This window comes from Hevea brasiliensis, chromosome 2, assembly GCF_030052815.1.
Source record: "Hevea brasiliensis isolate MT/VB/25A 57/8 chromosome 2, ASM3005281v1, whole genome shotgun sequence".
Taxonomy (NCBI): Eukaryota; Viridiplantae; Streptophyta; class Magnoliopsida; order Malpighiales; family Euphorbiaceae; genus Hevea; species Hevea brasiliensis.
Window position 1 is genome coordinate 97,748,783 of NC_079494.1, and position 54,583 is coordinate 97,803,365.

Consider the following 54,583-nt stretch of genomic DNA (forward strand, 5'->3'; position numbering starts at 1 on the left):
CAACTTTGACTATGGAATATCAATTTGGAATGAATTATTCATTATTCAAAATATATATTAATGTTTTAAAAAAATATTTGAAAAGTAAATTTTATCATTAATTAAATTTATTAATAATAAATTATATAAATTATTGAGTTGATTTTTAAAATTACAAATTATTCAAATTAAATATAAATTTGAACTGATTATAAATCAACCTTAATCAAGAATCTCCTAATTGTTAAATTATTTGTTTTCCTTTCTTATTATTGATGCGGGTTGAAAATATGGAGGCTTTAAAAGCTTGTCACATGATACCTACAAGATAGAAGAGGGTTAAGGCTAGGGTGGGGGATTCTCCATCGATAAACCTCTTATTCTTAAGTTAGTCCAATAATTAAGATTATTGAATAATGAATGAATAGATGCATGGAGTAGGGTTTTAGAGGATGTTTATAAGTTAATTTAAACTTATAAGCAGTTATATGTTTAATTAAACTACTTATATGTAGTTGATAAGCAATTGATGCATTTCATAAAAAAAAATAACTTATAAGTACGATTATTATTAAAATAACTTAAAAGAGTACTAAATTATTTTCTCTAATAATAAATTATATTAACTCAATATTTTATTATATTATATTATCAAAATATATTTCAATCATATTACAATGTAATTGAATTTAAATTAAATAAACAAATATTTTATTAAAATTAATAAAAATAATTTTTAAATTTATTAAAATTAAGGTAAATAATTGTTTAAATTATTGTAGGAAAATAAATTTCTTAATATGAATATGGGAATAAATATAATAAGGATATATAGTGGAATTATAAAATTAAATGAAAGTAATACAATAAAATATTTTGTCATACTAACTTATAAGTACCCAACTTACAAGTAACAAAATGAAAAGCTTATCTCTCCTAGTTTATTTATTTATTTTTTCGCTTGTAAGCTCTAAATATTTCTTAAACAAATAGGTCAACTTAAAATTATAACTTATAAGCTAGTTTGAGTTAAGACAAATACCCTTTAATACCAAATTGTAGGATCCTTATTGATCAAATCTTTTTATCTTCTATTTAAACTATTTGGGTAATATGGTGATTGAAAAGGTGTCATCTTCTGATGGGCGGGCAACTGTAGGCTGATCATATACATTACGTGGTTGCTTGAAGTCTGTGTTTAAGCCATGCTAGCGGTGTGCTTTGAGTCACTTATCGCTTTTGCCACTTTTATGATAACTTTAGAGGAATTTTTGTCAGGTGGCATGGTAATGATATCTTTCTTTATATGCTTCATGCACACTTCATTTATCGAGGGATGCTTTATGTCACATTAGTAACTAATGAGCTATTGATCTCCTATCCTAGTAAAAATTGAAGTCGAATTGTTTCTTTATATTATATCGGTTTAACATTGAGTCCTATAACCTTTAGTCGGTCATGGTCAATTTTTTTGGATAATTTGGTGAGCTCTCAAGTCAGACACTCAGGCGTTAGAATACTAGATGGCATAAGGCCACTAGAATCTGTAGTGACCTTGACCTTCATTTAACTCTTCTAAAATATACATTTTATAAAGAATTTGGGTGAGACCCATTAACATACCATTCATAAAATATTGTTTTAGTTATCATTTTCCCCAACATATTAACAGATTCCACTTTCATTTCATGGAGCTCTTTTCATAAGGTCTGGGAAAGGCTTTTCACCACATTCATTACATTCTTTCTTTAAAGCTAGAATATGTGTATATGGGTCTTTCTTTCCTTTTATATCCTCACTGACTAGTTTGGAAAATAATATACTTTCTTATAGTATTATGATATCTTTAATATAATCTTAATACAAAATAGAGTAGCAAGCACAATGCCAAAATTATCAAAATTATACAAGTCTAAAAATAGCTCCACAATATGGTACAAAATGCATAAGTTTTACTACATCAAACCTTGGAGCTCAATTATCCAAAATCTATTGACTATTTCCTTTACTCATGTCTCTGAAGGTGGTAGAAGAAGAAAATACATTTCAAGCACATGCTGCATCATTCTCATGAATGGTTCCACAATACAAAAGGTAGCTATATCACCAAAGCTCCTCTTTCCCTTTCCTTTCATATCATATCATATCATATGTTCAATATGTACCCGGCCCATTATAGGAGCTCCTCATGACTTCCTCTTAATATATTATATCAAACAATGGGATTAGAGACACGTAATTGCTTTATTTGGTTACCTTGAATGCTAGAGACAAAAAAATTGTCTTAATTAGACATCATTTTCCTTCCTTTCATATGTAAGCTCATAATACATGCATGTCCTTTTCTTTACTTTCCTTTATCTTTTCCATCAGGAACCATTAGGTCATCATAGCCATCAAAACACAGCACAAAAATAATATACAACAACTTTATGAAATTAAACATATAATATAAACATTTATACGTTCCTAAATGCTATAGATATCTAAATAGATTAGTTAAATGATGCATGAGTGCATATGCATAGGAAAACATAATTTAAGAAAATATTTTATAATTTCTACTCATTTGGATTGTAGTCCCTCTCAACTTGATAATTACTTCTAATTAAGTATCCTCCTTTCAACTCTATCACCAAGTCTATAAAAAGAAAGTATGCAAAGTGTATTGAGTTAACTATTTCATTAGAGTTAGATTATACTATTTATTTATAATATAGACAACCTTTGGCGGCTGACCATGGAACTTTTCAGCTCCTGAAGTTGAATGCATGGGTTGCCTACTGTTTAAGTAGTTTGGTTACTGAAACTGCATTTCCCAAAATGCTCATTTTAGGTCTATTCTTTTTTTTTTTTATCCATTCAATCGTTCCATTACCCTTTCTCAAGTCATTATCGCCATTCCTCCTTTTAGTAGGCTTTTAAATCCATGCTATTCGTTTTCCATCAATTAATTATTTTATTCTCTACCAATATAATTAATCTATCTAAACTCTAATATCAAATACTACTTTAGAACAATCCTACTTGCTTATTTTACTATGCAAATCTTTTTATTTGAATAAAAAGAAACATAAAATTACTTACCTGTTGGGTCTTTAAAGTTTCCCTTCTTCTGTTTCCCTTTTCTTAATTATTGATTCTCCTCTCTTATTGTTCCCAGTATTATTGATAGTGTATTCATGTTTTTTTTATTATTTTATAAGGGATTTTGGAGAAAGAGAGATGAAGATGTGAAAGGAGAAGAAGAGGAAGGAAAGGGAGAAGAAGTGGGAAGGTTCTAGAGTATGGGAAACAGTGGCTTATAGAAAATATCTAAGGTTCTTTCTTTCTTTTGTAATCTTATCTCTACATGTTTGACACCCGAAGGTAAGTTTTTCGGTAGCCAAAGTTGGTTTCCCATCAATGTTTTAGAATTCCTCTTTTAGTTACTTAATTACTAATTTAGTTAGCATTCTTACTACTCCTTTATCTTGTTATTAGTTAAACTGGTTCCTTAATTACTCATCCTTAAGAGAACATGACATTCTTTAAAAGCATTTTCTAACATACACCAGTGAGGGATATTACAATTGGTTCTCTATATTATATCGGTTTCACATTGAGTCTTATAACCTTCAATCGGCCATGGTCAATTTTGTTGGGCAATCCAATGATCTCTCAATCAGGCAATTAAACATTCGTAGATTTTGGCAGCTAATCACATTAGTCAGTGTCCTATGTGTCAACTTATTTTGAACTGTATCATTCCTCCCACCCCCCCCCCCTCCCCCCTCCCCATGTTCTATTTTAGAGATGGACCTTTAAAAGGATTGCAATCACATTTTTTGCATGAGAGCTCAATCATAACCGATGTTTGATAATGCCAAGATGAAAATCAATGCAAGGATGGAATTCCATTGCATTAACGTGGGTGGAAGACAATTATTGTTTATTGCTAGTTAGATCATAAGAGGTTAGTTATTGATTTTGATAATTTTGCAAACTATTTTGCTTTTAAGGGATTCTTTTTCTCTTTGCATAATCATATTTGAATTTGAATTAGCAATCATTCAGTTACTAATTATGTAGGGATAACAATCAATCATTTTAGAATACATTCTTTTTCTCTTCAAGAACTATTGGAATTAACTTCGGTTTTTAGCAATTATACTAGATATATTTTTTTCCTCTTTGAGAACTATTTGAAAACATATGTTTTTTTCCTCTCAAAGATTTTGGGCTAATTTAGGTGCAAATCAACTATTATTCATTGATGTATCTCATTTTAGAGACTATTTTTTGAAACATTCTCACTCTTAGAGAAGTTTTCCACTAAGGGAATTTGCTTGCATTAATAGGTCATGTGACTGAAGTTATGTTCATTTTCTCTAAAAGAAACATTTGGACCATTTGACTGGGATCGTGTGACCAATTTAGGTAGTGCTCTTTTTATCTGGGATGTGTGTTTAGGCCCATTGATGTCTCGTGATCGATTGGGATTAATTTTTTCCTCTTAGAAATGTTTTTAGACCAATTGAGGTTTTGTGATCAAATAATGTCATGCTCTCTTTCACTATAAATATTTGGTAATCTTTTCTGAATAAGAGCTTGAATCTCACTTTCATTCTTATGGTTGATTCATCATTTGTTATCATTTTGGGATAAGAGCCTAAATTTCGCTTTGGCTCTTATAGTTGATTCATTAACAGCAATCTTTTTGGAATAAGAGCCTAAACTCCCTTTAACACTTATAGCAGATTCATAGTCATCAATCTTCTTTGGATAAGAGCTTGAATCATGCTTTGACTCTAATAGTCGATGCATCGCTAGTAATCTTTTTGGGATAAATGCCTAAACCTCACTTTAACTCTTATAGCTAACCTATAGTATCAGCTCATTTTGTTTGTGGATCAATAGCCATGTTCTCTTTCTGTTAGAGAACCTAATATTTGAGGTTTAAATTAACAACCTTTTTTGGATTAATATCCTGCATTCAAGTTGACCTAGAATCCTTTTCAGAATATGCTCGCTTTCTATTAGGGAGATTATTGGGACCTATTTATATTGTGTGACCCGACTGATGTTACACTCTCTTTCTCTTAGATATATACTTAAACTGTTTGAGGTTAGGCAACCGACCAGTGTCATGTATTCTTTCTATTAGAGAGGTGTTTGGACTATTTAATTTCACACTCTCTTTCTCTTCAAGAGATATTCAGATTATTTGAGGTTGTTCTCTCTTTATCTTAGAGTGATATTAAGATCATCTAGAGATGCATCTAAACCATTAGAGGTTGTGTTCCGTTTCTCATAGAGAGATACTATAAATTAACCAAAAAATAAACAAAGATATTATCTTTCATCATGAAATTCCTTAGGATTTTATCAATTCATGAAGGACTACATTAATTACAATTTCAAATTTAATATCTTCTCATTGGATATACATTTGAGCTATCATTTTTGCTAGATTTAGATTGGTCTTTATTTGGATTATTGTACTCGAAACACTCTTTTTAAGTTGTTTGGCTTTAATCAATTATCAAAATTGGACATCCATTCAACCTACTCTCTGCATATCTTTTCTTCTATGCATGATCTAAATTAAAAGAGTCAAATGGTCCTAAATTCAATTCATCATATTTCTTTTCTATGGGAAAATTGGCTAGTCTAGTAGCATCATCTTGCCTAATGCATTTATCTACCAATTGCGTTATGTTGGTTAGAGTGGTTGGAGAATTTTAATTTGCATAATGAGTTTAAGATTGGCATATTACATGTGCCATTTCTTAATGCCTCAATAACTCTCTTGTGATTTAGGTTGAAGACCTTAAAGGTATCATTGTTAAATAAAGCCATATGCTTTTTTATGATCTCATTTTTCTCTTACTTGATGGTCGTAAGACAGGAGGTTTCTCACTTGGCCAAGATGCTTGCAATGAACAGGTTAACAAATAGCTGGGCCAAATGTGTAAAAGACTGTATTGAACTGGCCTTGAAGATGTCATATAAGGTTTGAGTTGACCTATTTAGAGTAGTAAAAAATGCTTTATACAACACTACATCTGAAGTGGTATGCAAGTTTATTAATATTTGGTAATTTTATGAGTGATCCTTGGGAGACTTCATCCCATCATAGTTCTACAGGACTAGCATTTTGAACTATACTAGTATTGATTCCTTTAAAACATCATCAAAAAGGGTAGACGTCACTTCTAGGACTGTAAATGAGGCATTTTTCATCTATACCTCTTGCTTTAACTATTGCACTAAGTTTTGTAGCTCGTTAATTCTTAAATCAAGTGCTTGAGCCATAATCTTGTGCCTTTTCTAGGTCATAATGTGTTGACCTCTATTGGATGGCTCATTTCCTTTTTTTTTTTTTTTTGTTAACTTGCTTTTGGAATGTTCGCCTTAGGTAGGCTTAGGTGCCTTTTGGGCCCTAGCTAGTAGTTGTTGGCAATTGAATTAAGTTCCAGCATAGTGGGAACGATCCCTATAAGGAAGCATTCATTCTTGGAAAATTGGGTCTTATTAGATTTTTGGCACATCTTCTTGCACCACCTCCTCAAAGGTTAATTATTTTCAAGATATCATTTCTTATGGTCCATTCATTTATGCCCTCGACTAGGAGGGTATTGTAATACCCATTACTCGAGCTAGACAGAACATATATCCAAAAAAGAAATTTTTTTCTAAACTCTAAGTGATGGAAGGTTCTTGAGGTCAGATGGCATAGTTGGGAAATGAGATTGCGATTGAAGGGTGAAAGCTTGGAAAGAGTGTTTACTTAAGAATGTTGATATAGAGACTTTCGAATACTGAAAGTCCCCAGACCAAGAGATGTTTTCCTACACTCTTCCCCCTTTTTTCTAGAACCTTCCCTTTTTCCCTTATTTTCTCTCTCTTTTTTCACCAACCAAACATCCCCAACCTCAATAATCATTCAAGAACCTTTTTTGGTGATATAATAAACTTTTTCTTCTTTTCCTTTGCTTTCAAAGCAGATTCAAAATTTGGGGAGATTTGCTTTCTTATTAGGGTTTTAGTTCTCAAATAAGTTCTTCCATCCCTTCTAGTTTCTTTTGCTAATTTGAAGCTAAGAATAGGTAAATAAAATTGAATTAAAGTGATTGAATTGAAAGGAGACTTCTAGGGTTTATGTGAATTGTTAAATCTTAAAGTAAATTGAGGATTCTAGGTTATTTAAGGTTTATTAGTTGTTTAAGGTTTAAGGTAGTTAAATATAGTTGGAATGGAAACGTTGAGGCTTGGCGTTGACATTTGAGGATTTAGAATTGAAGTTTCAGACTATGAAATGAATTTTATGGTTTCCAATTTTGACAGATGAAGCTTGACTTTTGGCTACCAAAACACATAAATAGTAATGTATACAATATATGTTTACATGGGACTTTCAGCAGCCAAAAGTCTAACTTTAAGCCATCGAACGGTCTAGAAAATATAACTTATGTTTTCTATGCTCCTTATTTTATAAAACCCAAAGCTTAAGCATCTTTTATCATATTCTTAATAAACTTAGAGATGAAACTTCAAGGACTAATGCCAGAAGATAAGGAGTTTGGTATTGTGGTGTTTTAAGAGCTAATTTGTTAACATGAATAGAACTTATTTAAATCATTTCTAAATGAATGTTTAAATTATTTTAATTTATTTTCTACACGATCATGCATCATAACATTTATTTTATAAATTATAATTGCATATTATGCAAATTAGTATTTATTGCATAAATCAAGAAGATGTTGCATCATTGTTACTTGTGTTGTGCGGTAGTTCATGGATGACCCACCGATTCCCAATAAAAAAGTAAAGGAAAAGAAAGAATGGCATGCATTCAATATGAGCGCATTAAGTATGTTACGGGTCCAAGTAAGCCAATCTAGTCGTAGCCAAGTTCGACACTCCAAGTACTATGCATAATGAAAGTAATGCAATGGGATGGGGAAACTAATAGTGATATGACTGCCTTGTGTGACTTGTTTGTGCTATAAAAACTTATGCGTATGATGCATTTCATGTGCCTAAATATTTATTTACGTTTTCTTTCCTAGTAGGCTTTTACTCATTGAGTGGCCACCTTAATCCCTTCTTTTATCTCCCCATTCAGGGACAAGAGTAAAAGATGCAATCAACTAATTTTGGCTTTGAGTTTCAAAGGTTTGTAGCCTCAATTTTCCTTATGATGTTCATATGCTTTCTTTTTGTGGACTTTATTTTGCAATATGTAATTTTGGTATTAAATTGTTGTACTTGCTATTCAACATTTATGCAATATTAAATTATTTTTAATTACTTTTATGTTTTAAAATATTCAAAGTATTTCATTACTTATAAGGACCTTAAATAAGGTTAAAATGCATGTATAGGTTTGTTGTGGGTTTGAAGGCCTTATGCCGACTGAACTCCCAGCATCAATAATGGGCCCAATTTCAGGTCGTTATAGGTATGAACCAAAATGGAGTTGCATGTGCCTTGTTTTACATATTGTCCATCTAAGCCATCAAGGCCAAAGTTTTCTCTGCATCTCATCTTGTATTGCTTGCTAATTATTGATGAATTCATAAGGACAAAAATTCATGCTTCATGGCTTAACAAAGTTGCTAGCTAAGAGCTGCTTATTCTCATTGGTTCATAGATTTTTGAGATATTGGTGGAGTAAAAGTGATGGGTAGAATTAATAAAAATGGATTAATTACTATTTAATTGTGAATATGAACTCACCTGCTTTCTAATAATCCATTTTAAATTAATTAAGCTATTATCATCATTGGAGAGATTGCTTCAAATTTCAACAACCAATTCTTCTATAACCTTATTATTTCTTCAAGCTTAAGGATTGTTAATTCATTAAAAGTTATAAAATAATATAATTTTATATATAAAAATAATTATATTATTTTATAACTTTTAATGAATTAACAATAAAATTTAATGCTTTAATGTAAAATCTCAAACCAATAAAATATTTTAAAAATTGTGTTTCATGGCTTAACAAAGTTGCTAGCTAAAAGTTGCTTATTCTCCTTGGTTCATAGATTATGTGACGTTGGTGGAGTGAAAGTGATGGGTGGAATTACATGGCCTTTTCCATGGTTCTCACTAGATTGAGACACGGTTTATTGCTCTACTATCATGGTTGAGACATGATTTGTTACTTTGGTGACAAGTGTTTTAGTCTATGAGCAGGAGGGAAACCATACTTATGTTTTCTATAGATGGTGTCAATTGATACAGGTTAAAAATATGCAGGCTCTAAACGCTTATAGTGTGGCACCCACAAGATATAAAAGTATAACGGCAAGGGTGGAGGGTTCCCCACTAGTGAATCTTCAATACTTAAATTAGTCCAATGACTAAAGATATCAAAAAAGAAATAAATGTAGAAAGTAGATTTTGATACCAACTTATTCAAATCTTTGTATCTTTTATTTGTAACAACTAGGTAGTATGGTGATTGGAACAAATGATATCTCCTGATGGATGGTAGTTGATAGTCGACCATATACATTATATGTAATTACTTGTAGTTTATGTTTTAGCCATGCTTGGGCATGCTCTAAGTGACTTATCATCTTTGCCACTTCTTTAGTTATTGTAAATAAATTTGTGTGAAGCAAGGTGATAATAATATCTTTCTTTATATATTTTATACATTATTTATTAATTATACTTCACATCACATCAATGACTAATGTGCTATTAATCTCTCTTCTTAATAGAAGTTAGAGTCGAATTGGTCCTTTATATTTAGCATTGAGCCATTGTGACCTTTAATTTATCATGGTCTATCTAGTTAGGTAATATGATGAATTCTCAAATCCACACTCAGGCATTCATACAGGTTAAGTGATGAAACGTGTGAGTGTGGATGGAGTTATTTTAGGGCAATTCACTTACAACATTAGGTCATGTCTAATACTTTGATTTGCAATTCAATAGTGGAAATTTTCTTAGAAAGTCATTCATTTGCACTATTATTTCTTTTCTCTTTTAGATCTCTCCTTTGGGTGATCTCCAATGAGTTTCTGACAATTGGCTACCCCCTTCTTAGTTTTTTATTTTTTTAAGTAATAATATTATTATTAAAAACTAGGAAAAACTTAACTTAGATGATCTAAACTAAACCCAAGTCATCAAGCCCACCTTACACACCCATTCTAGAACCCAAAAAGTTGAGTAAAAGACCCTGACAAATAAACATTAGTTTGAATAAAAAAGAGATAAAACTGGGTGCCTCTGTACAAACATGAAAGCAAGAAATTTCTAAGGAAGCTCTAGCTAAAAAATGAGCCACCATATTAGCTTACCTACGAATCCAAAAAAGGGAAAAACCTTGCCCACGAGCTAAAAAATATTGGCAGTCCTTGATAACAACGCCAAATTCAATCAAACCCTCATCAAATGAGTTCATGGCGTGAACCACCTCTAACAAATCAAATTCAATTTCAACATTTGAGGAATAATCTTCCAACAACCACTGAAGGACAACGTGCAAGCCCATTGCCTCAGCCATTTTTGAAGACAAAACACCTTGGTAATAACCTGACAATGCAAACACAAAACACCCTTCATCATCGCAGATAACAACTCTAAAACCTAAACACCCAACTGACGCAAAACAGGTTGCATCTACATTGCACTTCAGCTTTCCTAATTTAGGCAACTTCCATTTATGCACTCTTAACTCATTCTTCATGATATAGTAAGATTAAAAATTTGATACAAATGGAAAGAGATTTGGATCTTCAAGTCTGGATTAGATTCAAACCATAACTAGTTCGGTTAAGACATAATATATTCGGTCAAGACATAAGGTGTTCGGGAAGGACATGGTATGATCGAACAAGACTCAAGGTATTTGGTTGAGATTTAATATGTTAAGAAATAAGGAGCTTGGACAAAATGCAGAATGATCTGACAAAATAGGATGGTCGGTTAAAGGCAGGACGCATGCTGATGGGATGTGCTAAATCCTTGACAAGAATCTAGCTACATTATTAGTAATGTTTCCATAATATATGAAGAGGATGATTGGATGAGTTGGCAAATGCCGAATAGAGTGGAAAAGGCATATACTCAACCCTAAAAATATGGCTCTCAACATCACCAAGGTTCACAATTCTTATCTATAATTATTTTTCAATATTTGTTCTCTCTGTAACATTTACTAACTTGAGCGTTGGAGTGGCCTTGGGCAAGCCACCGACCTTACCTCTTTTTTTCGTTGTAGGTAATATCTAGATAGCTCATTCATCTGAGAATCTTAAGCTCATCTCATAAAACCAAATGTAGAAAGAGAACCAATTCTAATAGATTCCTAATCTATTTTTTTATTTGGTTTTGGTTTTTTTTTTTAATAAACTCTCATATGTTTATTCATTTAACATATATCTTAATTTATTTCTTTAGATATATGTCTGTTAAGAATAGATCTGAAGTTATCTCCCTAGTATCGAGACCTTATTCTTTTATTATTGATGCTTTATCTCTCATTAGTGAGATTTTATTTTATTTTTATTTATTACGGTTTTTAACCAACTTTTAGGAGTTTAAAATATAATGTGAATAAAAAATTACGTATTGGCAAAATGGTAAATTCCCCAAATAGAAGTTTTCAATTGAACAGAAGCATCAAGTTTGCAATTCATTATTATGTATTTATACTTTGACACATATTAATGAATTGTCAATTTAAAAAAAAAAAAAATATGAACAGCCGACCTAACAGATTTGTAGTCAATTTTTGCTCGATGCAACGCTATGCACCTTTAATCATGGCGAGAATGTCCCCATCAGTCACCATCAGGACAGGAATTTCTCTGCCTTTAATTTGGAGCAAACGACGGCTCTATTTGGCTACTTTCATTGCCAAATTTAGTTCACCTCCCATCGCCATTTATCAAGGAGAAACTTCTCCTCAATTTAAAATGTATAATCAAACTCATTTTATTAACAAAAAAAAAAAATTAAAGAACTAAGTTAACTATTATTGTTAATTAAATTAATAAAATTTTATTAAAAGTTAAATATTTGAGTCTTATCAATTTTTTCGATTAATAAATAATTTATATACTCAATATAATCTCTCAATAAAATTATTAATACATCTTGACCTAAAGTATAAAAGTCTGCTTCATCTAATTTTTTTTTTTACCAAAAAAATTAAAATCTAAATTTATTATAAATTATTGGATTTAAATTCAAAATCATTAATGAGCAATAGACTAATAATTTTTTAATATTTATAAATAGAAGAATCCTCAAAATAACTTCCATACTTTAAAAATTAAATTATTAATATACACCTCATATTAATTATTGTATTTAAAAATAATTTGAATTAATAAAATTGAATCATGATTAATAGGAAGAAAACTTTATCTTTATAAATTAAATTAACTATATTGAATGACCTAATAATTTAAATAATGACTAAAAAATTTTTTACCTTATAATAATAACAATAATTTAATCACTAATATATTCCAACTTGTAAGTCTAGTTTTAATTAAAGATATTTTCATAATCTCATCTACTTATTTTTCTTCTGAAATATAATTAAATATTTGAAAGATATACATATAATATGAAAATGGAGAATTTATAATTTACTTCCTGGATTTTACCCTACATTATACTTTTTTCCTTGAGTTTTGAAAAATTAAATATTTGTCCCTAAATTTTGTATTATATTATACTTTAATCCTTAAATTTTAAGAAATAAATTATTTAATCTCTTTAATTTTAATATGTAAAACAATTTAATCTTTGAAATTTTAATATTTACAGTAATTTCATCTATTAACAAAATGATTAAATTATTTTATATTAAAATTATAAGGATTAAAGTATCGTGTGGTGCAAAATTCATGAGCTAAATAATTAATTTATCAAAATCCAAAGATTAAAGTATAATAAGGGGTAAAATTCATAAATCAAGTTATAAATTTTCCTATGAAAATTTAAAATTACTTTTTAATTATGAATATAAACTCACCTGCTTTCCAATAATCCATTTAATTAAGCTACTATCATCATTGGAGAGATTGCTTCAAATTCAAACAACCAATTTCTACTATAACCTTATCATTGCTTCGAGGCTAAGGATTCATTTTTTATATTATAGTTTATATTATTTTATAACTTTTAATGAATTAACTATTAAATTTAATGCTTTACGTAAAATCTCAAATCAATAAAATATTTTAAAAATTTGATGAATTATTATATTTTTTTGTTTATATTTAATTTATTTAAAGTTTAATATATATGATTTGTATAAATAAAATAATTAATTTATAAAAATATGAATTATAAACGTGTACAAAGTTAATCATGATAAATAATAATAATAATAATAATAATAATAACGTGGATTTTTTTTATTTATAAAATTTTAAGTAATTAAAATATGATTTTTACCTATCTCATTTTTATTGCCAAATAATAATTTTTTTTACTTTAATAATAGTGAAATTATTTTTAAATTTGAATATTCAGAAAAATTAATAAATATAAAAAATTAAAATACCAAAATCAGCCCTCGTCAAAAATGGAAAAAATTTCAAGAAAAATTGTTTAGTCATAATATTCAGAAAATTATAAAATACTTCTGGTATATTAGTTTTTAGTAGATCATATATTCATAAAAATTTAATTATCCCATAAATTATGATATGTAGATCTATCTCTCTGTGAGAGAAAAAACAAATGCTTCACAACTAATAAAACCTCCATAATATTTAGTTTAATTATTATAATTTATATATAAAGCTAAATTTTTATTTAAAATAATTTTATATCATAATATTCAGTTTAATTAGTATAATTTTTAGGCAAAGCTAAATTACTAATATAAAATGCAAGTGTTTATTTAATTGAACAATCAAATTTAGGTTTTAGTAATTGAACTCTAATCCATTTTTTTTAATATTATAGGAAAGGAAATTATATTGTTGATTTTTTGTTTAGAATAAAGAATTTTCTTTATTGAAAAATGGTTATACATTGTCTATAATAAAAATTAATCTTTAAATTTAAAATATTATTATAATGAAATTATTCTCTTATGTCATTAATCATCACATTGTTTAGTATTATTGTTGGAGCTACAGTTGATAAAAATATTTTTTAAAATATATTAATTATATAGTATTAAAAAATAATTTAAAATTAAATTTAATAAAATTTAATAAAATTTAATAATAAAAATACTAAAATAATAATATATTTTTTTAATAAATTATTTTTGTAATAGTATCTAAATAGTATTTTTCTTTTTTAGAAAAATAATTTTAACTCTCTAATCTAAATATCAAATGGACACTATATTTGTTTAAAATAATCTTATATAGTATGTTAATGTTAAAAAAAATATTAAATTGCAGAAATTAAACACTATAATTAATTTATTTTTAAAAGACTTAAAATTAAAAAAAGAAAAAAAATCTTATTTAAATAGAATAATGTATAAGAGGAAAAAAAGAACTAACAAAAAAGAAAAAAAAAACTCTCATAAAAGGAGAAAAAGTTAACAAAATTGGATAGAAATATCTTATTGATTTTTTTAATTTAAAAAAATTATAATAAAAAAGAAGAAAAAAAAAGCAGATGTTATAAATATTTTATTCAAATTAGTTTTAAGAGTCAATAATTTAGCATATATAATAATTAACATGGATATAAAAATAAAAATATAACAATTTTTTATTAAAATATCAAAAATAAATAAATCACTTATTTTTTTATAAAAAAATATGTACTCCTTATAAAAATTTTACTTTCTTTGTATTTATTTTTTTACAAAACATGCTCTAAAATTAAAATTTTTAATTATTTAATTATTATTTATGATTAATAGTTAACATTTAACTTCTAATGATCTATTATAACCATTATTTTTTTTTAATCCAGGGTGTGTATATAGAAGAGACATACTCCCTATTAAAATTATTACATTCAATGAATTTTTATTACAAATTTTTTCAGAAAAGAAAAAAAAAATTAGAAAGAAATCTTGTAAAGTCCGATGAATAACAATGTTACAACCAATTCAGAAATAATTAAAAACGCGGTTTGAATGATTGCATTAATTAATAAAATCTCTCTCTCTCTCTCTCTCCATGCTCTGTTAGAGGGCTTCACCTGTGTTCATAAATAAGTGCCCTGAAGACACAGGACCATGAGAGGTGAGGAAGAGAGATGATCAGGTCAACAGAGACACCAACATCTTCCGTTAACATCTCATCATAAACAGTAGCACCGCCAGCCACTGTAATAAAATAATGCATCTTTAAGACGACCAAGACAACATTTTGCATGGTCTTTCTTCTCTTTCGTCATCTTCATTATTTATACATATATACATATACCGAATCTATAGCCAAGACAAGTGTAGAAGAAATTAAGGAAAGAGAGATTAGTTTCGGATAGAGATGGCGGAAGGAGGAACAACCTTGGAGTATACTCCTACATGGGTGGTCGCTGTTGTTTGCACTGTTTTTGTGGTCATATCTCTTGCTGTTGAAAGGTTCCTTCACTATCTTGGCAAGGTATATAGATTTTTTTTTTAATTCTAATAATTTTAAGTTATTGTTTGTGTGCTGAACAATGGCATTTGATTGATGGGTTTAATACTTTAATTTGCAGTTGTTGAAGAAAAAAAACCAGAAACCCCTCTTCGAAGCCTTGCAGAAGATCAAAGAAGGTATTTGGATTTCTACCCATGTTTTGTATTGTATTTAATGATTATTATATATTTCTAAGTTTCTGTTTGACTCTTTGATTTGATGATGATGCAGAATTAATGCTTTTGGGGTTCATATCGCTGCTATTGACTGTGTTCCAAGGTAGGATTACCTCAATCTGCATATCAGAGAAGTTGGCTAATAAATGGCTACCTTGCAAGAACAAATCAGACGCCACTGGTACTGCCCATTTTCAGGCCTTCTTCTCTTTCTTCCCTGGTGGGTCTGCTCGTCGCCTTCTAGCTGAGTCCTCTGACTCCGCCTCTTCCTGCAGCAAGGTAATTAATTAATGTTTCTTTATTCATCTAGGGGACATAAGGGGGTTAAAGCTATTTGATTACTCCAAATCTGCGGCAAAAGCTATTTGATTAGAGTATTCGATTGTATGAGAATGCAGAAATCCCAAAAATCAATGAAAATGGGGCCAACGGAGGGACCACAGAAGCTTCATTAGTGGTGTGCAATGAGGACTTTAATTTTGGTAGAGTTGTTGATCAAGATCATGGATGCGCACCAAAACTAGACTTAATCTATTTATGAGAATATAAAAATAGAATGGCTTCCATGTCTTGACAGGCTCTGCTAGGTATTGAATGTGGATTAATAAAACACCTACAGATGTGTTAGGGGATTTTTTTTTTTTTAATAAAATAATGCATCTTTAAGACGTTCAGACCACAACTTCACATGCTTAGATTGAATTTGTCTTGCACTACACATGCTTTGGATTTCATACCAAATTATAGAGACAAAACTAGAAATTTTGGTGTGTGGGTATTTGCTAAAACTTTCTGTTTATTTGTGTCAACTCCCTAAAAAGAAGCCGAAACCTACGTTCCAGGACATCATTATTTAAAGTAATTGGAAACTTTAATGAACTGTGTTAGATGGTGCTGTTCTAGAGTTTGAACCTCTATGCTTATGTCTTGGAGGGAGACTTCAATCTTCTGCAGTCTTTCTACTAAAAAATTTAAATACTATCAGTAACTGATATAATTCCTCTGCAAAATTTTCTTAGCTTAATTTTTCAAAATCACGTAGAGGATGTACCTAGTCTAGCAGAGCTGAACAGCGAAAAAAGAGTCCATGTAGCCGACCCCATCTGGTTTGGGATTACGATTTAGTTGTAGTTGTTGTATGAAGAAGTACCTGCCAATTGAAATTTTAGATGCATTAGAAAAGAGATTTGATTGAATTACCAAGTTGTTCATCTAGGATTACCTCAAGAATTACCAATTACATATGTAATTGATTAAGCTTTTCTTCATTATCAAATGTTGAACATGCATTTAATAATAATAATCTAACAGTTTTCTCTTTGGCTTATCACTTTTCAGGGAAAGGTTCCAATTTTATCTACAACTGCATTGCATCATCTTCATATATTTATCTTTGTTCTAGCTTGTGTGCATGTGGTTTTCTGTGCCCTAACCATACTTTTCGGAAGTGCAAAGGTAAATTCCTACATCTTTTTGCTGCTTTTGGTTAGATAATTTAATTAATCCATATCATCTAAAGTTTCTGTCAATCTTTCTTCTTCTGAAACATTGTTTCAATATCGTAGATAAGACAGTGGAAGCACTGGGAAGATTCTGTCTCAAATAAGGAGTATGACATTGAAGAAGGTAATGCTTATTAGCAGTTGAACTTTACAAATATTTATGCTGGTTCCTGAGCATTTTCTGCTTTGACTGACAACTTACACTGAAAAGGAAGCTATTCCTATACTTTCTCAAGTAGTTGGTTTCTTTTTTCTGTTGATTTGTTTGCTTATGCAAGTATCATGTATGCAGCAAAAAGCTCAAAGGTTACACATGTTCATGATCACGATTTTATCAAGAACCGGTTTCGGGGTATTGGAAAAAACTTCTACTTGATGGGTTGGGTGGTAAGTCAAGATTTTTCCTAAGTTTGAACAAATTGGATAAGCTGCTTAGTGAAATTAACACTGATTAAAAGCAAAAAGACCTTCAACAAAAAGTATATAAATAATGCATTCACAATCTCCTATATTTCCTGCCAGAATTGTAAACCACTATCCAAGTGCTTCACTTGTAGCATTCCACATCACCCTTGAACCTTCCCTTCCAAATGGTTAAAAATATATAACCCTTCTTTTCTGTAACAGATATTAATAATTTTTACTGAGGAGTTCATCTTTATTTTCTCAATTTTTATGGCTTTTCTTTTGTTTCTCAGCATTCATTCTTCAAGCAGTTTTATGGGTCTATAAATAAATCTGATTATATCACATTGCGACTGGGCTTCATTATGGTAAGTTATCTGCAACGGTATTTGTGCAGGCTTCTTAAAATCCTTTGAATCATAAGCCATAAATTTCATTTTCTTTTCCCTTTTCACCTTTGATTATTCCTTCTATAGACTCATTGCAGGGGAAACCCAAAATTTAATTTTCACAAGTACATGATGCGTGCTCTTGAAGCTGACTTCAAGAAAGTTGTTGGAATAAGGTTTGTTACATTCAATATGCTGACCACAGTCTCATTTGTTTCTAATTTAAATTTTAACATTCCTAGGTATTTAAAGTTTATTAAACCAATATATCAAATTTAAGCAGGTTGTGTACATTTTTTTTTTTATATAGATAACATGTTCTGCAGTATTTTGAACTGAAATTTTCGAATGTTTCCATTCGTTAATGCAGACATTATTGTTTTATTTATTGGAAAGCTACTTACTTTCTGCTGTTATTCTTCTTTGTAAATGAAAAATGCTAAGATTTGATCTCATTGGCTGCAGTTGGTATCTTTGGATATTTGTGGTTGTTTTCTTGCTGCTGAATGTTGCTGGTAAGCTGCTACATAAATTAGTTTATTGATTACTACAGCATCATTTGCTCCTTGCTCCTTTTTTGGCCAAGCCAAAACCTTTTATTTTAAAATTGTTCATAGTGCAGTACATTTTCAGTCCCCCAACAATGTCTTGTCTGTGCTATTTTGCTCTGTGAAGATCATTAGTTAATAAGGATGCTTTAAATCTAATTTTGCTATGTAGGTTGGCATGCTTATTTCTGGATCGCATTCATCCCCTTCATTGTAAGTTGATCAATTGTATACTGCTGCTACGGTAGAACAAGTCTACATGGAATTTATTTAGTAATAAGATGATGATTTTCCTTTTTGCAGCTTCTACTAGCAGTGGGTACTAAGTTGGAGCATATAATTATCCAATTAGCCCATGAGGTTGCTGAGAAACATGTAGCAGTTGAGGGGGACTTGGTTGTTCAACCTTCTGATGATCACTTCTGGTTCCACAGACCTCGGATTGTTCTCATTTTGATCCACATCATCCTATTCCAAAATTCTTTTGAACTTGCATTTTTCTTCTGGATATGGGTAAGGGATTCAGCACCACATTTTCAGACAACATTTGATAGTATATGTCTGCTTACTAACTTTACGCAACTCCTGAAAATCTGTTTCAGGTGCAATATGGTTTTGACTCCTGTATAATGGGAGAAGTTGGTTACATCATTCCAAGACTCATCATAGGGTAAAGGCAAAATTGATTTTGTTTTATACAAAATTTACATATCATTGGAATAAATCTTATATGTTGTATTTGACTGCCAATGCCACATTTCAGGGCTTTCATCCAGTTCGTCTGCAGCTATAGTACCTTACCACTGTATGCAATTGTCACACAGGTAAGTCGGACTCTCACCAAAGCTTCTGGCTTCGGTCTGTGATCCTTGTAAGAATGATTCAGGTTGACAAAGAAGCTACAATTTTATTTGTGTTACAATGCAGATGGGAAGTTCATTCAAGAAAGCAATATTTGATGAACATATTCAAGAGGGTCTTGTTGGTTGGGCTAAGCAGGCCAAAAAGAAGACAGTTCTTAGAAAGGCTGCTAATGGCTCTAGCCAAGTTGGTCACAAGGAGGATTCCCCTGGGGCAGTCCTGTTAACAAAAATAGGTTCAGAGAGATCTACAACTGAAGAGAGAAAAGCAGGAGAGATTTCGCAAGAAAACTACCCCTGATAGGCCTAATGAACAGCATTATCCTTCTATAATATAAGTTAAGAGAGCTAATATTCCAGAATTGCTTTGTGTGCCAATTCTGAGTCCAAGTTACTATGATTTTATACCCTTTTGGTTTAATAACTGTATTATATTTCAAGATTGCTCTGTTATAAAATTGATGCATTTAGATGGGATTGGATATTGCTATCTTTTCTTCAAACCTCACTACCACGTTTAAATATCACGGGAAGTGTATCATCCTTTCATTTTTCAGAGTTACTAGAAGAAACTAACATCCTCTCTCTCTCTCTCTCTCTTTCTCTCTCTCTCTCTCTCATTATCAGAAAAATAATCTTCCTCTCCAACTCATGTCAAAGGGCCTTCACTGGAGGCCCCCTTGGTGGACCTTTGATGGATTGTCCTTTATGTTGCAGATCCCAAAACTCTAAATAGGACTCATATATGTGAAGTTGGGAATCAAGATGGCTACTATGAGCTGTTTTAGTACCAGTCAGCTGTTTTACTAATTATTAACCATTAGAATTAACTGTTTATATAGTGATTTAAAGCAGAAGTATTCGGATAAAAATAGTTGTTGGATTAGCTATTAAATGTGTAAAAATAGTGGTATCATCTTATTACTATGGTCAAAACGTTCTCTTAACCTCAAACTATGTTTGTTTTGATAATGGTTAAAATACTAAACGCTACCTTAAAAATTATTACCAAAAATAATTTAAGTTGGGACCAAGCTATAAATTTATACTTCATCATTTATGATATAGAAAGATAATATATCCTACAAACGAGGAAACAACAAATCATTTGTAGATAACAAATCCTTATAAAAGAGTAAGAAAAAACTAAAGATATATCAATAATAATATATTTGAATAAAATAGATCAATTTTAAAAGAATACATATCTAAAAATTATTGAAAAAAAAACACAATATAAAATATATTAAAAAAATGCAATAAAATAAAAGAGGAGGGAGAGAAGAGAGTTTCCATTTACATTTAGATAAACTTAGTTTCCTTTATTTGTTTTTTAATATTTATAGAATCCATAGAAAATCACCCATTACACATTTACCCTTAGTTATAAAATTCTTTTTATAGATTTCTTTTTTATAAAATGAATAATAAAAAATATTATAATTAAAAAGATAGAAATTAATATATGAATATTATGAAAATAAATGAGTTAAAAAACACAAATTTTTTGTGCAAAAAAATGTAATTTTAATTCAATTATACCCAAATTATGTTTTAGAAAAATAAGTGAATCATTATAGCACGTGTATTTCCTTATGGATACATACTTAAATTATTCAAAATATTTATTTTATTTTAGCAATGAAAATATCACTTGAATAAATAAAATTAAAAAAATTATATAAAATATGTGACATTATATATATATATTAAATTAAAATTTTTAATATAATATTATAAAATAATTTTGTAATATAAAAAGGAAAAACTATTATCGTAATTCCTATTTTCTTTAAGATTTGGACTCTTTACTTAATAAATATAAACATTTATTAAAATTTAAAGTCTTAATAATTTCTATTAATATTTTTCTCTTATAGAAATAATTTTTATTTTAAAGTATATTTATATTATTTATTAAGTTAAGATATAGTTATGGTAGAAATAGATTTCTATTTTCTTCTTGTTATTGAATTTTACTAAAACAATTAACTTAATAAAAAAAATTCAACATCCTTAATATTAGTAAGTTTATATTTTTTTGAGAAAAAAAATAAAGAGATGCATTCTTTTAAATTCTATTAAAAATCATATTTTAAATTAATATTTATAAATATATTATTTAGTTTTTAATTTAAATTAATTAACCGTTGGATATGAAAGTTTTAACCCATTTGACATTTATCATATTTAAATTTTTACATTGGTGAAATACAATTGTATTTAAAATCTACCACATATATAGGTACGCTGAATTTAATTTAAATATAATAGGGTAAATATTACATGTGATTTCTAAACTTTATGAGTATTCTTATAAAAATCATAGAATTTTATTTTTTTTTTCATAAAACTTATTGAATGGATCAAAAATTAAATGTTTTCAAGTTAATTTATTGACCTGTCAACTATTTTATAAATAAAATTATTCTATTTTATTAATTTTTTAAAAAAATAAAATTAGTTTTATAAAATATATCTAGCTACCTCCCTTACCGTCAAATTCCTCTTTTTGCTCTATTTTTTCTCTAACAGTAATTACTAATTAGGTAATGTCAAATCATAAATATATGGGAGCTGATCCCCTATACAGCTCTCTTAAATCCAACCTGTGCCAGCGAAGAATTCAAGCCGGACTTTCGCTTAATAAACCAAATCAGGGTCCTAGTGAAGAACTCAAGCCGTGTCTACCCAGAAGGACCGAGTCCCAGCGAAAATCTCAAGCCGTGTCTACTCATCCTGTCCATAGCCAACACTATACCACATGCACGCCAACGCACGCACACTGCTCCAAATTACTACAACAACATCCATGACACTTTAACAGTTGTGAATGCAACATAAAATGTGCCTAGAGTTTAACTACATAGATATTTACATATAAGTGATGCATGGACATGCTTGAACATATAATAATATCGAAATTACAATTAAAATTAATATTTTACTCACAAAGTTGACAGCAGTCACTGTGGCGGCTGGGTGGAGGAAGAAGGCTGTCCCGGCTCACCTGACAATTTTATTATAATTATTTAATACAATTGACTCAATACAAACCAAGAAAAGACCAAATGCGTCCTAAGTCGTGCCGAAAATCCGGCAGAGTCTCCCCTATACCTAGGACCTATCCAACCTGCAAAAGGACTCAAAACGCACTTCTATATTCACAAATCATACACTCACAACTCAATCATATCACACAGCCCCTCCTGGGTCCATCCAAATAGTCATTAATCACAATATGTAAATTTACAGTTTAGTTCTTATAATTGACCCTTTTTGTAAAAGCTACCCAAATAAACTCTAAAAATTCTAAAACTGTACCTCGCGGTCTTTAGCAATATTATTAGGCTAATACAAAAAGAATCATAATTTTTTGAGCTATCACGAATATTTTATAGATTTTTAATCCCATTTAAGTACTAGAAAATTACGAAAAAGTAAGGTTTGGGTTTACCTATGCCAATTCCGATCTCGAGAACGCACTCGGGGTATCTGACAATGGTAGGGTAGTCAAAATCCTGATCCAATTCCAAGACTTTTTCAGTAGCCGGTCTATCTGACCGGAAATTCACAGACCCGGACAACTGTGGAATTTCCGCGAACTGAAGGTACCTACACGAAGCCCACAACACGGGGGTTAATATAAAATTTTTATAAAATTTTCTAAGCTCATTTAATGCTCGGAAAAACACTACGAAATTCTGTGGGACCCACCGAAAAACGATGTCGAAAAATTTTAAAATTTATATTTCCGATAAGCTCTCGACGAGTGGAGCGCTCTGGCACTCTCGGTTTTCTTGTGAGGTTCACGGTTTGTGAGAAATCTAGCCCGAAAATCAAAATGGGCTAAAACTTTCCGGACAAAAATTGGACAAACCGCTTGATGGATTTTGGTGTTCTTGGTGTCTATGGAAAGCTCTCGAGGTGTAGATGTTGTTTGACACAAGACTCTGCCCAGTCGGTGGCCGGATCGGCCGGATTTCTACCGGGAAGTCGAAACAGCACGCGCTCGTCAGGTGGTCTTCGCGGGCGTTTTCCGACCGCCTGGAGTGTCGGCCGGCAGTGGGGAGGTGGTGGGGCGGCGTGCCGGCGAGGTGGGGTGGCTGGGAGGCAGCGGCGCGGCTTGGGGGTGAGGGAGGAGAGAGAAAATGGGAAGGGAAGGAGGGGAGGTCGGGCGCGCGAGGGAGAAGAAGGAAGAAAAAGAAAAGAGCTGGTCCGATTAGATCGGTCCGATTCGGTCCTGTTCGATTCGGTCGGTTCGATTCAGGATACAAAATTTTGAACTTTTACTCTGCCTTGGGATCGAAAACGATGCCCAAAAATTTCGAAAAAATTCTAAAAAACTCAGAAAATTTCGTAGACTCTAAATATATTTTTAGTTTTGCCACGTGGTCTTTAAATTAATTTTTAAAAATCATCAAAGTTTTATAATTTCGAAAAATCGAACCTGATTTCTAAAACTCGAAAAATCTCAATTAATTTCTCAAAATTTAATTAAAATAAAATATCAATATTTACCTAAAAATAATAAATTTAAAAATTAGGGGTGTTACATCTATCAATAATAATATATTTGAATAAAATAGATCAATTTTAAAAGAATACATATCTAAAAATTATTGAAAAAAACACAATATAAAATATATTAAAAAAATGCAATAAAATAAAAGAGGAGGGAGAGAAGAGAGAGTTTCCATTTACATTTAGATAAACTTAGTTTCCTTTATTTGTTTTTTAATATTTATAGAATCCATAGAAAATCACCCATTACACATTTACCCTTAGTTATAAAATTCTTTTTATAGATTTCTTTTATATAAAATGAATAATAAAAAATATTATAATTAAAAAGATAGAAATTAATATATAAATATTATGAAAATAAATGAGTTGAAAAATACAAATTTTTTTGTGCAAAAAAATGTAATTTTAATTCAATTATACCCAAATTATGGTTTAGAAAAATATGTGAATCATTATAGCACGTGTATTTCCTTATGGATATACTTAAATTATTCAAAATATTTATTTTATTTTAGCAATGAAAATATCACTTGAATAAATAAAATTAAAAAAATTATATAAAATATGTGACATTATATATATATTAAATTAAAATTTTTAATATAATATTATAAAATAATTTTGTAATATAAAAAGGAAAAACTATTGCCGTAATTCCTATTTTCTTTAAGATTTGGACTCTTTTACTTAATAAATATAAACATTTATTAAAATTTAAAGTCTTAATAATTTCTATTAATATTTTTCTCTTATAGTAATAATTTTTATTTTAAAGTATATTTATATTATTTATTAAGTTAAGATATAGTTATGGTAGAAATAGATTTCTATTTTCTTCTTGTTATTGAATTTTACTAAAACAATTAACTTAATAAAAAAAAATTCAACATCCTTAATATTAGTAAGTTTATTTTTTTTTGAGAAAAAAAATAAAAAGATGCATTCTTTTAAATTCTATTAAAAATCATATTTTAAACTAATATTTATAAATATATTATTTAGTTTTTAATTTAAATTAATTAACCGTTGGATATGAAAGTTTTAACCCATTTGACATTTATCATATTTAAATTTTTACATTGGTGAAATACAATTGTATTTAAAAATCTACCACATATATAGGTAGGCTGAATTTAATTTAAATATAATAGGGTAAATATTACATATGATTTCTAAACTTTATGAGTATTCTTATAAAAATCATAGAATTTTATTTTATTTATTTTTATAAAACTCATTGAATTGATCAGAAATTAAAGATTTTTAAGTTAATTTGTTGACCTGTCAATTATTTTATAAATAAAATTATTCTATTTTATTAGTTTCTAAAAAAAAATAAAATGAGTTTTATAAAATATATCTAGCTACCTCCCTTACCGTCAAATTCCTCTTTTTGCTCTATTTTTCTCTACCAGTAATTACTAATTAGGTAATGTCAAATCATAAATATATGGGAACTGATCCCTTATACAGCTCTCTTAAATCCAACCTGTGCCAGCGAAGAATTCAAGCCGGACTTTCGCTTAATAAACCAAATCAGGGTCCTAGTGAAGAACTCAAGCCGTGTCTACCCAGAAGGACCGGGTCCCAGCGAAGATCTCAAGCCGTGTCTACTCATCCTATCCATAGCCAACACTATACCACATGCACGCCAACGTACGCACACTGCTCCAAATTACTACAACAACATTCATGGCACTTTAACAGTTGTGAATGCAACATAAAACGTGCCTAGAGTTTAACTACATAGATATTTACATATAAGTGATGCATGGACATGCTTGAACATATAATAATATCGAAATTACAATTAAAATTAATATTTTACTCACAAAGTTGACAGCAGTCACTGTGGCGGCTGGGTGGAGGAAGAAGGCTGTCCTGGCTCACCTGACAATTTTATTATAATTATTTAATACAATTGACTCAATACAAACCAAGAAAAGACCAAATGCGTCATAAGTCGTGCCGAAAATCCGGCAGAGTCTCCCCTATACCTAGGACCTATCCAACCTGCAAAAGGACTCAAAACGCACTTCTATATTCACAAATCATACACTCACAACTCAATCATATCACACAGCCCCTCCTGGGCCCATCCAAATAGTCATTAATCACAATATGTAAATTTACAGTTTAGTTCTTATAATTGACCCTTTTTGCAAAAGCTACCCAAATAAACTCTAAAAATTCTAAAACTTTACCTCGCGGTCTTTAGCAATATTATTAGGCTAATGCAAAAAGAATCATAATTTTTTGAGCTATCACGAATATTTTATAGATTTTTAATCCAATTTAAGCACTAGAAAATTACGAAAAAGTAAGGTTTGGGTTTACCTATGCCAATTCCGATCTCGAGAACGCACTCGGGGTGTCTGACAATGGTAGGGTAGTCAAAATCCTGATCCAATTCCAAGACTTTTTCGGTAGCCGGTCTATCTAGCTGGAAATTCACAGACCCGGACAACTGTCGAATTTCCGCGAACTGAAGGTACCTACACGAAGCCCACAACACGGGGGTTAATATAAAATTTTTACAAAATTTTCTAAGCTCATTTAATGCTCGGAAAAATACTACGAAATTCTGTGGGACCCACCGAAAAACGATGTCGAAAAATTTTGAAATTTATATTTCCAATAAGCTCTCGACGAGTGGAGCGCTCTGGCACTCTCGGTTTTCTTGTGGGGTTCACGGTTTGTGAGAAATCTAGCCCGAAAATCAAAATGGGCTAAAACTTCCCGGACAAAAATTGGACAAACCGCTTGATGGATTTTGATGTTCTTGGTGTCTATGGAAAGCTCTCGAGGTGTAGATGTTGTTTGACACAAGACTCTGCCCAATCGGTGGCCGGATCGGCCGGATTTCGACCGGGAAGTCGAAACAGCACACGCTCGTCAGGTGGTCTTCGCAGGCGTTTTCCGACCGCCTGGAGCGTCGTCCGACAGTGGCGAGGTGGGGTGGCTGGGAAGAGGCGGCGCGGCCTGGGGGTGAGGGAGGAGAGAGAAAATGGGAAGGGAAGGAGGGGAGGTCGGGCGCGCGAGGGAGAAGAAGGAAGAAAAAGAAAAGGGCCGGTCTGATTAGATCGGTCCGATTCGGTCCTGTTAGATTCGGTCGGTTCGATTCATGATACAAAATTTTGAACTTTTACTCTACCTTGAGATCGAAAACGATGCCCAAAAATTTCAAAAAAATTTTAAAAAACTCAGAAAATTTCGTAGACTCCAAATATATTTTTAGTTTTGCCACGTGGTCTTTAAATTAATTTTTAAAAATCATCAAAGTTTTATAATTTCGAAAAATCGAACCTGATTTCTAAAACCCGAAAAATCTCAATTAATTTCCCAAAATTTAATTAAAATAAAATATCAATATTTACCTAAAAATAATAAATTTAAAAATTAGGGGTGTTACATCTATTAATAATAATATATTTGAATAAAATAGATCAATTTTAAAAGAATACATATCTAAAAATTATTGAAAAAAACACAATATAAAATATATTAAAAAAATGCAATAAAATAAAAGAGTAGGGAGAGAAGAGAGAGTTTCCATTTACATTTAGATAAACTTAGTTTCCTTTATTTGTTTTTTAATGTTTATAGAATCCAAAGAAAATCACCCATTACACATTTACCCTTAGTTATAAAATTCTTTTTATAGATTTCTTTTTTATAAAATGAATAATAAAAAATATTATAATTAAAAAGATAGAAATTAATATATGAATATGATGAAAATAAATGAGTTGAAAAACACAAATTTTTTAGTGCAAAAAAATGTAATTTTAATTCAATTATACCCAAATTATGGTTTAGAAAAATATGTGAATCATTATAGCACGTGTATTTCCTTATGGATACATACTTAAATTATTCAAAATATTTATTTTATTTTAGCAATGAAAATGTCACTTGAATAAATAAAATTAAAAAAATTATATAAAATATATATATATATATATTAAATTAAAATTTTTAATATAATATTATAAAATAATTTTGTAATATAAAAAGGAAAAACTATAATCGTAATTCCTATTTTCTTTAAGATTTGGACTCTTTACTTAATAAATATAAACATTTATTAAAATTCAAAGTCTTAATAATTTCTATTAATATTTTTCTCTTATAGTAATAATTTTTATTTTATAGTATATTTATATTATTTATTAAGTTAAGATATAGTTATGGTAGAAATAGATTTCTATTTTCTTCTTGTTATTGAATTTTACTAAAACAATTAACTTAATAAAAAAAATTCAACATCCTTAATATTAGTAAGTTTATATTGTTTTGAGAAAAAATAAAAATAAAAAGATGCATTCTTTTAAATTCTATTAAAAATCATATTTTAAATTAATATTTATAAATATATTATTTAGTTTTTAATTTAAATTAATTAACCGTTGGATATGAAAGTTTTAACCCATTTGACATTTATCATATTTAAATTTTTACATTGGTGAAATACAATTGTATTTAAAATCTACCACATATATAGGTAAGCTGAATTTAATTTAAATATAATTGGGTAAATATTACCTGTGATTTCTAAACTTTATGAGTATTCTTATAAAAATCATAGAATTTTATTTTATTTATTTTTATAAAACTCATTGAATTATCAGAAATTAAAGGTTTTTAAGTTAATTTGTTGACCTGTCAATTATTTTATAAATAAAATTATTCTATTTTATTAGTTTCTAAAAAAAAATAAAATGAGTTTTATAAAATATATCTGCTGCCTCCCTTACCATCAAATTCCTCTTTTTGCTCTATTTTTTCTCTACCAATAATTACTAATTAGGAAATTTTATTTATCAAATAACTAATAAATTAGCATATTAATTTAAAAAATTTTAATTTATAATTACAATAATTTTTAAGAAATCAAATTTAAATTCAGTAAGTTTTATAAAAAAAATTAAAATTAAATAATTTTTATAAAAGTATTCATAAAATTGAGTAATTTACATATGATAATTATTCAATATAATATGAATGTCCATATAAATTAAATAATTAATTATTTAATATAATTAGAATATAATTTATAATTATTCAAATAGAAATATCGATAATTTTATAAAGTCTTTATTTTATAAATACTTTTATTAAAGAAATATATTTAAATATAACATATTTGAAAATTAGTTATATATAGTAATAGTTTAAAAAAAATCAAATATTCGTATTAATTTATTTTTTTTATACTTCAGGAACCTAGGTGCGACGTGCTCATAATAATTGTCTTTTTTTTTTTTTCAAATCTCAATTTGATTCTTAAATTTTGTATCAAAATTAAATTCAAGTGATTTAAAAAAAAATAAATTCAAGTTAAAATTAAATAGGTAAAGATATTACTGTATAAACTGTTTGCTCAAAGTAAAATATTTTTTTAAGTAGAAAGTAAAATATTTTATTAGTTTTTTTAATTTATTTTTATATATTAATGTATTTAAATATTATAATATTTTAAAAAAATATAAATATAAATATATTATTAAAATTTTATTAAGACTTATATTTCTTGACTTATAATTTTTTAATAAAAAATTTTATTATATAATAATAAATTAAAATAAAAAAAAAAAGAAAATTTCTTGCAGGAACTCACCTGCCATGCTCATCAGTGAGAAAGCCTCTGTTCTAACTCCGAACTCTTATGGAGCGAGACAAAGGAAGCAATTCTCACCCTTTACCTATCACATTGTTATTTTTAATCTTTTTGTGTGCTTTTATTAGTGAATTATTTTACTTTTATTTAGAGAAGAGTACTATTTAAGAAGCAAATTATTCTTTCAATGATAGATTTAAATTTTGAAATTATTTAAGAGGCCATAAAAAAAAGTAGAATTAAAGAATGGAGTGTAACTCATCTATTGACCGACCTATATTATTTATTAATATTATCATATTTTTTAAATTTTTTTATTATTTTTTATATAAATAATTAATTTTATTTATACGATTTGTAGATCACTTTTGTAAATTATTTCTAATTGATAAAATATCATTCCTATTGCATAAAAAAAATTACTATATTTACTATATATCTTATAGAATTATACAATTGCATTTTTAATTATAAAGTATAAAATAAATAAATATTAAATTTACACATTTATAAAATGTATAATTATAAAATTTTTCATAATAAATTTTATTCTATCTTCTACTCATTCATAAATTTATAAATTTTTATTTAATTGATTTATTCACCCTTTTGTTAATTTAAATTTGTGATAATATATTCTTAATTATATATAATGGTTTTAAAAACCTATTTTTTATAATATTTTTCAATTTTATAAATAATCTTCTTTTATATTAATCCAAATATAATACAAGTTAAGCTGGCAAAAAAAAAGATTAACTTTAATAATATATTATATATATATATTATTTATAAAATTAATTAAATGAATATTACAATTTTAATTTCTAATTAAATAATTAAATTTAATATTTGTATATATATAAATAAAATTATTCAATATGATGAAAATGTGAGGGAGGTACTTTTAAATTCAACACAGCAACGTTTACTTGGGATTAATAATACGATGAATAGACGAGAGAGATATTTTTTTTATTAATTTTAAGGTATATAGTTTAATAATTTTTATAATTAAATGAAATACTAAATAATTTATGAAACACTAAAAAGAAATTTATAGATGTTTAAGAATAAAAATGAATACTAATTAATAAAACAATTATAATATTAATAAAATTTTTATGATTATAAAAATTAACCACACATTATTTTCATTAATAATTTATATTTTAAAAATTTAATAATTTTATAAAATATTTAAATTTTATTTTATTTAAAATTAAATATATAAAAATATAAATATTATTATAAAAATATATATTTTATATTTAATTAAATATTTATATAAATAAATTCAATAATAAATATTCAATATATAAAATTCAAACACATCAAAGATATTATTTTTTAAATTTAAATTCGTCCCAAACTCAATTATATATTTTCTAAACTCTGATTAGAATTTAATTGTATCAAATACGCGCAAAAATATTACCTGTTACAATTCCAATCTGTATCATTAGTGCCTGATAAAAAAAATTAATTATTTTATATAAATGCATAAATAGAAATTATTCTTCTTAATTATTTTTCTCATTGCATTTAGTAAAAAACAAAAATTGACATAGAAAATTAGATTGGTTATAAGTAATTTGATTAAAGTAGATTTGAAAATAAAAATATTTAATTTTTAAAATTAAAACTTTTAAATAATTGAAAATTTTCTCTAAATTCTGTTTTTATTTTGTGTTTTTATTACATGAGTCAGACCACTTAGTAGTAACAAAATTCTTTTCAACTTGATAATTTGTGAATATAATTGATGATATTATTATTATTATTATTATTATTATTATTATTAAAAAGCAACTTTTACATATATTAATTAAATATATTAAAATTAGTTTAAAATTAATTTTAATATATTTTAATTATAAAAATTTTAAAATAACTAAATATTTTTTTTTAAATGTTGCTTTTTGGAAACAGTTCTTTTAACTTCAACTCTTAACAAGAGTTTCAAAAGGGGCTAAATATCGCTGGACCTTTCATAATTTATATAATATATAAATATGTAAAAAAAAATATTGGTTTTATATAAATTGCATTTTATTATTTGTAATATTCATAATTATATTTTTTTATTATTTAATTTAATTTTATAATTTTTATAAATTTAAAATTTTTACGATTTAAAATTTAATTATTTATATAATTTTAAAATTTATATAAATCTAAAATTTTTAGTACTACTTATATTTAAATTTTTTTATTAAATTTTTATTATAATATAATTAAAATAAAATTTTATAAAAATACTTTCATAATTTATATTATTTACAAAAATAGAAAAATATTTTATTTATATAAATATTTTTTAATGAATTCTAATATATTTTTCTATCTCTATCTTATAATTAATTATTTAAAAATATTTTAATATAATTATATTTAAATTTATATAAATAAATAAAAAAAATTAATTAATTTTTACGAGTCAAATATATGAATTCTTTTATTAATTTTTTTTATTTAATTTCTTATATGTTAATTTTAAAAATATTTCATATAACGTAAATTTATATTTTTTTAATTATAGATATATTTATGAAACTCTTAATTATTGCATCAATATATAAGCTAGTAAGTGTAAGTAACTGAAATTGCTCCCTCCAAATGCTAAGAGGGTAAATTACTTTTTAGGTTTTAAATTATGTCATAATTAACATTTTCGTCCATGTATTTTTAAAAGCCAATTGTTACATTCCTGCATTTTAAATCCATATTACACTTAAGTTAATCCGTCCAATTTTAAATTAATTTTCCGTTAAGTCAATAGAATTTCAATCATCCAATGAAAGATAAAATATTCTCCATTTATCTTTCTCTCTACCTTCGGTTCCTTTCCTCCTCTACTCGACACCGTCACAGACTTTAGGAATCGACCCAATCCAGCCATTTACAAGCTCCTCCTCGTCGAAAGCCTCAAAGACCCTAGTCCTTCCTAGTCTCACTAGCACAACCCAATTCCCATACCCATCTTTTTTCGACATCTACTATTTACACAGCAACATTAACCCAAATCTCATACCCATCTCTTTCAACACCTCAAACTCATTACCCCTTGAAATAAAAACACAAAAGAGTGAAGGATCAAAGAGTAATTGCCATGGTATCTTAAAGGAGCAACAGCAGCTACTAGGGATATTCAAGCAGCGGCACATGCAATGCTTCTAAAGGAAAAGAGCATATGCAGCATAATAAACACTGATGGGGATGGTGAACAAGATGCCAATGATTTTTGGTACTTGATTAAGTGCAAAAGATGAAATTGAATTTAGGTTTGAGTTTAGACTCCAATCTATAAAGCAGGTGAAAGATTAATTTTAGAGATAACTTCACTTTGAGAGAAAAGCCCCATTCTTGAAGAACTTTTTTTTTTATTGTGTCTTTCTATGAGATTAATTTCATAAAGAATTTCACTTTGAGAAATGAAAATTTTCACTTTTTTAGCTTTTTTATTTAAATTTTTTTCTTGTGGTTTTTAGACCGTGTTGTGCTGTATATCCCATCAATGAATGAACTTGTTGAGTTGGATTTTGCATTTTCAAATTTTGATTCTGTTTATTTTGGTATATTGTTTGGAGAAAGAACGAGTTTAATGAGTTGAGTTTATTGATTTTTGTTTATTCTGGCATATTGATTGGAGAAAGAATGAATTTGATGAGTTTAATATATTGATTTAGATATACTTTTGAGAAAATGTTAGATTTATGACAAAAAAAATCATAGTTAATTTGGAAGACTATTTTCTTAATTTGAGTGGGAGAAATAATCTTCAATAGAAACTCTTATTTTAGTTTTAGTGTTATTCATAAATTGAGTGAAGTGAGAGTATTAACACTATAAATAGAAGAATAGTGGAAAGGTTAATTTGGCTTAACCCATGGAGAGCGGCTTTACCAATGGAGAGCGGCTTAAATTGTGAAGAGAGGTTTGACCCATGAGAGTAGCTTTATTCATTGAAGAGAGTAATTTTTAGCTAATAAAGTGGGGCTGTCGCCCATTATAGGAAAGGCTTTGTCAATTACTAATGAAGGGCTCTTATCCATTGAAGTTGAAGACACCCTTTATGGTCTTAGTGTAGTAGTAGTTAAATTAGTAGATATATTGAGTTATATCTAGAGAAAATTGAGAATGTATTTACTATGAGTAGTTTTTATGATGATTTTTTTTTTGTATAATTAGATTTATGGATAGTATAGTTTGAACTTGTAATTGATAATTTATTATTGTTAATAGTGAAAGATGACATGCCATGGACGTAACCTTACGTGAAAATGGTGAATATTTTTGTTTTATTTTTTTTTTTGTAATTTACACGTTTTTAGGTGTATAACAAAAATGGAAAGAAAGTTTGGATGTTTAATTTGCACAAAGATATTATTTGCATGGTTACGGAGGAAAAGGAGAAGAGAGAGGGAAAGGGTGAGAGATGTTGGGTGTGAGAGATGTTGGGCGTGGCAGATTGATTTGCTTCTCTTCTAATTTTCTGTTTATTACTGAACCTAGTTGAGAGGGGATAAACAAATAAAGAGAGAGAGAGAAGGCGAGAGAGGAAGAGTGAGGGAGACAGATTGTGGGGGAGAGAGAGGACATAAGAATGGCAATAAATAGGTCATCAGGAAAATCACCTCCTATTCAAACCTGAATTAGTTAATATTTTCAAAATCTGAATCCGTCTCAAATTTAATTAATATTTATTATCAATTATCCGAATACATCTCAAATTTGATTAAAATTTATTCACAATTATTCAAATCCATCTCAAACTCATCCCAAACTCAATTATTATTATTTAAAAAATATTCGAACACATTTAATTTTATACATTTTAATTATAATCTACATAAAAAATTATTTTATCAATAATTTATATTTTAAAAATTTAATAATTTCATAAAATATTTAAATTTTATTTATATAAAATAAAAAATATATAAATTTATTAATATTATTATAAAAAATAAATTTTATGTTTAATATATATATATATATTATATAAACAGATTCAGGAAAACCCGATTCATTTGGAGGACAACAAAATAATTTTATATTTTATTAATGGTAATTTTTTATAAGAAAATCTTTTGTGAGTCGGAATAAAAACATAAAATATAAGTTTTGACTTTTAAAAATGTAAAATAAAAGTATTAATTATAATATAACTCAATAATTAAAAAGGAATTTGCCGATGGTAAAAAGGAAGAGAGGTAGGCTGCCTCTATCACAACTCACAATCCAGATAATAATAATAATAATAATAATAATAATAATAATAATAATAATAATAAATATAAATAAATAAATGAAAAGTAACAATCACATAAAAAGGACAAAGGAGAACAGGTGGGTGTCAGAGAATATGTTAATGTGTAATCATTATAGTGGGTGCTGTTGCAGACATGGGCCCCACCATTGCCCCCCTCTTCCTTTTCATGGTGACACTCATTTTCACCATTTCTCCCACAAGCCTTTTATTATTAACATATTCTCTCAATTCCAAATTTCTAATTAAATATTTAATAAAATATAAAAATTATAATCAACTTTCAACGGTAATCATTTTGAGAATTGCAAAGTTTAATTAAAATTAATTATAAAAAGATTATATTATAATTTAAATTTAAATTATTTAATTTTATAAAAAAATAAAATTTAATAATTTTTATTAAAATATTTATAAAATTAAATGATTAAATGTAATAATTATTTATTTAAATTATTTAATTTTTATAAATTTATTTTTAATTTTATTTATCACTGATTAAAATTAAATATAAAAATTAATTTGTAAATAGGAGAAAGAGGAAAAGAGTAAAATGGAGACAAAGCTATTTTTTTGTTGTTTTTTTAATTAATTTATTATTGGTATCAAAAAGAAAATAATAATAATAATAAATTCTCACAAATACTGAATACCAGGGGCAGTGGCTTTTTCTCTTCCCTTGTCTCTCTCTCCATCTCTCAATTTACAGTTCAGGTTAGCCATCACAAGCTCTCTTTAATTTCTTATTACTATTTCTGCTTTCTGATTTTCCATTCTTTTGATTTTCTCTTTCTTTTATTTTTTTTTCTTTCTCTCCAAACAACCTCTCTTTGTGAGTTTCTTGAATATATATATTTGCAATTTACATGTTGATTGTTATACCTGCATATTGATGTAAATGCGTTTTCTGTTTTAGGGTTTGGTTCTGGATCGTTGATTCGATTGATGAAGAGGGGGTTTCTGCCTTCTAGGGTTCCCTACTAATGGAACTGTGTACCCATTTCCTGGTAATCAGTGGGGGTTTGCTTCGTTTGATCGTTTTTGTGACTGTTGAGGGTGGATTCAGATCATTCGAGCAGTGCCACGTATAAATTTGGCTTGAAAAATTTAGTTGTCCTTTTTGGGTTTTGATTTGGGGTTTAATCTTGGAAATTTTATTTTATCTTTTTTTTTTTCATGAACAATTGGGGTTTCCACTTCTGTTCTTGATTGAATGGAATAATATGGAGCTTTGAATTGTCTGAAATAGGGGGAGAAAATTGGAATTTGAGTTTTGAGGCAACAGCCATTTCTTTCGATGGAATTGGGATTAAGAAGCAAGGAGGACAGTTTCTCTACTTTTTTCCAATAGAAGGCTCTTCAGTGTAGTAGTTTTTGCAAGGATTTTGCCTTGTATTGATAGTGAAAATTAAGCGTTTGCTTGGTCAAGGTCAACTTTTTTTTTCTTTTGTGCTGGTGTGCTTGTATAGTTAGTAAATATGGAAAAGGAGATAGTACATGTGGAAGGGACCAATAAGTGTGTGGGTGATGACGTTAACCCTGAAGACTCCTTTTGTCCTGAAATGGAAATTGAAGAGAATGGGAGTCCTAAGAATGAAATTCAACGGTTGACTTCAGAAAAAGGTGAGGGAAGTAATGTGGTTTTCTCAAGAGAAGGACCCCTTGTAAGTAAAGAGTCAAGAAGGAGTGGTGTCTATCGTTGTGGTGCAAAGAAACTCAAGTCACAAGCAGTTGTAATTGAGTCTGAGGTTGGCAAGAAAGGGAATGTTGGCCATGACAGGAAACTCACTAAACAAGACAGGATGGAGTTAGGCCGGCTGTTTCAGGGTGCAGTTAGTTCACATGATTGGGAGCTTGCTGAGAGTTTGATTCCGTTGGCAGATACACAGGCCCTTAATGATGCTATGTGCATCACTTTGGACTCCATCTGGTTTTTGAGCACGCAACAGGAGCTTCATGGGATAACTGGATTGATCAAGAAGATCATTGCCAATGGTGCTTATGACTTCACTAGAGCTGCTCTTAGGACTTCATTTTTAGCATCGTGTGTTTCTGCATGCCAGAGCCGAACAATGAGTCTTGCAGATACCGTGACTGTGATGGCTCAAAGGTATGTTTTACCTTGACTTAAAAACAAAAAAAAAAAAAAAATTGACAACCTTTTTAGGGGATTGAACAATTGGTGTTTTGTTTTCCAGCAATTATGTGGATATATTTGGAAGGTACTTATAAGACCTAGAACTCAATGAATCCCCATGCCTGTGTACATATATGTGCATGTGCGCTTTTTTCTATTTGTATGACTTTAAAGTTTTGTGATTCTTGTTCTTGAACTCTAGGGTAACTTAAAAATATAACTTAAAACTCATGAACTTTGAAATTTTGTACCGTAAAATTCTTCTAACCCTCAATAGCCAATTTATAAGTAACACGCTGATATAGACTATTCTGAGTGACGATAATATTAACGATTGCATTATTTTTCGGAGATAAAGTCTCTCTAATTAGCTACTATACGTCTAACACTTCATTATTTCGTATGGCTGAAATTCTTTCATAGTTAATTTGTGAAGAAAATCATAACTGGTTTTGTCATTGTCACATAGAGAAGAGAAAATTGTCCCCTCTCCGTCGCTTTGGACTATATAAACCGGCTATTGCCAATCAAAAGGATTTTATTGTATAAAATTTTAAAGTTCAAGGGATTTTATGTTACATTTTAAAGTTCAGCGACAGTTCTGTTATAACTCCTAAAGTTCAAGGACAGCTATTAAAATTTATCCGTCTATTATGGTTAATCTTATTCTTTGTCCCTATTTATTATGCTTTTTGTATGTGGTACCTTTTGTTGGTACTTGCTTATCTTGAGACCTTCCTTATAGGCATCTGGTTATTTATTATTTTGGAAATGAGTTCTCCCGTTATCATTTTTCTTGATCCACTGTTGTTGATGACTTGCCAATATCTTAATTATCTGTAAACAAAATCAATTTTAGTTGTGTGCTTTTATTATGCAAGTGTTTTGCTTCATCATACAAATAAGTTAAAAGAACAGCTTTTACAAATGAGGTGGGAGAGAAAACAAGGGGACTTTTACCATCCACTTGGACTGGATGGTGATTGACAATAAACTGAACACCTTTTGAAATAATCATCATGATATTTTGTGCTTTTTTAATTGTGTTTCAATTTTGTATGAAAAGGCTTCTTCCATGCGAGATTATTTGGCAGTTGATAGCTTTTGTTTATGACAGCCTTTTTCTGTTGTTTTTTTTTTCCTCCTTTTTTTCTGCCCTCTATCCCAGCATCCATGCTCCTATTTTTCTCTTAAAATTAATGTTATTTCTAGTATCCCCAATTCTGTCTGCAATCGTAAAATTTCACCTTTTAGCTTTTAAAGGCCATGATAAAAATTTTTTAAAAGGGAAATTGAAGTAATTCAAAACTAGATGTGAATGATGAGTTTATGTGCTGGAAAATTTTTCTTTGCTTTTAGTTTTCAGTGCATTTAGGTTCAAGTACTTGGGTACACTGTTCTTTTAATTTGTTGCTTGTACTGTGGGGAAAGAGGAATAGGATTCTCATCTAGCTTTTTTAGTTGGTCCTTACTCCAGTCCAGCTGTTCCTCTTACAGGAGCACTTGTGTACTAGCATTTCTCCCTCATGAATATAAGATTAGCTTGTTTTCTACATACTGCCATATGATAGTTTTGAGGAATATTTGTGCAATATAATCAACTAAATTTTAACCTCCAACTAGTTGAGATTGACCAGATTAATCTTTTTCCTCCATTTGACTTGGTTTAAGTTTCCTAGGCTTGTAATTACTAAATCCTTTTTCCTTACTTTCCGCAGCCTTAAACGCCATCCTAGATCTATCCCTTGATTTCTTTTCTCCTGCTACTTCAATATGCTTAACATTCTATGCTGATGCATTTGTTGGTCTATGATGCACATTATCAAACCATATCAACAACACATTGTCCCTTTTTTGAACTTTTTATCAATGGTGCCAACTTCATCTTTTTATGAGTGCATTCATTTCTTATCCAATACATCATTTTATTTATGTACATTCATCTTAGCATTTTCATATCTGTTAACTAATTTTTCATATATGGTTTTTCACTTTCTAACATTCTTCATACATTATAATCAGTTGAATCAGAGTTCTTTAAAACTTCTTCAACTTATTTGGTAATTCTGCAATCTTAATCTTATAAGATTCCTTTCTCACTTCTCCACCATCCTGCTATAATCATGTGCAGCATACTTGAATATACTCATATATTTATATTTTGAAGCATAAAGAATAAATTGCTCTAGTGTCTAATAGAGCTAAATGGTGAAAAAGGATCCATATAGCTAACCCCATCTAGTTTGGGATTAAAGCTTAGTAGTTGTTGTCGTTGTTTTAGTAATTTTGTTTCTCTTAATATTTGTCCCCTTCAGAAGTTTTTCTTAAGTTTTTGTTATCTTCCTACATCAACAGTATCTACTATCTTCTGTTTCAGGCTTCAAAACTAAAGAGTAGAGCAACAATGTTGGGAGTTAAATAGTTTTATGTGAATGCATGAAAAAAAATGTCTCCTTGAAATACTTTAATTATGCAGGTAGGGAAATACTTTGGAACCCTGGAAGCATTATTATCTAATAATCTGAGGAGTCAATGATTTCACATTTGCATTTGTTACATCAAAATAAGCTGAAAAAGAACTGAACTAAGAAGTGGTTAGCAATATTTTTGCCTTGATTTGGCATGCATGTGGTTATCTGTTAATAGTCTTGGAAGGTGCATTTGTTGTGCATCATACATCTAGTGATGGTTTTATAGTTAATGATCACCGCAATTTGCTTTCAGAGGCTCACACGTCTGCGCTGATATAAGGTAAGGACTTGTAGGAAAGATCTTACCTGTTGAAGGGAAAAAAAAAATTGGAATGAGAATATTTGCAGAAAGAACTCAGTTTGTTAATTTTATAAATGGTGATCCTAAGAAAAATAAGTGCATATTTATTGAGTGTTTCTTGAAAAACTATCAATGTGTATGTTTAAATTTTTCATTGTATCTATTCTGAGTGTGTAGGCATGATATGCTTGCGTTTTCATCTTTCTTTTATACTTTTATTTATTTTTGCTGGTTGGCTTTCTTTGATTTAAGATATTTCATTTAAGAGATTGATTTGGTAATTCTTAAATTTTGGAGAAAAGAGAGTGCTTTAATTCTGCTAGTTTGGTTTTTAGAAAATATTTTGCATGCATATAGTTATTCAAAGATCCAACGCTACAAGTTACAGCTAGGAAGGTCTAATGAGTAATGACCCAACAAATCGAAATGTTGGTCCAAATATCAATTTTTAGCTGATTCTTTTCTTTGTATCATTTATTATACCTGCTTCAACATTCATGTCAAACTGTAAATTATGGCTAGGATAGAGGAGGCAGGTACCAAATCACTTAGATGTTGATGTGGACTATGTTTTATACATAAAATATAAGAAAGGAAGTGATACTCAACACAGGAGAGGGTGAAAAATCTTTTTTCTCCCCCTTTCTGAACAAAGTTTTTGAAAATCTTAAGTGGCATTTCAACAAGTTTAATCATGAGTAAATTCTATAATATTTTAAATATCATTTTAGTAAGTGTTTGTTTCTCATATCTTACGCATACAATATTAGCCATGATTGATAGTTAATCCAGAGTTTGGATTTGTTGTCATTAACCAAAGTGAAAAAATATGACTGCAATACTTGTTGTTGAGAGTATATACTGAATGATACTTTGTATTTAAGCATGCGCTGATGTGCTTTTTTTTTTCTTTAAATTCCTTTGCATTTTTCATCAGGCTGCATGAGCGTCTCCAGGAATGCAATGGGGATGAGGTCTTGAAGGCAGAAGCTGGTGCCAAGGTTCAAAAGTTCACTGAATGGGCTTTGAAATGTATCGGCTTCCATTCTCGTTGTCAGGGGAATAGGGATAGAGTGAGTCATAACTCAGCCATTGAGATTCAACTCCAATTATCTGCATTCAAAACGTTTTTAGACCTTGCTGGCAATCAACTCACAGGGAAGGATTTCACAGAGGCCTTTGATGCAGCTTGTTTTCCTCTTACTTTATTCTCTAGTTCCTTTGATCCTGGCTGGGCATCTGGGATATCAGCCACTGCAGTCCAAGGATTGTTGGGTATGCTAGTTGAAGGTGGGGCGGACAATGTTAACCAGTGTTTTCTTGAAGCCTCTCGTTTTGGAAGTACAGAACTTGTGCGCATCTTATTGCAGGTAAAGTGATTATTTTCCAGGATGACATTCAATTTCTGTACAGCTATTTTTTGTCCACTTTTCTTGTGAAAAAGATATTCTTTTTATTTGGAAAGATTCTTACGACTTTGGTCAAACAGCAAGAGAAATGGTTAACACATCATTAATGTCCATGTCTAATTCTCAACAATTATCCATTTCTAGGTGATTTTATTGGCAAGTTTTTTGGTGGTCTTAAGTGCTTTTCCTCTCTTTTTTGGTGGTCGCAAATGATGTGGGAGTAAAGAATGAAAGTATGAACTGAGGTAGGCACGGAAGAGGGAAGAAAAAGGAATAGCAGATAAATATATTAACCTTCTTCTTCATGTGAAAATAATAGTGCACTGTGAAAGAAATATATGATTGACTCAGACTTGGAGTCATTGGAAATTTCAGCATAATTATGAAAAAAAAAGTTAGTAGTTTGAAAAAGAAAAGAAAGGCGGAGATTGAAAGTTGAACTAAAATGCTGATGTTAATTATATTTGCAATGAAAGTTAGCAGTTATTCATGCTTAGGGCTGTGTTTGTTTGTTTGTTTGTTTTATTTTTTATTTTTTAATTTTTTAATCTGCAAAATACTTCTTGCTGGAATAACACTAGAAAAGTAAGAATTATCATGTGTGAGTGAATGAGCCTTTTGTTGATCACGTGACTATACTTTGATGGTACACAAGCTAAGTGAGCTTATCCAAAGACCGTAGAGAGCTAACTGTAAATGCATGCAAAAGGGTTATGTTTTTCCAGAATTTAAAGGATAATTTCCTCCATCTGATCCTTGGAACATAACATATATATGAAACTGATATGCTTGGATTATTTTGTAGGTAGTCTGCCTAGTGCCTAGATAGCTTGTTTCTCAAATTATTAGTTAGAAGGTAGAAGAATCACTGTGTATCTTAAAATATGATTCTGCTTGTAGTGTTGAAGCAATTAGGGAATCCATTTGATGTTATATTCATATTTGAAGGTTATAGACCTGATTTTCCAAGCTGGTAGATGGGGTCATTAAGGTTCAGGAAATATGAGTATCGATATGGTTTAAATTGCTAAGTTCAGATCTCAACTTGCATATTCAAGTTAGCTGTTAAACCAAAAAGCAGTTGAGTTTTTGGATCATGAATTAGCCTGATGGCTGAGTATTGGATTGAATCATTTCATCCCTATTAGAATATGTTGGCATCTCCGAGTTTGTTCTTATTGTTTTTTATATTTTCTGATGGCTGGTGTCCTTTTCTCCTGTCTCAACCTTCCAATTACTTCTCAATCTACAAAAAGCATGCCTATTATACATTTTTTTTCCCGTGAAGAGAATGGGAAAGGGAGAGAGATTACCTGAGAGTTTTAAATGGTATTTAAATTGCCTTTGATTATCATTTTTGCTTATCTAACATGGGATTTCTGCATTCAGATTGCCCAAAGGAACAGCTTGGATGTTGATGTTGATCTGGCCCTTGGTTTTGCTTCTCATTACTGCAAAATTGGCACAATGGAATGTCTAGTGGAAGAGGGGAATGCTATAGCTTTTTTAGGCCCTTTTATGAGAGCAGCAGAAAGGGGCTGTATGCAGGTTGTCCAGTGGTTTGTGAACAGGGGTTGTCGTGACATGGAACTCTGCCTTGCCCTTACAGCTGCCACTTCCAGTAGCCAAGTTGATGTTGCTGCGTATCTTCTGCCTCATGTACCTCAGAATGTTCTTGCAGCTCTCAGCATTGAAATTCTCAAGGCTGCTGGCGAGCGAAGTGGTGGGTCACTTGATGGAGTGGCGTTTCTTCTTCGTTCTGATTTTTTAGGTGATCCTGTTGCTACTTATGCTGTTGCAGACAGCATTGCTAGGTCTGATGATGAGGCTGTTGCCCCTGAGCTGAGGGCTTTTCTTCAGGAGCATTGGTCAGAGGCAGCTTTCTTGGATGGATCAAGGCAAGGTCAAGAACATTATATGAATCTAGTGAGGATTTTGAATTGGGGTGGATCTCCCATGTGCATAAGGGATCTGCCAGGCCCCCTCAGGGTGGCAATTGCTTACTTGCCTTTGTATCGGGAGTGTGTTGCAGCAGGTGGTCGGTTGTTTTCACAAAGGCTAAGAGGGCAGCTTGTTGAAGCCGTGAGAAGGCTAGGGGGTGGGTCCTTGGAAGGGGTGAGTCAAGGCAGAGAGCTCTTGTCTATTTTGGAGCATCACCTTCCTCCATTTTTGGTTCACACCGACAGTGTTGGGTAGAATGTTTCACGCTGCAGATTTACAGTTTTACCCTTTGCACCTCATATGTGCTGTAGAAAATAAAATATTTCAGCAGTGGTTAAGGTGAAAAGCTAAAGGTTTGCCAATTTTCCTTCCATAATGTGGTTGGCTAAACTCCTAACATATCTCTGCATTCTCTATAGCATATATAATCTGTGTTAATGTATGCGCATGTTGACCTGTAATATATAAGACGCAGAGCAAGTATTGTTACAAAGGGTTGTATAGTGCGAATGTATATTAGCCGAGTATAATCTTTTTGTTATCTTTGCTTTTTTTTTTCCTTATTTCCACCCTGTATCTCTCGTCTTCGTCATTATTATTATCTTAAGGTACCAATAAAATTACTCTACTTGTGTTTTGGGGGTCATGAATTTGAGTCACGACTCACGGGAATAGCCTCTATAAAACAGAAGTAAGACTGTGAATATCAATTTTCTTTAAAGCCTCCAAGTGTGGGATAATTTAGGGTCTTTGCCATTGAGCTGGTAGTGGAATGGGATCATGAATTGGAACAATAGCATTTCTTTTCCATTTTAAAGTTCCTGACGTAGAAGAAAAGGAGTTAAGAGGTCATAAATGTTGGTCCGAGTAGAAGTGCATGTTTATTCAATTCAATTGTGAGTGACAGGAAGTATCTCTGGTGGCCGGCGAGGTTGAAATAGGTTTGAAGCAGGCATTACAAATCAAACTCAAAAAAAAAAAAAAAAATTGTGCAGTGGTCCAAAAGAGTGGGTGTTTCGCAATTCACATGGCATTTGATAAGTCAGCGGCAGCAGCTTCATTTCTTTTTGCATTATTCACTGTGGATGGCTTTGAATTCTTCCCCCACTAATTTATTATTATTTATGTTGCCTTTTTGGAATTGCCGCCTTCGTTTTCATTTTGGCTCCATTCTTTCTGTTTTTATTCTAAGGGTGGAATGATCTCTAAAATATTGTACGACAACAAAAAAAAAATAATTTAATTATGAGATGTACTTTATACCAAAAGAAAATTGTTTTTACTCATAGTAAAATTTACTCAACTCATCAAATTCTTTTAAATTTAAAAGTTTATAGTTTTAGAATCAACTTCAATACTATTAAAGTAAATTTTTATTAAATTTGAGATTTTTTAAATTTTAAAATATTGATGAATTATGTAACAATAAATAAAAAATAAAATTTCAATAAATAAATCTTGAGAAGTAGTTGAAAATATGTCGTTTTATTAGATTTATATAATTTTGAACAATATAAAAAAAATTTCCATGGAATATGTTGAATTGTATTCCACTACCAAAAATGCATTTAAAATTTGACTATTTTTAAGGCAAGAAGCATATTTATAAATTAAAACAAAAGACTTTGGGCAAGCTGAAGACACAAGTTCCTAAAAAGGCTTGTGGGTTTGGTCAAACAATGAAAGTGACCAAATCATAGTACATGTCCTCTTCCATTTTTCTTTTTTTCTATTCCATTTTTCTATTTTAATGAATTATTTATTTTTTATTTTAAAAATATATTAATAAATTTTTATATTGTTATTTAATTTATTTTTTTAATCTCTCTGCTATTTTAAATATTTATTTAATTTTTATTTAATCTCTATAATTTAAAAAATATTTAAGTATTGAACTATTTAATTTCTTTCATATCAATTTCCCTTTTTATTAAATATTTTAACTAAAAGAAAATTTTAATTTAAATTGAATGGAAGAATCGGTAGATGAAATAAAAATATAAAAATTAATTAATATATTTTTTAGAATAAGAAAATCATTTATTTTATTAAAATAAAAAAAATTAATAGTAATTTTTTTATTCCACCTTTTCCTGTACTTAAATAATTCAATTTCAACATGAAAATGGTTTTTAAAAATCAAGCAAATAAGGTAAATTTGTGCTACATCTACAAGAGTACAATAATAAGGTATTATTATTTTAAATAATAATAATAATAATTCATTCAGTGATTTTGTTACTATTTAAAATGAACTTATTATTTTTATGCTAATTAATGATGATGTTAATTAAGTGTATTATTTTCCTATGAAAAGAAAAGTGTGAATTATGTCCAACCAACATAATTTTAGTGTATTTGTTATGGATTCTTGTTTGTGCTCAATAATAATAATAATAATAATAATAATCAAACTACATATCATGGTTCAATTAAAGATTTTTCAAAAAAAAAATAATTTTCATATTTTATGCTAATTAAATATTGTTAATATTATTTTATAATTATGCCTTTTAATAATTTACAATGTTAAATTCTCCATCTCAACTGCAAAATTGATGGAGCAATAACTCAAATCATACCAGGAAGATTTGACTTAATTTGATTTTAAAATCAGGGAAAAGATTATTGGGATCTACAAGAAGGAAAATTAAACAAAGGCTTTCTTCACAAACCACAAATACAATGGCATTAAGGGCATGAAGCAGTTGGTATGTTTCAGTCCAAGCTGCAAATCAGCAAGCTTGCTTCAACAATACTAAGCATTAGATCAAATCAAAACCAAAATCAAAGAAGAAAAGTAAGGTTGCATGAGAGAGTTGATTAAGAAATAAAAGAAATGTTATCTTGTTTTCTTTTCAACATTTAGGGGGAGAAAATACAAAATTTCTAAGGGAGAAAAAGAGGTGCATTTCTTTTGAAACACCATTTACACGTATGTATAGGTAATATCCCTTGCATTGGTAGGCATGAATGCCAAGATCATTAGCACTGCTAAGATGCCTATAGGAAGCAGAAGCAATAAGAAAGGTGGTGGAGGTAATGGTGGAAGTATCAGAGGAAGGATCAACAGAGATGCTGTGAGACATATTAACAGCAGCAGTGATTCCAAGCTGAAATAGCTTGCAGGAAACAACCTTCTCCCACTGCCTTGTGACATAGATCTTTGATACTCCATTTTCTTTTTCTCTACTCTTAGGGGAGGGGGAGGAGTTGGGGTTGTGACATTCATCTTTCTTGCTCTCCCATCCATAATGTTGCTAGGATAATGATCTTGCAGGTTGATTATACTTCTTGAAAATTTTGTATCTGACTTAGGATGTCCACAACTCATTTAATACTTGTTTTAGTCACCAAATCCCCAGAATCCCAGATGAGATCAATTTCTTCACAAGTTCAAAATTCCACAGATCTCTGCCTCTGATTTCTCCAAATTGATCAATGGACAACCAGCTCTGTCCTAGCCTAGAAATTTTCTCTCAGTAATGGAAATCAAAGCTCAGCCAAGATTCTTACCATTCAATTTGAATCAACTATTGAAGTTCAACCCAGATTGTGAAATGTGGTATGCAGCTAACCAGCAGCTCTATACTCTCGAAGAAAGATGTGTGAAATTCTGTTTTCTTTTCCAGGAGTCAAGAATGCTAATGCTTCTTGTCAGATCACAATGTGTACACTTGGTTCATCAATTGCAAGAAGTGTAAAGCAGATTCAAAGACAAATTTACAAGAAACATAGAAGAAATTCGAAATTCCACTAACAACAACAATGTAAAACTCCTGCTACCATTCTTTATATTGTTATCTCTATCCTCCTGTTTCAAGAAAATCCAGCTGCCTTCAATTTCAGAAAACAGAAATTAACTTCGTCCCCAATTGGCCAACTGGACATACAATCAGAAAAGAGAAAAGATAGAGTCAGTTTTAAGATATTCATCATGTTTAATCATCACCAGTAATCAATTAAACCCAGAAAATTAAAAATTTTAATATCCACAACAGATAAAACAAAACAAAACCAAAGTCAATATTGATACCCTTTCTTTCTTAAATCCCCTTGCTCTCAAGCCTAATGTCACCTCATAAATTCTTAGGAAAGAAATACCAACATATAATAGCAGAAAAAGAGTTTTTTTTTCCATGAAATATTGAAGATTTGATTTACATCATAAACCCAATACATCAAACCCAAATACAGAGATGAGGAAATAAAATAGAGAACCAAGAAATACCCAGAAACTAAAGCTAGCTTATCTTCTAACGAGATCAGGAAAACAAATAAAAATGAAAAGAGAAAGAGAAGATGGGTACAAAGAGTTAACCTGTGACAAAGATGGCAAAGATGCTCTAGCTTTTGATGGTGCAAGAGGCGGTTTCAAATAAGGCAATTACAAAGAGGGAATGCACAATCGTAATCTTTTTGCATCTCAGAAATTCTTTGCTCTTGTTTGGAGATCTCTCTCTTTAGTTTTCACTCTCTATCTCTCTTTAATTCATAGGGATCAAGATAAACAAAGAAAGAAAGGAAGAAAGAAAATGAAGGAAGGAAAGAATGGAGAATGTGCAAGTTCAGTTGAAAGAGATGAATTTTGAAGGCTTTTTGGTTTCAAACACTGTATTTGTATAATTATTACTATTTAGTTTTTGAAGATTCATAGCATAGAAAGGGTAGGGTGAGAGAGAGAGAGAGAGAGAAAGAAGGAGAGAGAAAGAGTTGGGTTCAGTGAATTCTCTTATTGAAGTGGGGCATGCTGACATAAAGTTCCTGGTTTTGGAAACTGAGGGGCTTGTGTCTTCCGAGGTTCACCACCCCTGGACACTCCTCTCTAGAAAGATTAAGACCTTAGATTTTAGAAATGTAATCAATCTCTCTCTCTCTCTCTCTCTCAAAGTCTACCTCCAGTTGCATTAGCACCTACTTTATTGCTTGTTTTTCACACTGATGGCCCCCTCTGAGACTAGAGAGAGAAACAGAGCCCTAGGTACCTATAATAATTGTTACAATAAAGAAATAATTTTTAAAAATATTATCTTAAATATATTTAAAAAATATTAATTTTAAATTATTTTTAATATTTTTAATTAATATATTCAAAAATATTACATGAATAAAGTATAAACATTAATTTTTTTTATATAAAAAATAAGGGATTGAAGGAAATTAAATAAAAGGATTGAGGGAGAAAAAATAATTAGTAATATTAATAAATTCACATCCACTAATTTTCATATGAGATTAGGTCCATTAACAATTGTCCATTTTTAATTAGCTTCTTGCATTTAGGGTGGCTATGATTTAGGAATCACCGGTTACGGTTCTTGAATCACTGGTTTAGGTTCAATAAAATCATAAACATGAACCAAACTGTTAGGAGATCGTTTGAAAGACAGTTCCTGAATCGTTGGTTCTGGTTTGAGCTCCGATTTAACGGTTTGAAAAACGATTCGAAAAATAACGGTTCAAGACAGTTTAGATGACAGTTTGGAAGTAGTTTAGGGATGATTTAAGGGTAGTTTAGACAAAAAAAATTAGAGAAAAATTTTATTGATTCAAAATTTAAGTTATATTTGTAAAAATATTTTAATTTTTCTTAGAAATCTTTCAATCAAAATAAAATAAGAAAAAAAAAAAACAAAATAATTTATCTTTAAGAAAAATTTAATAAATAAAGACTTGAACCTGATTAAAAAATTAGAGATAAAATTAATTTTTTTAAAAGAAATTAGCAAAATAATTTATCTTTAAGAAAAATTTAATAAATAAAGACTTGAACCTGATTAAAAAATTAGAGATAAAATTAATTTCTTTTAAAGAAATTAGCAAAAAGTGCATGAACTTAATTTTGCCTAAATATTCCTTTATAATTTAGAGAAATAAAAATTTCTAATTATATTACTTGCCTTTTTTTTAAATTATATAATAATTGATAATTAAAAAGTATCAAAGAGAAAAAAAAATAAAATAGAGGGTATTGAAAATTTTATTGAAGATTTAAAGTAATAACAAAGTAATTGAGATAGTATTGAAATTTTCAGTAAGTATATAAAATAATAAAGTAAGAAAATTGAGAGAGTATCGGAAATTAAAATGAGTGTAGAAAATAATTATTTAGAGAATTTGAGAAAAATTGAAAAAATATTAAGAATTGAAGAAAATACAGAGAATAATTGTGTAGAGAATTAATGATATATATAAATGAATTAGGAGTGAGGTAATATATTTATTAAATTTTTTTATATTTAAATCGCTGATTTAATCCGGTTTGAAATCGTCGGTTCAATCCGGTTCGGAACCGTCGGTTCACGGTTCTTAAAAAATATGAACCTGAACCAAATCGCAGAAGGACGGTTTTAGTCCGATTCAAAGTCGGTTTTGGTTTTGACCGATTTTGATTCGATTTTGATAAAACCGGTTCCGATTCGATTCCAATTCAAAACCGGACCATGGCTACCCCTACTTGCATCTATCTTCAACATTTGCTCAAACCATATGCTCCCAAGTTTCCTATTACAATAAGGAAAAATCTTCCTTGTACAAATTCTTAAGTAAATTTAAGAAATTAAGGCATTTGAAGACTAATCATATTATTGAATTAATAATTTATATAAAAATTATTTTTTATAAAAATTATTTTTTAATATTAAATTACAATATTAAATTAATAATTTATCTCTGTTATATATGCATAAGTGTTTTCACAATTTAGTAAAATTATTAAAGTCCAAAAAAATGACTTTTTCTTTTTAAAAGAATAAATTATTTTCAAAAATAATGATTTAATATTTTTTATTGATATTTTTTCAAATGTCCAAATATTAAAAAAAATATATATTTTATATGAAATAAATTGAGTTTTAGTGAAATATTTACATCATATTTCAGAAAATTAAAAATTCAAATTCTATTTAATAGAAAATTAGATGCTTAGTTTAAACTTAACATGCAAATTTGTAATTATGGTCTAAGTAGAGTTGAGTACAAATTAATTTTAATTAAAGAATTGAATGTGATTTTTTTAATTTAATTTATTGGTATAATAGGTTTAATTTTTTAATTTAATTTGATTAATTTAATAAAAAATTAAATTAACCGAATTGAGTCAATATATATATATTACATAGAGTTTAGGCATAGGGTTCTCATTTGACGTTTGCTCAACTTTGAGAGATGATTAGGGTAGAAAGTGGAAGAATGTTAGCTTTTGATTTTGTTCTCTCCTTTTAATTTTTAGTCTTGATTCCTTTTTTCTTTTCATTTTTATATTATTAATTATTCATATTTTTTTTCTAATTGAGAATTTCATTTTGATTTTCTAAAATTGCTGATGAATTGTTTGCAAATTACAATTTATGATTTGAAAAGAGTCGAAAATTTTTGTGTTCGAATCGATCAAATTAAACTTAACAAAATTGATTCAATTCAATTTATTTATTTATTTAGTTCAATTTGGTTTATAATATTTTTATTTTTAATTATTTCAATTCAAAATTGTTTTGATCATAAATTTCACAATTCTAAATTTAAGAAAATTTCTATCATATTTTAATTTTTTTAAAAGTAAAATTTACTTTGTGAATAATTATCTTTTGAATGAATAATTAAATGTAATTTAATGATAAAAATAAAGAAAAATAAGTGGATATTTAGCTTAAATTATAAAAATTAACTTATAAACGCTTAATACTATAAGCTAATTTAAGCATTTAAAATTTTAAATAATTACCTGTTTGATTGAATTACTTACAAGTAATTAAAAAAAATTAATGTATTTGATAAAAAATAACTTATAAGCACATTTATTATTAAAATGACTAAAGATATTAAATGATATTTATAATCGAACTTTAAAAATTAAATGAGAATAATATAATAAAATATTTTATCAAACTATTTTATAAACACATAACTTATAAGTATTAAAATGAAAAACTGTGTGCTCCCAACTTATTTTTTAGCTTATTAGTTAAAAAATTATTAGAAATAAACATGTTAGCAGTGAGCTTATATTTAGAGCTATTCAGCTTATAAGCTAGCTAAGACAAATACTCTCTAAAATAACTATAGAATACTTCATGCTTTCAATTCTTAAGGAGTTATTTCTTTTTTTTTTTTTAAATTATTTATTTTCCTTTTGAGAGAATTTAAATCACAATCATGTTGAATTAGATATCTTTTATATTTTTTCCTAGAGGAATTTTTAGGTAAATCTTAAAAAAAAAAAAAGAATGAATAGCAAAGATAAAGAGAATATAAAAAAACTTATATCGAAAATTTTGCAGAAAATTAAATTAAAATTATATTAATTTAATTTTTTTATTTTATATATATATAGAGAAGAGAGTCAAATATAAATCTCTTAATTCAACATATATACAGTTATCACTAGATTATATCTATTCTGCTATGTTAATTTAATTTTTTAACTAGTGTTTTTAGTTAATTTTTTTAAAAGAAAAAAAAAAGGGAAAGAAATGAATAGCAAGCTAGCAAGTTGGGATATAAAAATGGAAGGCCATGGTTCAAGAACATAGAAGATGTCAAGTGGACCTAAATAAATGGTAAACAAGGATGTATGTATGAGAAATTAAGGAGATGCTTTTTAGATCTTATGTACAAGAAAATAAAAATTAAACAAAAGCCATTTGGGCAACTAAGTCTTATTTATATGTACATATAAATTCCAAATTCAATGCATCTCTAAGCAAGTTGTTTAATTAAATCCTTTCTTGTGCATATAATATATAATTTAAAATTTGGATCCAATTTTTAAAATTTGATTTTGGTCCACTTTTCATGCCCTAGCCACACTCCATCCTTCCCCTTCCATTTAGAAATGGTCATATAGCCACCAAAAAATAAATTAAAATTCATGAAAATTAATTGTGTGGGAAGTTATGTTCATGCATTCCAATAAAAATTAATTGCTTTATCTACTTTTTTTAAATATAAATATATGCAATTAAAAAGAGAGAGTATTACAACTTGAAATTAAAATAATTTGTATTAATAAATTTTAATTCAATGATTTTGAAATTAGAAAAAAAAAAATTGAAATTATCTTTAAAACTATAAAATTTAAAATTTTAATTTTAATCAGAGTATATTATATTAAAAAATAATATTTTATATTTTTTAAAGTTATTATTAAACTTGTAAAATATTCCACCTTATCTACACCACGTAATTAATTGCTTTCTTTATTTTCTAATCAATAGTTTTCTAATTAGCTTAAGGTCCTCTTCCCTTTATCAAGGTCATTCTTGAGATGCCAATTTGCTTTTTGTAAAAGGTCTTACATACAACTCTCAATTAGGGATAACTTAAAATATATATATATATATATATATAATTTGATTTTACATATTAATATTTAAAAAATAATTTTTTTTATTTAAATGGTATTATAAAATTTGCTATGTTATAATACTTTTCTCTTTAGTGATAGCAAATTGGTACTATAAAATTTAAAGGGTTTTTAGCTTAATTTATAAAAATTAGTTTAAAAACACCTAATATTTATAAGATAATTCAAGTAAATAAACATTTAAAAATTTAATTAGTTACGTATTTAGTTAAAATATTTATAATTAAGTAACTAATAAGTAGTTAATGTATTTAGTAAAAAATATCATATAAGCATATTTGTTATTACTAATTTTTTAAAATGTGCTTTGTTATTTATACCCGTTTTTCGTGATTTAATTTATTTTTATATAATTTTTTATTAAATTTTTTATATATAATTATTAGTACTTCAATATAAATACTAATAAGATCAAACAAATAAAATATAAATAAATAATAATTGAATTTAAATAATAAAAATAAAAAATATTAGAATAATAATTACCTTTTAATTATAATTATTATATCTTTTTTACATCTATCTTCACTTTTATATGTTGATTTGATATGAATTATTTTTTGTGAGCAATAAAAATTGAAATAAATTGATAGTTAAAATTATAAGTGGAAGAGAAATCAATAATCAAAATTATATTACGTAAATCGATTTAACTCAATTTTGCCTATAAATTAAAAAAAAAACTTTTAAAATCATGCTTAAATTGTTAAAAAAATAATTATAATTATAAAAATTTGATTTTTTTTAATATTAACCCTTTAAATTATATATTATCATTTACTATTAATAAAATTAGTGATGGAGCAAAAAATTTTATTTAGGGGTCCATTTTAAATAATTATATAAAAATAAATACATATATTTCCTTGTAAAAATAAAAATAATAAAGAATTAATTAACAATCTTTTCCAAAAATAATAAAAATATGTATATTTCCTCTTATGAAAATTAAAATCACAATCTTTCTAAACAATTGATAAAAACTTATATTTTTTATATAGATAAATTTGTTATCTGCTCAAAATTTGTGAGTATTAACTATTTCTTTTAATTACTTCAACTTTAATATTAAGAAAAAAAATAAAGAAATTATAGAGAATTTTGCATAAAACTAAATGTCCATATTTCTAAATTTTTTACTAACTTATTAAATTTTATTATTAAAGAAAATTCACCAAAGTCAATAAAATGTTACAATAATTATAAAATGTTACAATAATTAAATAAGAGAAAGAGAAATGATGCAATAAAATTGATTTTTCGTTATTAATTTGCTAAGAAATCTAAGCATTAAATTTAAATTTTTAACTTTATTGTTCTAGAACATATTTAATAGAATTACATCTTTAAAAATCTGCCTTTAGTATAGATTTTTTTTTTCAAATTTTTTAGCTAAAACTCTAAATACATCCTTTACCTAAAGAGAAATGAGTTAGATTTTCTTCTATTAGGGAAATTATTAAACTTATTAATAATTAGTGAAATTCACACTTACATACTCAGTTTTTAAGAATTTAAATAAATTATTCTTATTCTTAAAAAAATATAAAATTTAATCTTTTTATTACATTTTAATCCCTCACTTATGTTAAGTAACCTTTATTGTCTATTTTTTAGATAAAACAATATTTTAGTCTCTTATCTTTGATTTTCTTATAATATAAAAATTAATTTTACATGAAAATTCAAGGACTAAAATGTTATTTAAAGCAAAATTATAAAGATTAATTACATAATATTTTAATTGTATAAGTAGATTGTTATAAAATTAAAAAAATTAAGAGCTACATTTCTTTAAAAAAAAAGATATAAATATTAATTTCATTAAAAGTAAGAGAGCTTAAGGTAATTTAGTTTTTATTTTTATTTAAAGGTCTATTATATCCCTAATCTTTTGCAACATATCAGGGGGACCTTATTAGCTCCGTTGGATAAAATTGTTTATAAATTTGAATTTTTATCTATATAAGTATTTTTTAAAATAAAAATTATAATAAGGCTAATATTTTAATATATTAATATTATTTATTGCAAATTAAAAAATTATAAAATAATTTGATCATTTCGTAAATTTTTTCATTCATATTTTTGTATTTATTAATTAATT

The 54,583-nt window shown here is 28.3% G+C and overlaps 3 protein-coding genes across 4 annotated transcripts; 2 read left to right on the top strand and 1 right to left on the bottom strand.

Moving 5' to 3' along the window:
* Positions 1–14,946: 14,946 nt before the first annotated feature.
* On the top strand, positions 14,947–19,916 carry LOC110651431 (MLO-like protein 1). The gene is made up of 14 exons (XM_021806778.2): positions 14,947–15,536; positions 15,634–15,691; positions 15,786–16,009; positions 17,069–17,185; positions 17,296–17,356; positions 17,525–17,619; positions 17,931–18,005; positions 18,114–18,202; positions 18,492–18,541; positions 18,747–18,787; positions 18,878–19,087; positions 19,177–19,244; positions 19,338–19,398; positions 19,502–19,916. Exons 1-14 carry the CDS (start codon positions 15,420–15,422, stop codon positions 19,733–19,735), a joined length of 1,500 nt encoding a protein of 499 aa, XP_021662470.2. The 5' UTR covers positions 14,947–15,419; the 3' UTR covers positions 19,736–19,916.
* Positions 19,917–35,424: 15,508 nt separating this feature from the next.
* On the top strand, positions 35,425–43,653 carry LOC110651892 (ankyrin repeat protein SKIP35). Of its 2 annotated transcripts, none has more exons than XM_021807363.2 (4): positions 35,425–35,567; positions 35,770–36,963; positions 40,700–41,132; positions 42,561–43,653. In XM_021807363.2, the coding sequence occupies exons 2-4, from the start codon at positions 36,332–36,334 to the stop codon at positions 43,365–43,367; spliced, it is 1,872 nt and encodes a 623-aa protein (XP_021663055.2). In that variant the 5' UTR covers positions 35,425–35,567; positions 35,770–36,331; the 3' UTR covers positions 43,368–43,653. The 2 variants fall into 2 exon arrangements, with proteins under 2 accessions (XP_021663055.2, XP_021663056.2); XM_021807364.2 differs by having other exon boundaries at positions 35,556–35,685.
* Positions 43,654–45,935: 2,282 nt separating this feature from the next.
* On the bottom strand, positions 45,936–46,995 carry LOC110651891 (protein AUXIN-REGULATED GENE INVOLVED IN ORGAN SIZE). Its single transcript, XM_058136191.1, has one exon. It carries the CDS (start codon positions 46,444–46,446, stop codon positions 46,042–46,044), a length of 405 nt encoding a protein of 134 aa, XP_057992174.1. The 5' UTR covers positions 46,447–46,995; the 3' UTR covers positions 45,936–46,041.
* Positions 46,996–54,583: the final 7,588 nt, after the last annotated feature.

Coding starts and splice junctions, on each gene's coding strand:
- LOC110651431 (XM_021806778.2), top strand. CDS start 15,420: ATGGCGGAAGGAGGAACAACCTTGGAGTATACTCCTACATGGGTGGTC. Junction 17,186..17,295: donor TACTTTTCGGAAGTGCAAAG/GTAAATTCCTAC, acceptor TCAATATCGTAG/ATAAGACAGTGGAAGCACTG. Junction 17,620..17,930: donor TCTACTTGATGGGTTGGGTG/GTAAGTCAAGAT, acceptor TTTGTTTCTCAG/CATTCATTCTTCAAGCAGTT.
- LOC110651891 (XM_058136191.1), bottom strand. CDS start 46,446: ATGAGTTGTGGACATCCTAAGTCAGATACAAAATTTTCAAGAAGTATA.
- LOC110651892 (XM_021807363.2), top strand. CDS start 36,332: ATGGAAAAGGAGATAGTACATGTGGAAGGGACCAATAAGTGTGTGGGT. Junction 36,964..40,699: donor GTGACTGTGATGGCTCAAAG/GTATGTTTTACC, acceptor ATTTTTCATCAG/GCTGCATGAGCGTCTCCAGG. Junction 41,133..42,560: donor TTGTGCGCATCTTATTGCAG/GTAAAGTGATTA, acceptor TTCTGCATTCAG/ATTGCCCAAAGGAACAGCTT.